The sequence below is a fragment of the Microcebus murinus genome, chromosome 7 (assembly GCF_040939455.1).
Source record: "Microcebus murinus isolate Inina chromosome 7, M.murinus_Inina_mat1.0, whole genome shotgun sequence".
Taxonomy (NCBI): Eukaryota; Metazoa; Chordata; class Mammalia; order Primates; family Cheirogaleidae; genus Microcebus; species Microcebus murinus.
Genome location: NC_134110.1, coordinates 61,626,917 through 61,691,043, shown reverse-complemented (window position 1 = coordinate 61,691,043; position 64,127 = coordinate 61,626,917). Strand labels below are relative to the sequence as shown.

General features: G+C 44.3%; 1 long non-coding RNA gene and 1 other non-coding gene across 2 annotated transcripts; one reads left to right on the top strand and one right to left on the bottom strand.

The window, feature by feature from the left end:
• Positions 1-4,562: 4,562 nt before the first annotated feature.
• LOC142871863 (uncharacterized) lies at positions 4,563-31,746 on the top strand. The gene is made up of 2 exons (XR_012920032.1): positions 4,563-4,865; positions 30,990-31,746. It is a non-coding gene; the product is annotated as an uncharacterized LOC142871863 (long non-coding RNA).
• On the bottom strand, positions 13,748-13,852 carry LOC142872030 (U6 spliceosomal RNA). Its single transcript, XR_012920277.1, has one exon. It is a non-coding gene; the product is annotated as a U6 spliceosomal RNA (small nuclear RNA).
• Positions 31,747-64,127: the final 32,381 nt, after the last annotated feature.

Below are 64,127 nucleotides of genomic sequence, written 5' to 3'. Positions count from 1 at the left end.
GGCCAACCTGATGGGAAGTGCTGGAGTGAGCACGGCCTGCCAGGGTTGACGTGCATCAGGCTGAAATGGACAGGCCTTTGCACCCCCACCTTGCTCAGTCACCAGGTACAGGCTGCCCCGGCAGGGCCAGGCCTCCATGACGGGGCTGTCTGCAGCTGGGGCACACCCTGAAGGAGGAAGCTGTCCTCATATCTGCACTCCTCCTATCTGGGTGGCGAGTCCTCCCTTGGACAGGGCTCTGGGCAGCAGCACGCCCTGTGTCTACCACGGGCAGTTTACTTACCTCCGTGTCTCTGCCTCTTCAGTGGCAAATGGACATATTAGATTCCCCATGGGGCATTTGGCGATTATATGCCTGGCCTAGAACCCACAGGATACTAGTTATTACTGTTAGCCGTCTGCTGAGGAATTCACTGTAATTCACTTTCTCCCTTGGGAGCACTCAGATTTTGAGAATCCCCCACTGTGGCCCAAGGTATAGAAGAGGGTCATGCCCAATTTTCAGCCCACCACCTGGAATTCTTTTCCTTTCGCACAATGTTCCAAGTCTCATTGTATGTCAGGACATCTTTGTGGAGTCAAGCTATGCTGGACAACAGGTAAGATTTGAAGAATTTAAAGAGGAGAATGACCTGTCAGATCAGGGTTTAAAAAGATAGTGTAAGTTGAGCTGGGCATTATGGCATGTGCCTGTAGTTCCAGCTTAGGTGGGAGGCTGAGGCAGGAGGATCGCTTGAGCCCAGGAGTTTGAGGCTGTGGTGAGCTGTGATCACACATGTGAATAGCCACTGCATGCCAGCCTGGGCATCATAGTGAGACCCTGTCTCTAAGAAAAACAAAAACAAAAGACAGAGTGAATTGAATCATGAAGGATGAACTGGGGGTGTATTATCTGACTATAGGCTAAGCTTCTGGAACCTGGAGACTCAAAATAAGACACAAATGAGAGTCCCGTGTTACCATCTTAAAATGAGTCGTCAGGAGCCACAGAAGGGACACCCCTCTGTGAGGCCCCCCACGACCCAGGTTCTTTTTTGTCCTGTTGCCCTTCTGTCCCTTAGGGCAGTGGTTCTCAAAGTGCAGCACTGCAGCAGCATTAGAACCATCCGGGAACAAACTGGAGATGCAAGTGTTGGGGCCTTGCCCCAGTCCAGCCAAATCAGAAACTCTAGGGCTGGGGCCCAGCGCTCTGGGTTTTAACAACCCCTCGGCGGATTCTGATGCACCCATAAGTTTGAGAAACACTGACCTAGGATTCTGTCCTCATCTGTGAGGTCGGGACTGTGGGACCAGAAAGGCAGCAGGAAAGGAAGAAGATGAAAAACCATTTCCTTTTTAAAGAAAATGCCCAGCAGTATCACCTCTGCTGACCTCCTGCTGTTAGAACCTAGTCATGTGGCCATGTGGCCCCGGGCTTGCCTCGCTGCAAGGAACCCCAGGAAATGTGGCCTCTAGCTGGGAAGCCTTGTATTCAGCTGAAACTTGGGGCTCTATACTAGAATAAAGATCAAGGAGAGGAACACTGGCAGAACATTAACAGCCTCTGCCACCATTGTAATGGGGCAGACACAGAGCAAGTATGCACAGACAGGAAGGGATGTGCTGTTCGATGACTGCCTTGACCTTGTGGTGAGGAGCAGGAAGGAGAATGGACAGCTCCTAGGCGTCCAGGCAAGTGGGTGGTGATCGTGAGAAAGGAGAGAAGACTATGAACTTGATTCTAGACTTAATGGCATTGGGTTGATCTGGGTATGTCCAACCCTGTAGGCAGTTGGGAATACCTGTCCAAAGACTCTGAGAAAAGTTGAAATTGGAGCTTGAGATTCGGGAAACATCACGGTAGTCAGAGCCTAGATGTGACCCGGATTGACCAAATGTGAGACGGGAAGAGGAGTGAGTGCTGGGAGTACTGGCATTTTAGAGGTGAGCCTGGGAAAGCAGTGAATGAGCAGGTGAGAAAGAGTGGCTAGGGCATGGAAGAGCCAGAGAACAGAGAGCAGACAGTCAATGGGGGAAGGAAGGCGCCTTAGGGTCAGGGTGGGGACCACTGTCAAATACTGCAGAGGTGACACATAGGATGAGCATTCAGGAGTTGTCTTTGGTGACAAATGAGAAAAACTGAGACCCAGCTAACTTAAGGGATATGCCCAAGGTTCATGGCTAGTAGGTGGCAGAGCCAGGACTAGCCCTGACTTCCGGCTCTAGTCTTCCCATTAGAAGCTGCCCAGGTGGCCACAGTTGCTCTTCTCATATCGCTGTGCTCATGCAGGTGTCCTTAGCATTCCCATGCAAGCTGGGCTCTACGAACTGCTTTCTGGTTGGTGTCTCTCTGTCTGTCTGTCTGTAGGACTTGTTTCCAAAATTACCATGCTTCTCTCTTCCTCCTATTTGCTTGAGTGGACCCGCCGAGAGTCTAATTGTGACATACCAGGTTGGTTTATGGGCTTCCCTTTCCTGCAAGCATTCTGCGGTCACGCTGCCTTTTGTCCCCGTGACACGTCTTGCCCAGCAGCCCAGCTTCAGAGCCATGTAAGTAGTTGCTGTCATAGCCCTCGACCCACCAGGTGCTGGGAAGAGCAGCGGCATGACTAAAAGGTGTGATTCACGTTCAATTCCTTGGCACTCCTGATCCTACCTTTGTGCATGTTAAAGTGCAGACAGATGGGTATTGCTAAAGATGACCCAGGGGTCAAGGGCCACCAATGTGACCTCCTTCTCAAGGCTGCCTGTTTGGTCTAGAGGTTGATCTTGGACTTGGCACTATATAAGGTTGCTTATCTTCAAAGTACTCAGTTTGGTTTTTCGCTCTATATTCCTAGATCTTTGACAATTATGCTCCAAGGAGTTTTCAAGGTAGCTGAACTCCATGGCAGCTTTTAGCTCTTTGCTACTGGTGAATGTTTTTGCCTGCTGGAAGGACTTTGCAGCTACAGGCAGACTCCCACCATATCCACCAACGGGCATATTGTCAATCCACAGTCGTGTGCTGACTGCAGAGTGGCCCGAGCATTTTGCATATCTTGTGAGATCACTATGGGAACACAGTCATTATGATACAGCAGTTCCTGTCTGGACTACTTTGGAGAGTTTCATTTTTTATGGTTTCGTTTCTTATTAATACGAAAGAGACTCTTGGTAACTGAAAATAAAGACATCCACAAATTTCAGGTTCCTTGTTTCGCATATGGACATCACTTTGTAATCTAAATTGAATAAGCCCAGATCTATTAGGCAACTGTGTACTCTCAGAAGAAGTGAGTCACACAGTATTCCATCAACTCTGACATGTTGACGAACTTATGAATTTAGTGATCTCCTATGACGTAGAACAAACAAGCTTGGTAGCTGCCAGCAGAAGCCAGGCATAAATACTACTAGTAAACACTACTACTGCTTCTAAATATATACTGAATCAGCTCACACCTCACTTTCTACTGCCACCACCCAAACCCAAACCACAGGACATTCTCTCTAACCTGGACTATTAACCAGTCTCTCTGCTTTCATTCTTACCCCTTCAATGCATTTTCACACTAAAGCCAGTGTCGTAAGGAAATCAGGCTGGGTGTGGTGGCGCACACCTGTAGTCTCAGCTACTCAGGAGGATGAGGCAGGAGGATCCTTTGAGCCTAAGAGTTGGAGGTTGCAGTGAGCTATGATGGCACCACTGCACTCTAGCCAGGGTGACAGAGCAAGATCCTGTCCTAAAATAAACAAATAACAAATAAAACAAGGATCCATGGTTGATTTCCCTTGCCCTGCATGTTTAGGCAGAATATTTAATCAACTTAAAAGGTTTTTTTTTTTGTTCTTTAATGAGGTTCTCATTTTTCTATAAACTTGTCTTGAAAGCAACGACAGGGCTTGTAAGCTAAGGAGAACTTCAATGCACAAAGATCAGAAAGGACCTATCACAACATTATCAATTTAAAAAGGTTACTCTGGTTGGATTTTTTTCTAATAAAAAACAGTGGGGTTTTTGTGCGACTAAGGGTTTCACGTGAATTTATGAACTCAATTGTATTTTAAAGTTTAATAGAATTTGCACAGTTAATAATTGGCTAGCTTCAGCTTTATCCTGGGCTGGGAAAATGCATGAATGAAAGAAATAAAGAAAGGGAAGCAGTGAGGGAGGGAGAAGTAAACTAAAACCAAATTATTTAAGTATAATTTCATCCTTTGTTGTTTTGGCACATTGTGAAATTTTTAATTTAAAACACAGTCAGTTCAAAATACATCCACGGCTTTCATCCGTAAGACATTTATAAATATTGGATTATGATGTTCCACATATGGTATTTGACTCAGAAAGGAAGGATACACATACAGCTTCTTTAAATATAAGATCTTCTCATTTAGATGTGGCTTCTCTCCTACTCCTAGGAATCCAGTACGCTCAGCGTAAATAACGACAGGGGAGGCAAAAAGTTCAAGGCTCTGCCACAGCGAGATAAGGCCAGCGCCACTGCGCCAGCCTCCGCAGGCCAGGAGATGCCGTCTGGGGGCTCAGATAGGGTTTCTGTAGTGAATGGCTCTGGGGTTAGTGCCAGGAGCTCAGCAGTTGTGAAAACGCGAGCATCCTGAGAGCACTTGTAACCAACCAAGGAGGAACACACATTTCTGCCCCAATTTTGTAAGCAACCACTAAAAAAAGGAAGAAGAAGAAAGAAACAGGCCAAAGAATGATATGCATTTGTGTACATCTGCGTAAGGTAAAGAACAAAAGCAAAAGCTAAAGGTCTGAAAGGTGCGTCACTGAAGAGGTCTAGTGCCAGACACATCGGGGAAGTAAGCCAGCCCCGACTTCCTGACTTCTCACCCCACTTGCTGTTTGAAAAGGAGCTGATAAACTCATTTAAATTAAGGTATACATGACTAACAACATTTAATCAATTATCTTCTACAGGAGTGTTTGCTTAGAACAGGACAAAAAAATCTTTGACAAACAGCTCACAGTTTTAGTGGTAGAAGTTCTGCAGAGCTCAAAATTCAACCACAGGCAAATTATTCTATCTTGAGAAAATGGTCTATAGTTGCTGGTTCCTTTTCATATGCTCCCATTCTCCTCTCCTCTCCTCTCCTCTCCTCTCCTCTCCTCTCCTCTCCTCTCCTCTCCTCTCCTCTCCTCTCCTCTCCTCTCCTCTCCTCTCCTCTCCTCTCCTCTCCTCTCCTCTCCTCTCCTCTCCTCTCCTCTCCTCTCTCTCTCTCTCTCTCTCTCTCTCTCTCTCTCTCTCTCTCTCTCTCTCTCTCTCTCATTTTTGCTTTGGAATAATTTCTGATTTGCAGAAAAGTTGCAAAGATAATTCTGAGAACTGCCAGATACCACTCACCCAGTTTCTCCTAATGTTAACATTCTGTGTTACTATAGCACATTTGTCAATACCAAGAAACTCACATTGGAACATTACTATTCACTACACTCCAGACTTTATTCTGATTTCACCAGTTTTCCCACTAAGGTCCTTTTTCTGCTTGATGCAATCTGGGATAATGCATTGCATTTAGCCCATTCTCTTCTTTTTAATTAATTAATTAATTATTTTTTTGGAAGCAGAGTCTCGCTTTGTTGACCAGACTACAGTGAGTGCTGTGGCGTCAGCCTAGCTCACAGCAACCTCAAACTCCGGGGCTCAAGCAATCCTCCTGCCTCAGCCTTCCAAGTGGCTGGGACTACAGGCATGCGCCACCACGCCCTGCTAATTTTTTCTATATATATTAGTTGGCCAATTAATTTTCTTTCTATTTATAGTAGAGACGGGGTCTCGGTCTTGCTCAGTCTGGTTTCGAACTCCTGACCTCAAGCAATTCGCCCGCCTCGGCCTCCCAGAGTGCTAGGATTACAGGCGTGAGCCACTGCACCCGGCCCCCATTCTCTTCTAAACCCAGTCTAAACAGGCTTTCAGCCCCAGAGCTCTGCAAAAACAGCTCCTGTCAAAGTCATCAATGACCATCATGCTGCCAAGCCAATGGTCTTTTCCCAGCAAGGTAGGGTGACCAACTCCTCCAGGTTTTCCAGAGACTCTCCCTGTTTGAAAACTGAAAAAAAGCCCTTTATTCTGTCACCCTTGCATGGAGTGAGGGTGGGTGTAGTGGGGTTTGCAAACATTTCATATGGAGGTCAGAGAAAACCCAAAAGAGACATTTGGCCAAAGGCTTGGCGGAGGTGAGGGATTGAGTCTGCCACTTCTTCATGTTGAATGGTTCCTTGGGGTCCTGTCTAGAAAATCCACCAAGCACAGACAAAGGAATCTCCAATGGTTATCTAAAAATACATTTTTAGATATTGTTTTTAATAATCAAACTCTCAGATTTTAAGAGATCTGCAAAGAATACTAGCCAAGGAGACTTTGGGACAGGCAGATTTGTAGTCTTGGCTCAGCTGTGTGATCTGGGACAAGTTATTTAATTTTTCAAAGCCTGAGTTTTCTCACTTGTAAAACAGAGATTATAGAAACCTCAAAGTTTATCAAAAAGATTAAAAGAGATACTGCACATAAAGTGTTTAGAACCATTCCGGCACGTAGTAAACACTCGATTATTTATTATTGTTATTTTTATTATTATTTTCTCACCAGGTTTTTGGTGGAGCGTTGGTACAATTCAGCGTAAGTGTTGTTGTTTCCAGGATACCAGGGATAATACAGACCTGTGGGGAGGGAGTCAGGGAGGAAGAAGGCCACAAAAAAGAGGCCATGAAAAATATGAGTTAATTTAGCCATATTTTAAAAAAATTTTTAAAATAATTTAAAAATTTTTTAAATTTTTAAAAATTGTACATTTGCATGTAGTTATAAGAAATAATATGGAGAGATTTCACATGCCACTCTCCCAGCATTCCTCAATGGTAGCATCACAGCTAGGAAATGGACATTGGTACAATCCATAGCAGGTACTTAACATTTTGATACTGAAACCAGGACCATGTCATCTTCATGGGATTGAATGACCAGTACCACCACCTTGCGCAGGGGTGGGGGTGGTGGCCAGGGGCCAAAGAGTATAGGTCAATCGCCATTCATCACCTTGATGCTGGAGTGTGGCAGTGGGGACCTCCCCTTGCTCTCCCTACCAGTGCACGGTAAACCACACACTGCGCTTCTCATAGGATCCCTTCTAAGTGGTCTTCTCTTTTACCTTCAGCATAATCAAAGCTACCACTTACTGAATGTTTACTATGGCCGAGGGCTCCGTGCTAGATATTTTCCAGGCATTGCCTCAATCTTTACAATGGCCCTCTGGGGTAGGTAATAGTACTGTCCCCATTTTATAGATGGTGAAATTGAGGTCTTGTAAGGTTACGTTTCCAAGGTCATATGTTGAGGAAGCAAGAAAGCTGGGATTAAAACCCAGGACTAGAGGTGGAAAGGCAACACATGTAACCTAAGCATTTGTGCCCCCATAATATGCTGAAATTAAATATATATATATATATATATATATATATATATATATATATACAAAAAACCCCAGGACTGCCTGATTCCAAGGCTGTTCCTGACCACCCCCCCATGTCCTCCTCACACTCACAGCACGGTAGAAAGGCATGGGCTGAGGCCGAGCGTGGTGGCTCACGCCTGTAATCCTAGCACTTTGGGAGGCCGAGGCGGGCGGATTGCTCAAGGTCAGGAGTTCGAAACCAGCCTGAGCGAGACCCCGTCTCTACCAAAAATAGAAATAAATTAATTGATCAACTAAAAATATATATACAAAAAATTAGCTGGGCATGGTGGCACATGCCTGTAGTCCCAGCTACTCGGGAGGCTGAGGCAGGAGGATCGCTGAGCCCCGGAGATTGAGGTTGCTGTGAGCCAGGCTGACGCCACGGCACTCACTCTAGCCTGGGCAACAAAGTGAGACTCTGTCTCAAAAAAAAAAAAAAAAAGAAAAGAAAGGCATGGGCTGAATGAGGCCTGTGCCGGGTGTTTTCTCTCCTTCCTCAGTGGGTTTACAGTTGAGTTGAGGAGGCAGAATATAAAATCATAAATGACTATACAAGGAAATGTGTGCAAAGCGTGTACCAACCCATGGTGCCCTGGGAGCCCAGGGGCAGAGCGGTCGAGAGATGCTTTAGTGGGAGGCGGCTGAGGGAGGTGGGGCCAGGCCTGGACTTACAGCTGTGAAAAGCCCTTGTGTGGCAGATGTCACCCAGTCACGGCCCTTGTGTCACATTTCGCCCACATCTCCCTCCTCCCCTTCAACCCAACGGATCTATGGCAGACTGTCTTCACAACACATAGCGACCCCAATAGCGAACACTTGCGGAGTGCACGTACTGTGCGGGTCGCCATTCTAAGCACTTTACACGTGGTAACCTGATCCTAACAATGGCCCCATAACATAGGTGCTACTATTAGCCCCATTTTGCAGATGAGGGTACTGAGGCACAGAGAGATTAAGTAACTTGCCTGAGGTCACCCAGATCGTATGTGGAGAGCCAGAATCTGAGCCCAGGTGGGCTGGGTGTCGGCTCCCTGCTTTCCAGCTCTGGGCTGGATTACGTTTCCAGTGTAACTTTTGTTTTCCTGCATCTCAGTCTCTGGAGCGGCCCCGCCCTCTACCTCACGAGTCCTTTTGAGACATGTCTATGAAATCCCACCCAGTCAAAACGCAAGTGAAATTACCCACAGCAGCCACTGTAAGGGGAACAGACTCTTTTCGAACAACAGACTCCTGGCACCGGCCTTTGGCCAGCTGGATCGCATTTAATTTTCACAGCACTCCTGTAAGGTTTGTATAAATGGGGAAATGTGAGTCTCAGAGACATTTAGTAGCTTGGTCAAGGGCTGCGATGCTCACCCAAACCCAAGCCTTCCCCTGAGTAGCCTGGTCTCAAATCTCCTCCTCCCTGGAGCCTTCCTCCCCACCCCCAACAACCACGGGTCGGTCAGTCCCTGCGCAGCACTGACCACATTCACTCCTTGCCTGTTTAGAAATCTGCGCACTTCTATCACCTATTGCCTAAAAAAAAAGAAAAAAAAAAAAAGAAAAGAAAAAAAGAAATCTGCACACATGGCTACGCCAGAGTAGACAGGATTGCGACTGTAAAATACAGGCATATAAGAGTCTTTTGAACTTCCCTTGTTATGAGACAGGGTGGATCCCAAAGTTTGGATGGGGTTTGGACCTGCACGTTGAGCATAAATACTGCATTTTATCAATTCTTAGTTAAACAACTTTCTACGTTCAACATCTCTGGAATTAGGATGCCTCTTGTGATCAAGGGTGTCATATAATTGCTGTTGGCCAGGTGACAGGCATGATGGGAATGTCACTGCCTGCACATGAGCCAACTTGTTTTATATTTTTGGTAGCAAGAATGGACAACTGCTTCCACAGACCCATTTAATTTAATAGAAAAAAAAAGTTAAAAAAAAAAAAAAAAGAATGGACAACTGCAACTCATCAACTTTTCATTCAACAAGCAACATAATCTGAATTGTTTCTGGAAACCCTCTGTTGACACTTCTGAAAAGATCAAGAAAGGGCTGGCACGTCGCGGTGAGTCATCTAATCCTGTAATCCTAGCACTCCTGGAGGCTGGGGCGGGAGGATCGCTTGAGGCCAGGAGGTCAAGACCAGCCTCAGGGCGACCCTGTCTCTACAATAAATTAAAAAATTAGCCAGGCGTAGTGGCGTGCCTATGGTCCAAGTTACTTGGGAGGCTGAGGTGGGAGGATCGCTTGAGCACAGGAGTTTGAGGTTGCAGTGAGCTATGATGACACCACTGCACGCTAGCCTGGGCAACAGAGCGAGACCCTGTCTCAAAATGCTGAGTAACTGACACACTCCTGATGGTGTAGAGGACAGCTGTGTTTGGAAAAACAGGATATATACACAAAACTCTGAATTGAAACACGTTTCAGAAGATTGGCTGTATACAGTTTAGCTGTATATAATGAGAAGTTCGGGGAATACCTTAACCAATTTATTTCTCTTATATTTTCCTTGTGTGTTATGCGCACTTGATATGTGATAAAACCTGTCTATTACATAATATTTTTTTAGCAAATGATAATCAATTAATTAAAGTACAGTAGTTGATTTAAGCACCAGCAAGGGTGACTGCAGCCTCGACTTTTGGCTCCACAGTGATGGAAGTAATCTGTTTAATAATCGAGGAGGAACTGTGCAAAACAGTGATTGCTTGTGGGTTCTCATCCGGAAACGATCCCAGGCCTCAGAAACTTCAGCACAAGGTTTTCTGTTAGTGATTCTCAGGGTCTTGGAAGCATCTAGACGGGCCCTTTCACTTTGAGGTTCTTTTCTTTTGTGCCTCTGATTTGACCAGCCCACACCTTCTTCAGGGGTTTTCCCTTGTGGCTGGCTAGTGTGACTTTAATTTGGCGACTTGCCACTTCTGGCTCCACAGGTGTCTTTCTGGTATCCCTAAAGGCCAAGGCCTGGGCGGGGCTTCCCGGCCTACCTGCTCCCAGACCAGAGTGAACTTGCCCAGTGAGCTGCGAGCCAGGCGGGGAACGGCTGGCTCTGCTGTGCTCTGACCCGTCTTCCTCAAAGAGCTATCGAAGTTTAAAAGGCTCTTTCAATCATTATAAAATAAAAATGCTAAGTGATATGAAAGCATTACGCCTTGGTTTAATTGATGGTATTTTTCCTCCTTCCTCAGTGGTACTAAAACACTGGTGCATCTTGCAATCAATAGCATCCCAGATTTGATGTTAAATGGTAGCTTCAGCTTTGGAGGGGTGTCAGTCAGGGAACCAGTTAGATATAGAAGTACATTTTGTTGTTGTTGCATATATAGTCATGTGTCACTTAACACAGGGATATAGCTCAGTGTTTTTTGTGTTTTTTTTTAAGTTTAGAAATGGGGGTCTGGCTATGCTGTCCAGGCTGGTCTCAAACTCCTGTCCTCAAACAATCCTCCTGCCTTGGACTCCCAAAGTGCTAGTATTACAGGTGTGAGCTACTGTGCCTGGCCAGATAGGGATACGTTCTGAGAAATGCATCATTAGGTGATTTTGTTGCTGTGCAAACATTATAAAGGGTGCTTACACGACCTAGATGGTACAGCCTACTACACACCTAGGCTACAAACCTGTATGGCATATTACTGCACTGGATATTGTAGGCAATTGCAACACAATGGTAAGTATATGTGTATCTAAACATAGCAAAGGTACAGTAAAAATATGGTAAAAATGATAAAGAAAAGTTACACCTGTACAGGGCATTTACCATGAACAGATCTTATAGGACTAGGAGTTGCTCTGTGTGAATCAGTGAATGAGTGGTGAGTGAATGTGAAGGCCTAGGGCATCACTACTGTGGACTTAATAAACACTGGACACTTAAGCTGCACTAATTTATTAAAAAGCATTTTTTCTTTCATTAACAATAAGCTAACCTAAGCTTACTGTAATTTTTTACTTTATAAACTTTTAAATTTTATTTAGCATTTGACTCTTATGACACTTAAAACACAAACATAAAGCTGTACAAAAGTATTTTATTTCTTTATATCCTTATTCTATAAACTTTTTTATATTTTAAATTTTTTTAATTTTTGAAACTTTTTTGTTAAAATCTAAGATACAAACACACACATTAGCCTAGGCCTATACAGGGTCAGGATCATCAATATCACTGTCTTCCACCTCCTCGTCTTGTCCTACTGGAAGGTCTTCAGGGGCAATAACAGGCATGGAGCTGAAATCTATGCTAACAGTGCCTTCTTCTGGAATACTCCCTGCAGGACCTGCCCGAGGCTTTTCTTAAGAAGGTGTCACTCTTTTCAGAAATGTGACCATGATCGTTTGCTTGGTCTGTTTCTTTTTTTCATCATAGATTTGCATTAGTAATGCATCACACTGCAACACTATGACTGCTGCAATGTCACCAGGCAATAGGAATTTTTCAGCTCCATTATAATCTTACAGGACCACGTCATACATGCCGTCCACCATTGGCCGAAATGTCATTATTTGGCACAAGGCTATATATCATTTTGAACTTAATCTGTAGGAAACTGATTGTATCAATGGGTCAAGTTAATCTCCTAGGTTTCTAAATTTTTTTCTTGCACTCTTAGGCTGGTCATTCCTAATTGTACTTACCACTGAAACCAGAGTAGAGGATTTTACCTTGGTCCTCATTCAATTTGATCTTGTTGGCTCTGGCCTGTATTCCCATCTGCCAAGATCATTCTGAATCATGATTCTCTCATTTATTATATTAGCTATCCCTCCCCTCTAGCTTTCTGCCATCTGTAAATTTGATAAGCCTGACTTCTATATCTTTATCCAAGTCACTAATAAAAATGTTAAGCAGCCCTGGGCCAATTTTGTAGACCCATGACAACCGTCAGTGAGTCCCCTCTGCTTGGCATGAATCCACAGATCATCTGTTTCTGAACACGGCATTTTACCCAGCTGTGACTCCATCCATCCGTCTGAAATTCAGTATAGTTGTTAGGCACCCCAGGTTTGATCTCAGAGTAGACTGCAGTTCAAACCCTCGCTTTACCATGCACTGGCTCTATGACTCTGGACAAGTTACCCGATGAATATCTGCTTTATTTTCTCATCTGTAAAATGAGACAATTGTTTTTACTTTATAGGGATGGGCTGAGGATTAAGTGAAATAGTACTTATAAAATGCCTAGCATGGTTCCTAAGATGTAGTAGGCTGTCAACAAATATTAATGGTTAGTCCTATACATTTTCTCAGATTCTCCATCTTGTCCACTACATGTCATGAGATGCTGTCAAAGGCCTAGCAAAAACCAACATAAACTAATTTCATTATCTACCGTTTTAGCAACCTTATCAAAAAAGGAAATGAGGGTGGATGTGGGGGTAAACATATAATCCTAGCGCTTTGGGAGGCTGAGGCAGGAGGATTACTTGAGGCCAGGAGTTTGAGACTCATCTAAGCAAGAGCAAGATGCAGTCTATACAAAGAATAGAAAAGTTAGCCAGGCATGGTCGTGCGTGCATGTAGTCCCCGCTACTTAGGAGGCTGAGGCAGGAGGATATGCTGAGGCCAGGAGTTTGAGTTATAGTGAGCTATGATGATACCACTTGCACTCTCCCCAGGTGACAGAGTAAGACCCTGTCTCAAAAAAAAAAAAAAAAAAAGGAAATGAGGTTAGTGTAGTATATATTGTTTTTTATAATTTATAGCTTGACTACTTTCAGCAAGGGGTGATGTGGCTTAAAACAGAAGACACATATAGATTTATTTGTGGTGGCTCCAGACTGACTCTTAATGATCACCAATGCATTTTTGAGTGAGTGCTTATAAACGCTCCAAAGTTTGCCTAAGAAGCCACATAAAACTGACAGTTCTGTATTTTCTTAACTGTCCCTTTTTGCTACTTAACAGCAACTCATATTTGCCTGTCTCCAAGTTTCTAGCACTTCTGCCATTCTCCATTATTTCTTAAAGATTGATGCTGATATTTGTATGATCATATCTGCAAATGATTTCATTATCTTGGAAGTATTTCATAGAACTTGCAGACTTAAACTCCTTTGAAGCCATTGGTGCTCTCCTACATCTCCTCATTTATCTTGGGCTTCAATTTCCTAATAACTATTTTTTAATTTTTTTTATATAGACGGGATCTTGCTCTTACTCAGGCTGGTCTCGAACTCCTGAGCTCAAGCGATCCTCCCGCCTCAGCCTCCCAGGGTGCTAGGATTACAGGCGTGACCCACTGCGCCCTGCCTCCTTATAACTATTATTATTCTATCCTTATGAGTAGTGGTTTTATTTTATTTTATTTTTAATTATGGAACGCTCCATGAATTTGCGTGTCATCCTTGCACGGGGGCCATGCTAATCTCTGTATCGTTCCAATTTTTAGTGTATGTGCTGCCGAAGTGAGTACAAGAGTAGTGGTTTTAAATCTTTAGTGAACATGCATCAGAATTGCTTGGATGGGGGCAGAGTGTGTTAAAACTGTGGATTTCAGTCTGTTCCTGGAGATTCAGGCTTGGTAGAGTGGGGATGGGGCCTGCGAATGTGCGTTGTAACACACACTCTGGCTATTCTGCTGCTCCTCCCTGTGAGAAACACCTTACATAGAGGAAAGTGATGCAAAAGAATAATTCGGTCCTCACAACTTTTCCTTACAGTCTGTTAGGATTACATATCTGTCCCAAGCAATGAATCATAGTCTTGGTTGGTCTTTTTTTTTTTTTTTTTTTTTTTGAGACAGAGTCTCACTTTGTTGCCCAGGCTAGAGTGAGTGCCATGGCGTCAGCCTAGCTCACAGCAACCTCAAACTCCTGGGCTCAAGCAATCCTTCTGCCTCAGCCTCCCAGGTAGCTGGGACTATAGGCATGCGCCACCATGCCCGGCTAATTTTTTCTATATATATTAGTTGGCCAATTAATTTCTTTCTATTTATAGTAGAAACGGGGTCTTGCTCTTGGTCAGGCTGGTTTCGAACTCCTGACCTCGAGCAATCCGCCCGCCTTGGCCTCCCAGAGTGCTAGGATTACAGGCGTGAGCCACCGCTTCTGGCTGATCTATTTTGATCCAAACATAGCCTGTGAAAAGCCTTTTTGTTTAGCTTTTTTTTTTTTTTTTTTGAGACAGAGTTTCACTCTGTTGCACAGGCTAGAGTGAGTGCCATGGCATCAGCCTAGCTCACAGCAGCCTCAAACTCCTGGGCTCGAGCAATCCTTCTGCCTCAGCCTCCCGAGTAGCTGGGACTACAGGCATGCACCACCATGCCAGGCTAACCTTTTTTATTTTTGGTACAGATGGAGTCTTGCTCTTGCTCTGGCTGGTCTAGAACTTCTGACCTCAAGCAATCCTCCCAGCTCAGCCTCCCACATTACTAGAATTACGGGTATGAGCCACCGCGCCTGGTCATATCTAACATTTTTTACAAACCTCAGATTATTCTGGATTTTGTCCTTCCTGAACTCCTTAGAAAGCTTGTACCGCCTAAGAATAATTATTCCTGGTTGTGGGCTAGCCCTGTCATTGTTAGCACAGCTCGGCTGCTGTGAAAGCCCAAGCCCACAGAAGCACTCCCTGTCCAGTCCCGCCTTGGCTGCTTCGGACGCCTACAGGGCAGTCACCTACCCCGGTGACACTCAGAGAGGAGTCATCAGTAATGCGACAAAGACTGGACGACAGGGAGCAGTGCTACATGGGCTACCTATCAGGGTGCCTACAGGGAATTTGCCCAGCAACGGGGACTATACTGGACCGCTGCCATTTGGAAGTGCTTGAGGTGAGAGGACAGTGGATTCAGGCCAGCGCTGAGGCTGCTGGAGTCTGACCTGCTCTTCAACTCCTTCCCTGCTGTCCCACCGTCTCCCCCCTCACTCTCTGACCCTCTGGACCTTACAGTCTCAGAGGACACACTTCCATCCTTGCATATTCCACACTGCGTTTTAACTGTTTGCTCAGATGTCTGTCATTTATTGTACCTTCTGAAAGGCAGGGCCTATGTCTCCTTTATCTAAAATAAAAACACTACAGAACAAACAAACAACAACAACAAAAGAAGCCTGCACTTTAGACACTACTTGGCATATAATGGGCACTCAATAAATATTTGTTGAACCAGACCAAGGCTGACAAATATTTGCTGTGGGCTCTGCCCTCCCTCTTTGTCTCGGGGCCGACACAGCTAATGGATCTCCGTGCTCTTTCCTACTGAGCCTGGAAGCAGCTTCAGTATCCTTCAAAACAGGACTTTCCATCAAATCAACTGGAATTGGCTTGCAAAAGGCAACCTACCTGCCAATGCCAAACAAAATGCAAGTCCCTTTCTCCTACGGTTCAGATGTTAACTCCATTTACAGAATAAAAAAGAAAAAAAATTTTACAAATATAAATTTAGTACTTCAAAAGTCAAGTTCAAGTTAGTAGGATTAAATACTAAGGGAATTAATTACACTGGAATGATATGGCTGGAGTAGCTAGCACCCAGCAATGAGCAGATGGCTGGGTTTTCCAATTTTTGAGACTCTGGTATGATACTGATGATATAATAATGAGAACGACCCAAACGTTCGGCTCCTCCTCTTGGGATCGGCAAGGACCAAGACCTTTCAAGTGGTGATTCAAATATCTCGGAAATAGGACGCATATGTCGGTTAGATCCCAAATCATGTGTACATTGGGAATCCTGGCTTCTAACCTATGCCAGGAGGCAGGGAGGATATTCGTACTAAAAGGGAGATAAACAATAGCAAGGAAGTCTGGGGAGGATTTTCTTTCCCATCCTCCCTTTCCAACTGACAACGTTCTCTTTTGTGTATTTACATAACCCGCCAAAGTGGGGCTGCTCTGCAGTGAAACCAGACCCTCTGTCTCTGACTCTTTCTCTCTCGTGTGGCTATTGGAGTTGTTTTCTCTTAAATCCATACTTTAGAACTCAGTGATACTGAGAAAAATACTCCTTCTTTAACTCTTAGATTGGAGGCTAAAGGACTATAGGGCGCATGTAGGGCATTTATAAGCTCTGAATTTTCTTGACTCAGTCTCAGAGAGAAATTCGATTTTAAGAAGCTATAATACAAAAATGCTTATTTGTTGGACCCCACTAGTGAGTGAGATTTTCCAAATTAGAAAAAAATTCACCATAAAAGTAATTTAAAATTTTAGCTCCTTATAAACATAGACTATAAATATAGGTGGGGCTCGGTGGCTCATGCCCGTAATCCTAGCGCTTTGGAAGGCCGAGGTGGGAAGTTTGCTTGAGGCCAGTAGTTTGAGAACAGCCTGAGCACATAGCAAGACCCCGTCTGTACAGAAGATAGGAAAAAAAAAAAAAAAAAAAAAATTGCCGGTATGGTGTCGGGCTTGTAGTCCCAGTTACTTGGGAGGCTAAGGTTTGAGGTTTCTGTGAGCTCTGATGATGTTATTGCACTCTAGCCTGGGCAACAGAGTGAGACCCTATCTCAAAAAGTAGTAATAATAATAATAAAACAGTATAAATATAGAAAATGTATTAAGGCACTACATCCCTCCCAGCTTTCAGAAACAGCCCAACTAGTTTAATGCTGCCTCAGGACCAGCACTAAGAACGTAAATGTTTGTTCACTATACTGTGAAGTGGTGTGATGAGCCTACCGCAAGTTTTTGTGTATCTGGGGGCTAAATGTTTCCATTGTGCTTCATCTTGAGCTTTTTGGGCAGATTTCTCTCTCCTTGTGGAGCTGTCAGATGCTGTTCCTGGCTTTTACAATGAGCCCACCTTTCAAAATACATGTCTACTTTCAAGTTATTGTTTCTGGGGGGTTATGGGCTACAAAACCAGAGAACCAAGTTTGTTGTACATGAAATAAGAGTTAGTAGGCTCTAAATGAGACTTCAGGGACTTTCCGACGAATAAAGGGCATTAAATAAGGTGATGAGACTTGTGCCATCTATCGGACTATGTAGAGTCATTTTGTACTTTACTTCTGGATTCTTGGGTGGCTGAGTTTGCTGGAAAAGTAATTTCTTGATAAAGTGTTGTAATTTTAAAATAATTTAATAGTAGTTAGAAAATTAAATTTTCTAATAATAGAAAATACTATTTTTAATAGTAGTTAGAAAATTAAATTGTTTCTTAGAAAGTTTCAGATATGTTCCTGAAACATTTTTATGTAATTCAATTTTTGTAGTCTATTTAAGGGAAACTTGCAATGATTCTTTTCCTGAAGTACATGCAGAAGACTTAAAAAACATATGCTTGCTTTCCCATATGTTAACTTGCTGAGAGCAGGTTATGATGGTATTTTAGTTTCTTTTCTTTGTGTGTGTGTGTGCAGTGGCTTGATCATAGCTCACTGCAGCCCCAAACTCCTGGCCTCAGGCAATTCTCGGCCAAGATGATCAGCCTCCCCAAGTGCTAGAATTCTAGGTGTGAGACACCTCTCCCAGCCTGTGTTTTAGTTCCTATGTGTGCAGTTCAAGAAAGCCCAGGGTGATTGAGAAGAGATTTCCATTTCCAGGAATAAGGCAGGATAAGTATTCAGACCAACCTCCCATTGTAAACAACCAAACATGCTCACCAAAAAAATTTTTTTAACTTCTTAAAAGCATCAAAGACCTGGCAAGCTAGTAAAAAAATCAACTAAAGTCCAAAATCAAACAGAAAATAAGAACTCTGAAAGTTCAGTGGAGCCCTAAACCTGTTTTTGTATAATACTAAGGGCATTTGCCAATTTGGGCAAACTTGAACGTTGGTTCTGAGGGCTTCTTGGGACAAGGGGCACAGAATTATAACCCAGGGCCTGCCCTCTTTTTACTAATGTGGGTCAACCCCACAGAGCAAGGGTGAAACAAAAGTAAAAGTGCCTTCACCATCCAGCCCAAGAGATTACAGGAAAAATTACCTTTAGGGTGATCAGAGCAGGGCAGGTGGTAAAAGCAGGGAATTGCTCTGAGAAGTTGTAATTGCAAATTGATCCTTCTGCAGCTTCCAAATTCATTTCATTTTGGTGGTCAAAAAATAAACAAAAGTAAACAAACAAAAGAAACCATAAAAACAGAAAAATCTCTCAAGTTGTGAATTGAGTTTAAAGTGCCTCTGGGTACCTGGAACAGACAAATGCAAGTTCTCTCTGCAGAAAATTAGCATCACCCCAGGCTTCAAAGAATTCACCACCTCTACAAATAAAATTTTAAGAACAAGCAGCAGTCAAAAAAACCAAGCCTACAAGGAAATAAGCCATCAAGAATCAGAACTAGAAGAAAGAGACCTGCAAAGACTTCAGATTTTGAAATTACTAGATGGAATCTATAAAAAGAACTATGCTTATTAAATTTAAAGAAAAGAAAATCCCAAAAAATAATATATGGGAAAGGGAACTATAAAGGTGACCTAGAAGATCTGAAAAAGAACCAATCAGAACTTCTCAAAACACGAATACAATAACCAAAATTTAAAACTCTAGACATGTTTAATAGCTGTTTAGACACAACTGAAAAGAGAATTAGAGAACTGAAATACAGATCAGAAGAAATTATTCAGGTTATAGTACAAGGGACAATGATATAGAAAATATGAAAGAGAGGTTAAAAGAAATGGAGAATATACAGTGAAAAGGTCTAACATTCCTTTACTCAAACTCCTAGAAGGAGAGGAGAGAGAGGACTTGGAGAAAGACAATATTCAAAGAGATAATGGCTAAAAATTTTCAGAACTCATCAAAGACATCAATTCACAGATTCAAGAATGATATACAGAAAAATAAAAAGAAATCTGCATCTACACTAATCACTGTGAAATTTTAATGAATGAAAAATGAGATCTCAAAATCAACCAAAGAAAAGAATGATCTTCAAATTAGTGGCAACTAGACAATAGCTGAATTCTCAATAGAAACAAATGAAGTAATAAAGAAAGCCAGAAGCCAGTGGAATGGAGCCATAATTGAACTTAATTCCCAAACTAGAATTCTACACTCAGCAAAAGTATCTTCCAATAATAAGGACAAAATAAAGTCATTTTTAGACAGATTAATAGTGAGAGATTTTGCTATCAGCACATTCCGACTTCGGACCTTTCCTTTAAGTATAATAAAGGTGATCTCATAAGGATGACCTTATAGGGAAAAAGGAAGAAAGATCAAAGAAAGTAGTAAGTATATGGATACAGCTAAGTAAATATTAACTGCATAAAACAATAATAATATCTTGAAGGGCAAAAACAACCACCATAAAAACAGGATAGAATTAAAATACCTCACAATAATAGCATGAAAGGGTAAATGAAATTTAAATGTTCTAAGGTCTTTGAATTGTATGAAAGAATGTTAAAGGTCTTGATTGGTTAAATTCAGACTTTGATTAAATTAAGAATGATATAAAGTTCTTGGATAATCACTAAAAAGTAGAGGATATATAACTTTTGTACCATTAGAAGAAAAAATATGAAATGATAAAATAAAATAAAAATCCAAAGAATCTAAGAAGGCAAGAAAGAAAAGGCAACATGTAATAAATGGGGCAAATGCAAATGAGATGGTAGTTTTGAACTCCAACATATAAATAATTACATTAAATGTAAATGGGTGACACTCTACAAAAAAGACACCTGCACTCGAATGTTTATAGCAGCACAATTCATAATTGCAAGGCTGTGGAAACAGCCCAAGTGCCCATCAATCAAAGAATGGATTAATAAAATGTGGTATATGTACACCATGGAGTACTATTCAGCTCTAAGAAACAATGGTGATATAGCACACCTTATATTTTCCTGGTTAGAGCTGGAACCCATACTACTAAGTGAAGTATCCCAAGAATGGAAAAACAAGCACCAGATATATTCTCCAGCAAACTGGTATTAACTGAGTAGCACCTAAGTGGACACATAGGTGCTACAGTAATAGGGTATTGGGCAGGTGGGAGGGGGGAGGGGGGCGGGTATATACATACATAGTGAGTGAGATGTGCACCATTTGGGGGATGGTCATGATGGAGACTCAGACTTTTGGGGGGAGGGGGGGGAAATGGGCATTTATTGAAACCTTAAAATCTGTACCCCCATAATATGCCAAAATAAAAAAAAATAATTAAAAAAAAATGTAAATGGGTTATGTTTATAATATATTATACATTATAATACATTTATGATAATATATATACAATATGATTCCATATACATAAAGTTCAAAAACAAACAAAACTAAAGGAAATTGTTTAGGAATTATAATGGGCTGAATAATAACCCCTAAAGATGACCATGTCCTAATCCCCGGAACTTGTAATTGTGATACCTTACGTGGCAAAAGGGACTTTGCAAATGTCATTAGGAATCCTGAGGAGATTATTCCGGATTACCTACCTGAGCCCAATGTAATCACAAGGGTCATTATAAGAGGGAGGCGAGAAGGCCCGAGTCAGAGAGAGAACAGAAGCAGAAGACAGACCGGGGCGGGGGAGGGGAGAGGATGCGATGGTGCTGGCTTTGGAGGCAGAGGAAGGGGCCACGAGTCGGGAAATATAGGCAGCCTCTAGGAATTGCAAAAAGCAAGAAAACAGATTCTCCCAACAGAGCCTCTAGAAGGACCATAGCCCTGAAGACCCATTTTAGACTTTTGACTTCCAGAAGTGTAAACTAATAAATTTCTGGTGTTTCAAGCTACTAAGATTGTGGTAATTTGTTGTAGCAGCAACAAGGAACTATTACATGCAAATATATGAATATCTGATCTCCAAACTTACAATGGTTCAACTTTATGATGGTGGGAAAATAATACACATCCAGTAGAAACTGTACTTCGAGTACACATACGACCATTCTATTTTTCACTTTCAGTATAGTGTTCAATAAATTACATGGATTAGTCAACACTTTATTATAAAATAGGCTTTGTGTTCGATGATTTTGCCCAACTTAGGCTAATATATCATTCTAAGCACATTTAAGGTAGGCTAGGCTAAGTATGATGTTAGTAGGCTGGGGTTGTATACATGCATTTTTTACTTAGGATAAGTTTATCAGGATGTAACTCCAATGTGAGTTGAGGAGCATCTGTATGAGTGTGTATGAGTGTGTATGTGTGTTATTGTAGCAAAGAGCAATAAATATTTCTTTATTTTTCTTTCAATTTTTAAAATTTTTATTCTTGTTTCCGCCTTCAATGCCACCTTTCCCAAGGAGCAATAAATAAAAGCAAGGAGGCTGGGTGTGGTGGCTCATGCCTGTAATCCCAGCACTCTGGGAGGCCAAGGCGGGAGGATAGCTTGAGCTCAGGAGTTAGAGACCAGCCTGAGCAAAAGCAAGACCCCATCTCTACTATAAATAGAAAGAAATTAGCCAAACAACTAAAAATAGAAAAAAAATTAGCCGGGCATGGTGGCACCTGTCTGTAGTCCCAGCTACTTGGGAGGCTGAGGCAGGAGGATCTCTTGAGCCCAGGAGTTTGAGGTTGCTGTGAGCTAGGCTGACGCCATGGCACTCTAGCCTGGGCAACACAGTGAGACTCTGTCTCAAAAAATAAAAATAAAATAAAAGCAAGGAAATTATTTATCACAGAATTCAGAATGGTGGTTCCTCTAGAGATCAGGAAGAAAGACAAAGAGGGCAGGGTTCTGAGGCCCTGGCAATTCTGTAACTTCACATGGGTGGGAGTTGCACAGATTATAATTATTCTTAAATGATACATTTTATTCACTCTTTCTGTGATAGTTAATATTTTATAATAACAAAAAATTTAAAAAGTTAAAAAAAGAAAGAAAGGAAAAGAAAGCCTGGATTTTAGATGGGACTCACAAACCATTTAATTATTAATAAGTTTTAATACTTGAGAGCCAGATTATCCAGTCTGTAGACCATCCCTGCCTCTTGCAGCGTCCTGTTAATGCCTCCGCACACCTGACCTCTCGGCTCACCGATACTCCCACACATCGAGGGAAGAAAGAATCTGGAAGAACAAAAGCTGTGGACGAGCTCTATTGCTGATTAACTATATGAACTTGGGCTCGTTACTTAAACTCTTGGTTTTGTTTTTTGTTTGTTTTTTTAATTTTATTTTTTTAGAGATGGGGTCTCACTCTGTCCCCCAGGCTGGAGTGCAGTGGTGCTATCACAGCTTTCCGCAACCTCGAACTCCTGGCCTCAAGCAATCCTCCCGCCTCAGCCTCCCAAAGTGCTGGGATTTCAGGCGTGAGCCACCGTGCCTGGCCAAACTCTTGGTTTCTATCTATAAAATGGTGTTAATAATTTCCCATAAGAACCTGTATAGGGTGAAGTTCTCTTATAGGAAATAAATGAGATAAAGCACTTATAACAAAGTCCATGTAAAAACGTCACTTCTTTTTAAAATATCATTTATCCATCTTCTCCCTCCCTGGCCCCCAAATGTTAGGGAGCACTTGTCTAGTGCCAGGCCCTTTGCTGGGTCCTAGGGATGCAAAACCAAGGAAACCGTGACCCCATTTTCAAAGTGTTCTTAGTCTAATAGGGGAAGCAGATGGGAAATACATGATTGCACTGCAAAGAGTACAACTGAGGTATAAACAATGTGCTGAGGCACTCTAAGGAGATGGAGTCATTAACCCTGCCTGGGGCGGAGTTACTCAGGGGCCCTATCAGAGGAGCCTGCCCCAGGGTGACACTTGAACAAGGTCTGGAAAGATGAGCAGGAATTTGCCAGCTGGAGAAAATGAGGGAGGAAGGGAGGGATATTTCTGTAAAGCACAGATGAGCACAGGCAAGCGTGGAAGGAGGTGATGGATTGGGGAAGTGGCAAGTTGCTGGGTGGCCAGAGTATTGAGGAGGGAAATGAAATGGAAGCAATAATCAGCTGTGGGCAGAAATCAAAAGGCCACATTCATTATGTGAAAGAGTCTGGAACTTCTTTCCCAGGCAGTGGAAGGCTGTTGTAAGCAGGGATTAGGATGATCAGAGCTGTATTTTAGAAATACCACTCTTTGTCTCTGGATGGATGGATGGCAATGACTGAAGACTACTAGCTGCACGTGGTCCTGGTGAGAGTGGCCTTGGAATGGACAAAGGGGGCATGGACTCAAGGGATGTTTAGGAGGTAGAATTTCATGGACTTGGTAACCTATTGATTCAGGGTGGGGGTACTTACCAGATTTCTAGCTTGTGCTGATAGTGATGGTAGATAATAATACCATTAGCCAGGTTTGAGGAAACCAATAGAGCTGGTTGTGGGGTGAGTATAATAGGACGATTATTTTGGATTTATTGTGTTTGGGGTACCTGTGGGACATCCAGGTGGAGATTTCTAGTTGGGAGTTAGAAATCTGGTTCTGAAACTCAGGAGAAAAATGAATGTGGACGTAGAGATTTGGAAGCCATGTAAGTGGAGGTTGAAGCCAGAGCAATATGTGAAGTGGCCCAAGTGATCAATGTTTATTGACTCACTTGAAAAGAATGAGCAGTATGCTCACCTAAGCACCTTTCTTTCTTTCTTTCTTTCTTTCTTTCTTTCTTTCTTTCTTTCTTTCTTTCTTTCTTTCTTTCTTTCTTTCGTCAAGGTTTTGTTCTGTCTCCCAGGTGAAGTGCAAGGGCATTCATTAATGGCTGCAGCCTCCAACTCCTGGGCTCAAGCGATCCTCCTGCTTCAGCTTCCCAAGTAGCTAAGACTACAGGCACATGCCATCATGCTCGGCTAATTTTTATTTTATTTTATTTTATTTTATTTTATTTTATTTTATTTTATTTATTTAACAGTTTTTAATTTTATTTTTTATTTTTTTATTTTTTTTGAGACAGAGTCTCGCTTTGTTGCCCAGGCTAGAGTGAGTGCCGTGGCATCAGCCTAGCTCACAGCAACCTCAAACTCTTGGGCTCAAGCAATCCTCCTGCCTCAGCCTCTCGAGTAGCTGGGACTACAGGCATGTGCCACCATGCCCGGCTAATTTTTTTTTTATTTTTTTTTTGAGACAGAGTCTCACTTTGTTGTCCAGGCTAGAGTGAGTGCCATGGTATCAGCCTAGCTCACAGCAACCTCAAACTCCTGGGCTCAAGCAATCCTCCTGCCTCAGCCTCTCGAGTAGCTGGGACTACAGGCATGCGCCACCATGCCCGGCTAAGTTTTTATATATATATATATCAGTTGGTCAATTAATTTCTTTCTATTTATAGTAGAGGCAGGGTCTTGCTCTTGCTCAGGCTGGTTTCAAACTCCTGACCTCGAGCAATCCGCCCACCTAGGCCTCCCAGAGTGCTAGGATTATAGGCGTGAGCCACCAAGCCCGGCCTAATTTTTATTTTTTGTAGAGATAGAGGTCTTGCTATGTTGCCCACGCTAGTCTTGAACTCCTGGCCTTAAGTAATCCTCCTGTCTTGGCCTCCTAAAGTGCTGGGATTACAAGGGTGAGCCACCATACCGGGCCTTGCCTTTGACCTTAGCATATATTTTAGACCCGGATGAAGAATGTTTCCATTGAAAACCCAAGATCCTTAAACCAAGATCATATTGATCTTCCCATATAGTATCTACTGATGAGTTGGGTCCATAATTCCAGTTTAAATTTAGAATGTTGGATTTTACGAAAGTCATTCAGGAATGAGAGACAAACAGAAAATTCTATTAGAGCATTCTGACAGGCAAATCTTGTACCTGAATACTAATTAAGTAAAAAGTTTGCACAAAATACTTAATATAACAGCAAGAGTCCTGAGGATGTCAAGATTCATATTCTTCTCAAAAGGAAATTTGGTAAGTAATTTATTAAAATTTTTTAGCATAAATAAAAAGTCCCTGATGTTTAAAAATGTTTTTAATCTAATATTGTCATTTTTCAATAACATACCTTGGAAGTTTCAGATCTTTTGAATGTAGAATCATAGAATTTTTATCCCTTGAAGGAAACTTAGAGATCATTTAATGCAATCCTTTAAGACACAGAGACTAAAGAGATGGTGCCCCACCAGGGCCACCAGGCCTGGGATGAGTGGCCAGGTCTCCTGGTCCCTCGGTCATTCTTTGCCCTTTCCACCATCCTTCCTCTCAGTGGAATCCAATCTTCCTAAAGTTTCAGGATAAAAATTAACTAAAATTCAGCAGTCCACATGAAAGGTTTTAAGTTATTTATGAATTTAATGAATATCTGTGACACTTGGCATTAGATAAAAACAAAAAGCCAAGTGTGGTTTAGATTCTTCCTTTGCCTCCTTCTGTCTCAGGCTTCTTGGCAGATGCATTATTGAAGCTCCACAAGGACAGACCCGGAGGATAGGACAGTGGCAGAAGTCTGATCTCAAGCAGGGCTGCCAGACTTAGCAAATAAAAACAGAGGATGCCCAGTTACATTTGGACTTCAGATAAACAATGAGTAATTTTCTAGCATAAGTATATCTCATGCAATATTTGGGACACACTTACATTTTAAAAGTATTCACTGTTTATTTGTAATTCAAAGGTTAACTGGGCATCCTGTATTTCATGTGGCAACCCTAATCTCAAGGTAGAGGACAGAGACTTGTAAGCACCTACGGATTACGGAGACAGTCAGAGTTAGCCCCACTAGAGGTAGCTGATGTTTTATAAAATTGCAAATTTCAAATCGTCCCAGGATCTGCTACTCTCTGTGCAAAAGTGAAGGATGTTTCATGCGGTGCCACTCCCACCCCCTTCTCCCCAAACTGTAGTGTAATGTGAGACTGATCTTTCACAGGATCGGCAAGCGCGGTGGCGGCGGAGGGGTGGGAGGTACAGACACAGAGTGCCTCCGTCTCTCTCTGTTCTAAAGTAGCTGCTTTCTCCTCCGTCTTCAGTAGTACAGACCAATTCTGCAGGCACAGAATCAGAATTCATTATGTAATCAGTGATTACAAAACCAAAGCTAAAATGTGGAACAATACAGTGTTCCATCACAGAAAGCCATAAAAAAGAAGCATTTTGCAAGACGGTGTTTCTCCCTTGGCAGATCCCTCATGCCAGCCTCATTTAACGAGAGGCTGAGCCAGCCTCGCTCTGCAGCGGGGAGCCTCGTCACAAAACCAGGGATGAGAGACAAGGGGGATGAAATGCCAGCCGTGTCTCAGCATATTAGCAGAGTCTGGCCACACGCTCAGCGGCAGTCAGATGCCATGAAAATGCTAACTATGAAAGTGATTTTTGAGCTCGGCCTCGGTAGCCACCCAGCAACACCAAGCCTCCTGATGAAAGTACTTCCCAGGTGACTCAGGTGTCCTCAGCTGGAAGTGGTGGTGGTGGGGGTGGCAGCAGTGGCAGTGGAGGTGGGGAGAGGGCTAAAATGATTTGGCAAATCCGAGGATGAACACAGCTTAATTACTCAGTAGAATCGGGGTATATCGCAAGCTTAATTGGAAAGTCACACCTAGAGCCATGGTCAAATTTCCTCATAGCAGCATCAACAATCATGTATGTAGTAAGTAACAGTTTTCATTCTAAACGGATGTGCTTTTACAAGACATTTGAGTCTAATATTTTTCAAAGATTCATCATCCAGTCTTAATGCTGTGTAAAAAATACATGTAGAAAACCAGGCCATAGTGAAGTTAAAAATACCGTTAATTGTAGGAAATCGTATGTGGCTGCCATGGCCTAAAATCACATTAGACAATTATGTAATAGTTTTATTTTCTAAAACTTTAGTAAAGAAAAAAGCTATTGGTATTTGAGTGTCCACTGCGGGCCAGGTGTGCCACAGGAGCCTTCTATCATCTCATTCAATTCTTTTTATTTTTATTTGCTTTTGTGTTTTTTAAATTGTGGTATGGTAGATATACACAACAAAATTTACTATTTTAACCATTTTTAGAACCAATTCAATGTTGAGCAACTATCACCACCCTCCATCTCCAGAAGGTTTTCATCTTTCCAAACTGAAGCTCTCCCCATTACACAATAACTCCCCATTACTCTGTCTCCTACCCCATCCCAGCCCCTGGCAACCACTACTCTACTTTCTGTTGCTATAAACTTGCCAATTTGAGGAGCCTCGTGTATGTGAAATCATTCCGTATCTGTTCTTCTGTGTCTGACTTATTTTACCTAGCATACTGTCTTCAAGATTCATCTATGTTGTAGCATGTATTAGCTCACCTATTATAATTCTTACAACTGGCAAAATAGGTTCTATTATTACCCTAAGGAAATGACCTGCCCCCAGCCATTGCATGCTTCTGTCTCTGAAATCAAGTTGAAAGTGAATGGTCTATTCCAGTAGGATTGCCCTGTGCACATCATCGAGTGTGGCCTTGTCCTGGGGTAAAGTGTCCCAAGTCCTTAGAACTATCCTGGAAGAGGGTGGGTGCCGCAGTGGCAAAGTGTTTCTAAATAGTTTCTACCTTCAAGGAGAGATGAAAGAGCTTAGGTGAGAAATAGAGCTGGCTGGTGACTTTCTGGGGATAAAGTCAATTTGCCCAAAGCAGCTTTTAGAGACCCTAAACCCTGAAATGATCCTGGTGCCTCATCCTCCCTGTCCCCGCCCCCAATATGGAATTCACAATGGAAACAATATCAAACCTTCAGCAAATGCAAGGAAGTTCAACAATTGTCTCATTACTTTGATGCTTCTTTTTTTTTTTTTAAGAAAAAAACCCTTTCATTTTGACATAATTTTAGACATACAGGAAAGTTGCAAAAATAGTACAGAGCATAGCTTCACCCAGCTTTCCCTAATGTTAACTTCTTGCATAACCAGAGTACAATGATTAAAATTCAGAAATTAACACAAGTACAATAGTATTAACTAAACTACTGACTTTGTTCAGATTTCGCCAATTTTCTTCCTAATGTTCTTTTTCTGTTCCCATGTGCGATCCGGGATCCTAGCCTGTGTCTCCTTGTCCTGTCTCCTTAGTCGGCCTCTGATGTGTGCCAATTCCTCAGTCTTCCCTGTCCATCATGACCTTGACACTTTTGAAGAGTGTCAGTTATCTTGCAGAATGTCCCTCAATTCATGCTTGTCCACTATTTTCTGATGATTAAGTTGAGGTTATGCATTTTTGGCAAGAATACCCATCTCAGTGCAAAATACCAGGAGATACATGCTGAGGTGTCTTAATACTTGTGATGCTAACCTTAATTACTTGTTTAAGGTGTGTCTGGGGTTTCTTCACTGTAAAGGTACTATTTTTCTCTGTGTAATTAATAAGTATGATAAAGACAATACTTTGAGACTATGCAGATATCCTGTTTCTCCCCAGGGTCTTGCCTGCAGCAATTACTACTGTGGTGTTCTAATGATGGTTTTCTATTTTCTTCATTCTTTCTACATTTATTCATCAGAATTCTTCTGTAAGGAAGAGCTGTCCTTTCTCCCACATTTATTTATTTATTCAGCTATTTATACCAGTATGGACTCATGGATATTTATTTGAAACTTTGATGCTTTAGAAAAAGCATTAATCAAATGTCAAATTATTTTTTTAAAAATTCCGTTTCCCTCCCCCATGTTCATTCTCTGCCCCTCCTCCTGAGGCCCAGAGTGGTTGGTGCCCTGACCGGGTGGTGGGTTTGCTTGTGGAGCTGCCCTGCTGTGAAGATAAGAGGTCAGTTCCCGGAGTGCCACCATTCAAAGGACAGCTGGGCAGCCTCTTCCTGCTGGGGTGGGGGCAGGCGCTGGGAAGGTGTGTTCTAGATGCTGCTGTGACTCACCTGGAATCAGGGGAGAGCCCCTGAGGCCCCTCACATTCAGTTAAAATTTTCTCACACCTGGCATTGCTCAAGCCCTATGGCTCAGGGCTGAGGAAAAGGTGATTATATGGGTCAAAGTCCCCAGCTGTGGAAAACCAGCCATTGGCTGGGAGTAAGCTCAAGGCCACCCTCTGCAATGAATAGCTGTTTACTTTTTATTTGAGTGTTGATTCGGGCATATGAGGACAAGGTGATAATTTGGGTGAAAGGTCTCCCTATGAAAGGATTCACTTTGAATGGCAGAAAACAACCCCTTCTCCTCCTAGGTACACTTTAAAATTATTCCTTTTATATAAGAGAGTCAAAGTAGGACTTTGTAATCCAGCCAAACACTAGATTCAGGGTGTGAATGAGCCTTATTGACTGTCTATGTGTCCACAAATCACCTTGTGATCCCCAACCTGACCTTATGCGTGCCTGTGTTATTGGATCAGAAGTCCCCGAAGCAGGCACAGGGGGACTACCCCACTGGGAGAGAAAGAACTCGGGCCCTGCTTCTTGCGGGTTTATAAGTCTTCATTGACGTAGCTCCTTCTGCCTGGCCTCTTATCTCCAACTTTGCAGGAAAGCTAAGGCTTTAGCCTTTCCTTGTTGGAGCCCTGGCCAATTTAGGGCGAAGCAGAACTGTATTTGGAAGTAACCCGGGTTTTCTTTGTCACTTGGCATCCACAGTGTGTGCATGTGTCTGCCTGCCTTCACTTTTTGGGACCTTCTGTGTACCAAGCCCCCACACATTGCTTCACCTTCACTACGAAACTTTTAGTGACGTGTCATTCGCCTATTGTCTACATGAAGAAACTGAGACCGGTGATTCCTGCCACGAGGATGGGCAGAGCTAGGACTGAAGTCTCTCTGGCTCCAAAGTTGAGCTTTTTTCCATCATGCCACACCACGTTGGGGCAGGAGTCTGTCCAATGTCAGACCTCCCTTGACTGCCCATCCTTGCCGTTCCCGGCTGCTGTGCATTCTGAACTTTGTTCTCGGCTTTAGGCTGTGGAGGGGACTCCACGGCACCAGCAGCAACATGGTGCATGGCCTTACCAGGGAGCTTTTCCCCCAAAAATGTGGTTTCTTGAGGTGACGGGGCTTGTGGGAGGAGAGTCGGAGCGTCAGAGTTTGATGTTTCCCCTGGGCAAACTCCAGAGTGACAAGAACAAGACAAGAATCACTCCTTCTTTGAGTGTTTTTTTAGTAATAAATTATATTAATAGTTTGTATTCCCTGAGCATTTACAAAGTGTCAGGCATTATTAGAAGCACTTCACACACATGATCTCACTCGTACTTCCATCCAACAACCCCCAGGGCACAGGTCCCCAATCCCTTACCCAGATTCCATCCCGATGCAGGTATGTTTCAGAATTCAGAATGGTTCATATTTTTGAAGGACAAATTTGTGCATGTAGTGTATTTTTCATAACACTCCCAACAAGGTCTGGAGTGACATCCATCATCAGACATGAATATTTCTGCAGCAAACGTGGATAATCATGCTGATAAAAATTATATAAAGTCTCACAAGTGTTCAGGACGGGTTTTATCATCAAATGAATTTCTTGCAAACTTAAAAAAAATCTGTTTTTAGAGCTTTTTGGATATCAGAATTGCTGATGAGGGATTATGGGTCTGTAATATTATTATTCCCACCGTATAGATGAGAAAACTGAGGTTTGGAGACATCAAGGAGCCTATTCAAGGTCATACCATGAAGTGCTAGAGCAGCGTTTGGCAGACAGCGTTTCCTATCCGACCACATCCTTAATCAGGTTAACAAAAGAGAATACCAGTCATGTTTGGGGAGGGAGGCAGAGGACATGTGTAACTCTCCATTCTCAGTAAGAAAATGCTGTGTCTTTTTGTGTTCTTTCCACCTTCATGTGCTTTCTTCTTTGGCGACATTTCTGCTCTGGTTCATGGACTCAAGGCGTCTGGTTTCCGTCCATATGGGCTCCGGGAGCTGCTGGTGTTACCGCTGCTGTCTTCCCTACTGCGCTGCCTCTTCTGGGCCCCTTCTCCTTCCTGCAGGCTGGGCCTCTCTTCCCATGCCATTGGCCCATTCTCCAAGGTCCTCACCAGTCCTTCTCTCATCCATGGATTTCAATATGGGAACCCAGTGTCAACAGCCACCTGCTGACTGGATACCAGAGAAATAGGATAATTTCACATACACATCCTCAGCTTCATTCTTGAACTTGAAAGTTTGTCATTCCAATCGCAGGATCCTGATCCAGGGGACCGTGGAGGACAGAAGTGAGGGTGTGCACGTGTGCATGCATGCATGTGTGTGTATCATAGCTGCTTTGCCAAGTTTCCTGACTCTTCCACGTCACCAAGAATGTGAATACCTGGCCAGCTACTCAGCAAGACATCAGATTCCAGAGAGCAGGGGAGAAAAGCAAAGAGAGATTTACTTCTTGGCACCTGAATCTCGGCATTTCAGCTGGTCTGGGTTTTAACTAAGTGACTGTTACTGGCATCCTGCTCTGGATAATGAGTTCTGCGATTGTGATCAATTGACATGCACTTGGCTGATTTTGCCTTTACAGTTTTATTTTTATTTATTTATTTATTATTTATTTTTGAGACAGAGTCTCACTCTGTTGCCGGGGCTAGAGTGCCGTGGCGTCAGCCTAGCTCACAGCAACCTCAAACTCCTGAGCTCAAGCCATCCTTCTGCCTCAGCCTCCTGAGTAGCTGGGACTATAGGCATGTGCCACCATGCCCGGCTAATTTTTTCTCTATATATTTTTAGTTGGCCAGTTAATTTCTTCGTATTTTTAGTAGAGACGAGGTCTCACTCTTGCTCGGGCTGGTTTTGAACTCCTGACCTTGAGCGATCCTCCTGCCTCAGCCTCCCAGAGTACTAGGATTACAGGCATGAGCCACTGCTCCTGGCCTGCCTTTACAGTTTTAAAATTAAGTATGTTGTCGTTCCTAAGGCAATTGTGAAGCATATCCAGACTTTGGTGGGGCAGAGCCATGGCCAGTATTTGGTCAGGTTACTTGGTGCAGTCTGAGGATGGGGAAGGAAAAACTGAGCAGAAAGTGGATCTGTCCCCTTTTAAAATTTTGTTTTTCCACAGTGATCTCTCTTCTTGTGAAATCCTGTGATCTTACGAAAAATACTCTTTTGTTCTTCAAGTTATGAGAAAAGAAACCACGGAAAGTAACGGGAATGCCACTGATTTTCATTAAGAACTGATGAACATTTGGGTCAAATCTCTTCATTACAGAGATCAAAGGAGAATAAGACATTTTTAACTCGAAGTTATTTTTTTCTTCAAAAGAGTAGCCCTCCATGAAAACCAGTATTTCCTAACCCAATAAAGAAATCTGCGACAATCTATTCTACTAGCTAATTGGCTTAGAGTTCTGTGTGTTTACGTTACGCATGGTGTAGTGTGTCTGGACCTCCCTGTCTTTTACATCTCAAGCCAGGGAAGTACCAGCAGGGACTTTCATGGGCATCATTTGCTCTGACAACGGAGCATCTCTTGTGACTTCCTGGTGCATGTTGGGGGCAACTGCGCATGTGCAGGCTCAGAGGCCCCCTAGTTCCTCTCTTCTCTCACCTTTGATTCTGTCCTTGACATTGCGGACCTGGTGACAAATGGTTTTATTCTCAGCTCCCCTCCTTCCTTACTCTGCACACTGTCCCTCCGTGACTATCCATTGCTGTGACTTGTCACCAGCCTGGGCAATAGTGAGACCCCATCTCTACCAAAAATACAAAAATTAGCTGGGCATGGTGGCACACACCTGTAGTCTCAGCTACTCCAGAGGGAGAGGCAGGAGGATTGCTTGAGCCCAGGAGTTTGAGGTTCTAGTGACCAATGATGATGCCACTGCACTCCAGTTTGTGCAACATAGTGAGACCCTGTCAAAAAAAAAAAAAAAAAGAGAGAGAGAGAGAATCCAGGCCTTGCCTGAAAGGAGAGACTGAAGCAGCAAAGACATTCTCCTGTTGGCCATGAGGAAACAATCTGTATGTCGTGGAGAAGGCCACATGGCAGGGAGCAGTGGGTGGCTTCTAGCAGCTGAAGGACTTAGTCCTATAACCACAAAGCACTGAATTCTACCAGCAGATGGTGTGCTTGAAAGAGCACCCCAAGGCCCCTTTGAAAGTACATCCTGGCTGACATCTTGATTTTGGCCTCATGAGACCGTGAGCAGAGAGCCCAGCGAAACCATGCCTGAACTTCCGACTTACAGAAATAGTGAGATAATAAGTGGGTGCTGTTTTAAGCCACTGAGCTTGTGGTAATTTGTGACACTGCAAGAAAACACTAATGCAATCTGATAGGCTTGTGCTGAATTCCTGCTCTCTAGTCACTACCCTTGTGATCTTAGTCTTAACCTTTCCGAGCCTCAGTTTCCTCATCTATAGAATAAGGACAGTAATACCTGCCTTATGGTACATTTGTGAGGGTTAAGTGTGCTGGTAACATTGGAGTGCCCAAAAGCGTCAGTTCCTTGAAGACAGGGGTCGGGCCTTTCCCTAGCTTCCTTGACACCCGCACCATGTCTGCACGTGGAAGCTGCTCAGTACGGTTGAGCTGAAGGAATGAACAATGCTCAGTGTCCTTAAAGAACAAGTATAAACTCAGGCCTCTTCTTCTTGAATTCTTTTTCTAATTTAATGCTACACAGATGTGGTTCGCTCTTATATGAAATTAGGGACCATGTAGATGATCTTTCAGGTGTCTTCTGGTTGCAAATTCTATAATACTGGCGAATCTTGAGACAAGGTCCTGGAATTACAATCTTAAAGTTGTAAACAGTATTAATATTCTTAGACAGTCCCCGAAAGAGATATTTATTAATGAGTTGCTCTCCTCTCCCAGGCCCCTCTCCTGAGCCAGTCACTATTCCCAATGCAATATCATCAAGTATTAACATCCAAATGTCTGCACTGACAATTGATGGTGTTAGTGCAATGTTTTTGCCAGCTGTAAATGCAAAATAGTTTTTTTATCAAATGACAGAGACAGATTTGGATTTTTTTGGATATTAATATATAGTTCAATCAACCATCTTCAAGTTTCTAGTAAGAGGAGGAATATTATATGACCTAAAAGTAGAAATAAAGAAGCATTTGCACTTAACAGGCAGTACGATTTTGTTCTATTTATGCTTTGCTCTGGAACGGCATGAGATTCAGGCCCTAATATTTGGCAGAGAGAGGAGATAGGGAATGCTGCTATAACTGTTGCTGCTGTGGTTTGTACAAGTGGAATATATATTCACACATTTTATTGTAAATATGAACATAAATATTGACTTACCATTGGAACATTTGGCAACTGTTTTGAACTAAGATCCCTGACTACTATCCATGGATTGAGTTTATTCTCAGAGCTACCTTTCAACATCAGGTGATGCCCCTGCCCGACCTTCCTCTTAACAAGAGGAAATAGGAAAATGCCTTCCCAAAGGGGCATACTGCAGGTAGAGGGCTATGTGGAAATTGATATTGTGCCAACACTGTCTCCATCCTGAGCCATGAGGCCTGCGAGGGAGTAGAGAGGGCAATGTCTGTGATCATCTAGGTAGAGAAAGGAGAGCTGAGTGCTCTTAGGTCCCTGCAGGTGCGGGAGTCTCAGGCAGGTTGCGGACGCCACTCCTCCACAGGGTGACACAGACAGAACAGCCCTGGAGGCGGCAGCTCCTTCACTGGCTACTGCTCCACCACTGAGGTCAGTCCAGACCCAGGCAAGACACCAGGCCCTGGGGTATCCTTAGTTTAGGAAAGGCGCTCCCTTCCCCTTCGTGACAGGGTGTGGCGTGGGGTAGGAAAGGCCCAGGGCCCTGGCTCTGCGGACTGAGCCACTTGCAGAGTGCTGCAGGTACAGAGTGGTACTTCCTGCGCCTGGTCTCTGTAGCCCTATGAGATAGCAACTGTTATTCTTTTTTCTTTTCTTTTTTTTTTTTTTGAGACAGAGTCTCACTCTGTTGCCTGGGCTAGAGTGTTGTGGTGTCAGCCTAGCTCACAGCAACCTCAAACTCCTGGGCTCAAGCAATCCTTCTGCCTCAGCCTCCCGAGTAGCTGGGACTACAGGCATGTGCCACTATGGCTGGCTAATTTTTTCTCTATATATTTTTAGTTGGCCAATTAATTTCTTTCTATTTTAGTAGAGACGGGGTCTCACTTTTGCTCAGGCTGGTCTCGAACTCCTGAACTCAAACTATCCTCCTGCCTCTGCCTCCCAGAGTGCTAGGATTATAGGCATGAGCCACCGTACCCGGCCTTGCAACTGTTATTCCTGCTGTGATTATTGTTCCATAGAGGAGAAAAAGGAGTCCCAGCAAGGTTAAGGGGCTTGCCCGGAAGTCGATAAAAATGACCCCTGACTCAGGCCTTCATAGCCAGACCCTTCTCTAATCCTGTGCTCTGTCCATCTGATGTTCCAGGGTAGGAAAGAGAAGACAGAGCAGGGACTGAGTCCATCCCCATGCAGGGACCACAAGACCCTCCTCATCACCACACCCACCTGGAACACACTGCAAGTCAGTCTGGGCAACAGCACACGGGCTTGCCCTCTGCCTGGTTTTCCAGCCCAGCTGGTTCTGTGGGGTCGTGGACCATAGTCTTGGGGAGGCTTCAAAGTGGCCCTTGGGCTGTGCGTGGGGCGAGCAGGCATCTCTAGTGTGGTAAAGGAGGTGAGGTGCTGGGGGGGGGCACCACCAACCCACCTCCTTATAAGAGGCCTGAAAGCCCCGGCCCAGAGCATGAACTATGGAGCCAGACAACCCTGGACCAAGCCCCACCTCTACAGTTATTAGTGATATGACCTTGAGCAAGTTATCTACTTTGTCTAAGACTCTGGCTCCTCAACAGTGAAAGTGGGGGAAAGGACTGCATCCCTCTTATGTTGTTAAGAGGATTACTACACGAGATAAGGGATGCAAAGCACCCAGCACAGTGCCAGACTCATCAAAGGAACGCCTTAATGATACAGAATGCGTGCCACGGAACGCCCATTTATTCACTGGGCAAGAATTCATTGAATGCCACATCTATGTCTAGCAGTGTGCTAAAAACTTCATACCTGGGGCTTTACCAACATTGGTCTCCTTAGAATCTAATCTAATCTTTTATCTATAAATATAGCATGAGCTGGTTTTATAGATATGGAAAATGGTTTTCGATGCTTAAGTTATTTCTTCCCTTTATCCATCCTTTATTTCCAGCATGAGGATGTAGCTGGAAGCACACGGGAATTAGAGTGAGGGCAACCGTGTTGTACCAGCTGTGAACAGCTGGGCAAGCCACCTCCTTCCTCCAAGTCCTGGCTTCTTAGCTGCACAGTGGGGAGAACCGTACCTTTCCTACTGGATTGTTGCATAAATGGACCAATGGATCAGGTAAAGCATCTGACTTAGGGCTGATGCTCAGCACATGTTAGTTGTTCTGCATTTCAAAACATTTGGATGGAATAGGAGGTATTAACCCGCAGCCGTCCTCAGCCTTCCCCCACTTGCTCCCCACGATAAAGAGGACTCAAGCCCGGCCTGCGCACTTCTCTTTCTTCCCTTCGAAGTCTTGCCAAATCAATCTGTGTTTTTGTGCAGGAGGTTTCAGAAGCGGGTGGTGGTGGTGGGGAAAAGCACAGTAAGAGGAGGAGGCTGAGCTGCAGGAGGGTTTGGGAGCAGAGCTATGGGCCACTTGGGAGCAGCAGACTTGGTGCCGGGCCTGTGCAGGGGACAAGAAACTAAGTAAGGCAGGGGTCGCAGGTCAGGGCCAGAAGCAGGGGGAGCCGCACTCTTGAGAATCTCTCCCCACTGCCCTGCTTTGCTGATCCATCATGGTCTCAACACAGCACAGGGCGGACTGCTTCCTCAGTGCATTTCGGAAACTTAAGAGTGTTTCTTCATTCATTCATTGACTATCAGTTGACCAACTACTCTGTGCCAGGCACATACAATAATAAATTTAATCATCTAGGTCTATAAGAATAATAAGGAAAGAGGTTTGAGAGTGATGAGACAGCGAGAGTGAGAGAGAGTGAGTTCTGATATGTTTTTTATGATTTTGTCAATAATTAAATCTTTTCTTAAGAAGTGTTTCCCTGTCCCTTAGTTTTTTTTTGTTTTTTTTGTTTTGAGACAGAGTCTCACTTTGTTGCCCAGGCTAGAGTGAATGCCGTGGCGTCAGCCTGGCTCACAGCAACCTCAATCTCCGGGGCTCAGCGATCCTACTGCCTCAGCCTCCCGAGTAGCTGGGACTACAGGCATGCGCCACCATGCCCGGCTAATTTTTTGTATATATATTTTTAGTTGGTCAATTAATTTATTTCTATTTTTGGTAGAGACGGGGTCTCGCTCAGGCTGGTTTCGAACTCCTGACCTTGAGCAATCCGCCTGCCTCGGCCTCCCAAAGTGCTAGGATTACAGGCGTGAGCCACCACGCCCGGCCCTGTCCCTTAGTTCTGCATTGCAGATGAAAGTAGAATAGAAACCTCACCATTTCACCCAGGCAGAGCGGAGCACTTGGCTCCTCCCGACACGAGGAAGCCCTGTTAATGTTTATCAGAGTGTCCCTGTGATAGCCGGCAAACGTCACAGCCTCATTTCACTGTTGGCTCCGGAGCCATGCCCAGCCACCTCTCCTTGGCTAGTGGGATAACACATTAACAGGACTGAAAGCCCGCCCCTGCCGGCATTCTTCTCCTACCTCCTCCCAGTGTTAGGGTGACTCCAGACCATCCTTTCAGAAGATAGCCTAGTCCCCAGGGCCAGCCTTCCTTTTCAGTCTGTGAGAGCTAGACTCAGAAACCACTGTTATATGTTCACAACATACAGATGCACACCTAGCCTAGAACTGACTCGGTGGGGGTGTGCCTAGGCGGCATTTTTATATTTAATTTTTGTGTTTTTTAAGGCAGACTTAGATATGGTAAGAATGTGCCTGCACCTGTGTGCACATGCACACATGCACCACTTTTGTATAAAGTGTATTTTGGCCCAGTCCCCTGGGTCATTTGGGATGCTCCTAGTCCACAACTGCCAGCGGCAGGTCACGTTCTAGAAGCAGTGTTCTAGGATGCTCTAGGGCTACCTTTGCTAACAGTGCAGGGCACACAGGTATGAGGAACCTGCTTTGCCTCTCTCAGAGCAGCTAGGAAGTGCTGGATTGTCCTCGAGAGAGTCTGACCCTGCCTTTGGCATAAAGAGAGATGAGAGACGCCTGAGACACCATGGGAGTGTGTGTGTGTGTGTGTGTGTGTGTGTGTGTGTGTGTGTGTGTGTGTGTGTGTATGTGTGTGTGTACGGTCCTTGGGAGGGTTGAGTCTCAGCTTTTTTTTTTTTTTGAGACAGAGTCTCACTCTGTCGCCTGGGCTACAGTAGAGTGGCATTATCATAGCTCACTGCAACCTCAAACTCCTGGGCTCAAGATATCCTACTGTCTCAGCCTCCCAAGTAGCTGAGACTACAGGCATATGCCACTGTACCTGGCTAACTTTTCTATTTTTAGTGGAGATGGGGTCTTGCTCTTGTTCAGGCTGGTCTCAAACTCCTGAGCTCGAGTGATGCTCCTTCCTTGGCCTCCCAGAGTACTGGGATTACAAACATGAGCCATTGCACCCAGCCAGAATCTCAGCTTTCCTAAATGCATTTTCTAGCATGGTATACTGACAAGCTTTTCCTGAATTCTTCTATGCCAATTTGCTGTTGGAAACAGATATATAACATTGTGAGTCTATTCCAGACCCTATTTATAGCAACCCCATACCTAATGGCCAAGGGATAATTATACTATCTTGCCTTTTTGAAGGACCTTTCAGCAAGAGATTTCCGGAAATTTTACCGAGAAAATAATCCCACCCCTTCCGCCTCTTCCCATCTGACAGGTGAGAAGCTGAGGCATAGCGAAGCCAGAGGGACATAGTCAGAGGGTGAGTCAGAAACAGAGCAGGGCTGCACCTGGTTACACCTCTCCCTGCCTTCTGGCCTAACCCCTGTCTCAAAGACTTCCCGGAAAAGCGCAGCTTCTTCATGGCTTTTCTGTTGAGTAAACATCGTTATGAGCTTTCAAATGTTTCCCCAGCTTGGAGGAGGTTGCGTCTCTGAGCAGGAAGCAAGTGTTGTACAATTAAAAGGGCCACTTAGTCAGCCCTGAGCCCCCTGTGTGATTTATTCATGCTCCCCAGAGTCTAGTCTCATCCTATTGGGATCTGTTGCAACACCTTTCAGCAGTTCTTTGGCAAAATGACTGTCTGGGAAGCCCCACAATGTCACATCCCTTTCTACTCCTATCTTCTACCCCAGCCTATAACAACTAAACTATTGGGGTACCAGGGCATCTGTTTCACCTGTTGTCATGTCATCCCATTTCCATGAAGATCAACTTTGGCTAACATTTTGTCCCTCAACTTTTCACATTGCCACCAGTTCTGTCCCTGGATTCTCTTTCCCAGGGAGCTCTTTCTTCTGTCCTAGTCTGAAGGAAGCATTGGAAGTGCCCTTCTCTCTCTATGTAGAATGAGACCTGTATTTTTCAAGATTGCATAGAATTTAGAGCTTTATAGAGATAAGGGCAAAGAAGAAATGCTTGCAAGGATAAGAAAACAGAAGGACCTCTGATTCTATCACAACTTAATCATTACATGACAGTTCAAAACAATTCCTTCTGTCGCCAACTGTAATCATTCCTTTCCATGTTCATAGTAAGAAAATATATAAATATATTTTTAAAAGGTAGGTGTGAGTGAAAGCAGGTTTGGTTTCCACTTTTTCTTTGGAAGATAGTAAGCTATGAATACTTTCTTTAAGAAATATTTGTAAATGTGCCCAGAGGTTAGTGAAAACCAAGAACATTTGATGTGGCAAATAATGCCAGCTTTGTATGTTCTCCCGGAAGTCCCCTGAGCTTGGGTCCTAAGCTGGAATCATTTTCTCCAATATCCTAAAAGATTACATGAAATAAAAGGCAGAGAAGCTTGGTATAGCCTAGAAAAGTAATGTTTACGACAAATAAAGGAATCCCTCACTTGTCTGTAGATAAGAGAACATTCAGAAAAAAATCTCCGAGGAGTGAACATAGTTGTGACAAAGCCCAAGCACTTGATCGTTGCTAACTAAGAGAAGGGCCCTGCCATGATCCTTTGTGGCCGATGGACTCTCTTAGTTTACACACATTTCTACAAGACATAGATATCTGGCTTCTCAGACCCCAGCCAATAGGAAATGGGACATTTGAAAAGGAGAGAATGGGGCCAACAGGGATCAGATAATGTAAGTGACATCTGGGAGTGATAGCTAGAAGGAGACAGAAATAATTACGTTTAAAGCATTGTTTAAGAATTACTAGCCATAACCATAAGCATGATTCATCATGAAAAGAGTTAGAACATGTTCGTCATCCTCCACTGAGTAAAGCAGGAATATACGTAATCCCTTTTAGGTATTCTGTCAAAAAGTGGTTACGAGGACAACCTGCAAGCATCTGAACCATCCCCTTAGGTGGAATGTGCTATTGCTCAGCGAGGAAGAATTCCCGGCGACAGCCTTCCCTTGCGACAGCCTTCCCCTGCCACCCGTGGAGTGGGCAAGGCGCTGGCTTCCTCCCTGACTCACTGTTTACAGGCAGTCGCTGGCTTCTCAGGCTGCGTCCCCTCCAGTAAAAAGGGGGCGTGCTCGCTAGGGAACCTTGAGACCTTTGATGGCAGGTTCTGAAACAAGGCCAGGCTGCATAACAGGACAATTACCCTTTCGGCTGATTGGAGCAGAGACGCTGCACTCGCACGTTTATGGACACAGACAGAACGGCACGTGGTGTTTGGCAGTAATCCTGCAACACCTGGGGCACAGGGGAAGCCCGCAGGAACACGGAGGGTGGTACATCCAATCCTCTGAGCCTGGTCCCAGCTGAGGCTGAGGCTGAGGCCATGGTGGGGGTGGGGGGTGGGGGTAAGCTTCCCATTGGCACCTGCTAGTTTCGTTGTCCACTGCCCCCTACCCCTGCTCCACCAGAGGGGATGGGAGAGAGTTGTCACTCCTAGCTCTAGGCACAGCCAAAGCAGCCTGCCAGGTCCCCTGGAAACACAGGGGAGGCACCTCAGAGGAATGAAGGCAAGTGTGAAAGAACAGGGTGGTGAGATGTGCACCATCTGGGGGATGGTCATGCTGGAGACTCAGACTTGTGGGGGGAGGGGGGAAATGGGCATTTATTGAAACCTTAATATCTGTACCCCCATAATTTTTTGAAAAAAAAAAAAAAAAAAAAAGAACAGGGTGGTGACCACTTCCCCCACCACCCCACCCTGCTTCTCAGCCCCTGCCTGCCTTCTCGCCTCCTGCTGCGTGGCCAGACCACCTTCAGGGCCGTGTGTTAGATCCTGGAGATGTCACGATGAAGGTGGGGAGGTGACATTTAAAAATACCAATGGAAGTTTTTCTTCCCAGTTTTCTGGCTCTAATCTGCAGTGTCCCAGGAAGCCACTAGCCACACGTGGCCACTGAGCATTTCAAATGTGGCTAGTGCTAGACGCGTAAAATATGCACCAAAATGTAATGGCTTGATACAAAGAAAAACCAAAGTATCTCATCAATAACCCTTTTATACTACTGATTGCATAATATTTGGAGTATATTGGGATAAATAAAATATGATATTAAAATTAATGACACCTGCTTCTTTTTACATTTTTTAATAAGGTTATTAGAAAATTTAAAATTATATATGTGGCTTGTATTAAATTTTTCCTGGACGGCACTCCTCCAGGTGGCTCTTCCCACTCAGGTAGCTCAGCTTGGCAGTCCTTGGCTAACTACCTCGGGGACTCAGAGGGAAAGGACTCTTATGGCCTGTATCCAAGAACGGTCCATGACGGTATAGGGACAAGGCTCTCAGCCCTTCCCTGACCCCCATCTCCCAGACCAGGTGAGGAGTCCAGGAGTGGCGAGGAACCAGGTGAGTCTAGGACCACAGGATCATACTGAGCACCAGGCGTGTGTGCCAGGCACCGTTCTAGGTTCTGGACTTCCAACAGTGAGAGGCAGACAGGACATGGGAAACAGAGAATAAACATGTGAACAAATACATGAGAAAATTTCAGGTACTGCCAAGTGCTATGAAGACTTGATGACAGGTGTGTAGGCCTGGACAGCACATATAACTGGGTCCCCTTCTCCCACCCTCCCTCGGTGGAGCCCAGGGTGGAAGCAGCTGTGTGATGAGTCCAGGCAGAGTGGCAGAGGCAGAGCCCCAGGTTTGCTCCAGGCCGACATAGCAAGCAGACACCAGAGGGGCCGGGGGAGCCTAGAGAGCTGGACCCATAGAGGCCACGTGGCCAGGGCTGGTGATGAAAAGTGGGTGCTGAGGACTGGGACTTGCTGGAAAGAGAGGCCCCCCACATCTAAGCAGGAGCTGTGACTCAGCTGCAGCAGATTTTTGCCATAAAGGAATATGAGCCCAGTGTTGGCAGATCTGATATTTCAGGAGAAATAAAAAAAATCTGGATTTTATGTGAAATATTCCAATTTTTAAACCTTAGCTGAAAAAAAGAAATTCCTCTGTGCACACCAAATGGAAGTCATCTGCAAGCCAGATGTAGCCCCCAACTACAACATGAGACTTGATCTTGTTGGGGCTTAGAAAAATATACCCCAAGGTATGGCGCTTTGGCATCTGTGAGCTTGGAACTCAAGGAGACCGGGACGTCTCAGAAGCAGAGTCTCCCTCTGGCCTTCTCCTGCCCTCCTGTCTCCAGCCCCTTGTTGTTCCCTGGAGCAAGCCATAGAAAGCAGAATTCCTGTTCCCCAAGGCAGGTTGTAGAAACTAGAACCCTCTCCCCAAAAGCAAGCTGTAAAACCTAGAAACATTCCTCTGACCTTCCCCTGTCTTTCTGTGGGGGCGCTTGTCATAAAGAAACTCTCTCACCCACCTTGCCTGATCTGATAGTGGGTCCCCAGAGAGGTCCCGCCCCGGGACTGAGAGGAAGGAATGCCGTGCAGGGAGGAGGTAGAAGAATCCAAGTGTGCGGGCCTTGCCCATCCTCCCCCAGCCCCGGTCCGTTACCATGAGGTCACACCCTCGGTCCCATCACATTTCTCCATGGCTATGCTTTCTTCATGGAACCTAAGCATAAAAATGGACAGTTTTCTCTGGGTCTTTGGGTCTTCATTCTGAAAACTCCTGTGTCACGTACAACTCTGATGAGGTAAATTTGTTATGCTTTTGTCCTGTTAACCTGTCTTTGTCACAGGGGCCAGGCCGTGACCCTTGTGATGGGTTAGGGGAAAGGGACCATGCCTTTCTGCCCCTGCGGTCTACACTGAAGGGGCCGGCGCAGGGCCTGGGTGGGGGTGGGGGACCAGAGCCGTCTGCGCCTTTGGTGTCCACTCCGCCCTCTGTCCACGTGGCGCGTCCTTCAGCTCCTTGCCTCTCGCCTGTGGGCGCCCGCTGGCCGACCCCTATTTGTCCTGCAGGTCTTAGTAGAGCATATACATTTGCCAACTTCTCTGACCGTGGCCTGGAGTAAGCACTGCATTTCATATCAAGCCCAGACACAAACAGAACAGAGCTACTTGCCGTGGAATGGAGGGGCAGGGCTCTCAGGATGGGCAGTGAGCAAAAAAAAAAAAGGAGTTCAGGTAAGAATGAAGATGGAACAATGCTGACTAGACATTAATTCAGTAAATATTTATCAAGTAGGTACAGTCCACTCAGTGCCAAGAATACAGGGCTGAGCAACTATACAATTATGCTTTAAATATTGACAACTCGTCATTGGGGTCCTACTACTTATATTTTAACTCTTTTCCCATCTCAGGGATCGCTGGACAATGGCAGTCTTGTGGGGAGGTCAAAAATTATTTACAGGCATACCGGAAACAATGGTCTTTGATTTTCAGTGTATTAATAGAGTCCACAGGATGTTGATGGTGGTGGGGGAGGGGTTGCATCAATTCTTTTTGGTAACCATCACCCGCTTTCAGGTTTTAGCCTACTGGGTGTAATCCTCCTCTGTCCCACGACATTCTACTTAGTGTGGTTGACATGTCTCTTGCAATAGAGTTGTGCTATCCACTGACGGTTTCTCAGGGACACTGACCCCACCTTGCCTGCTTTGTGGATCTGACAGCAAAGTTGTTATTTACCCATCACGTAGCTATGCTAACTCTCGAACCCATGTGGCCTTTCTAATTTACCAGACATTGTACCATAACTGCTAATGGAACCTTCTCATCGTGTCTATTCCTTGTCGTTTTATTCCTGATCATTAAAATTTTTAAAAAATTCCATTTGTTTCATTGATTTGTAAACTTATTTGATTTATTTCTATTTTTCAACTTGTATCTCTGAAGGTAATCTCTCCTAGGCAGTTTTTGCTAGTGTGCAGGCCCAAGGAGCCTACCTCTTTAAGCTTTAACCAACGGTTAGGTTTTCTTGCTATAATTAAAGTTAAAAATGCATTATTTAATCTGCCTTGTAGAGAAGCAGGAGCCCCACTCGAATTCTTAAAATGTTTTATAATAATCTAGTTAGCGTGATATTAGATTTTTCTCTCATGTTTATAATTTAGATTTTATTCCCCTTAACTTTATTTATTATGCCTGATTATATCTGCTATACAGTGCTACTTAATTTCTCAGCTTTTCTTTGTGTTTTGAACAAACTTACACTTAACTATTGTACAATTATTATTCACCCTCCACATTTATATTGAACTGCCCCTCCGCTCCCGGCCTCTCCCTACTCCAGAGGCAGCGCGTGCATCTGCGAGCTGAGCTTTGGTCTCTCGCTCATGTGACTCATAGGCCTGTGGGGTTTCCTTCACGGGGAGTGCGGCTGCCCTCCACCAACACGTCACGTCCCCAGACATAGGAAGGGGTTAAAATGCTTGGCCTCTGCACCCCCCCCCCATGGTCAGGCAAGCCCTCAAGAAATTTATAACTTAGTACTTTCATGACAGGAGTGTGAAAGACAGCCATGGGATCTGTGGTCTATCTTTTCCACTGCTAGCTTCTCTTTCTGGGAAAGTAGGAAATGTGTCAGGGGAGTGTATACCCAGCTGTTTTAAGGAAAAGGTTTGCAAGTGGCACTCAGCACTTCTGCTCACAGGCTCCTGGGAGGAATTTAGTCACCTGGGCACTGAGCTGCAAGGGAGACTGGGAAATGTAGTCTTTGCTTGAGCGACCATGTACTCAGCCAAACCCTGCTGTGGAAAAAAGGGGAGACTGGATACAGGGAGAACTGGCAGCACAGGTGACAAGAACCACTCCCGTGTGAACCACAAACCTGAAGTCCAGGGGTCAGGTGTGAGGGAGGTAGCTGGGAGCCAGAGTGCTCTGCGTACTTGCCGCTGTCTCCACCACTTGGCCTGGTGTTGTCTGAGAGGCATCGTGTGGTCTCTGAGGCTGCTGGAGGGAGGATTTTTTTCAGGAGTCCACAAGGGCCAACACACGTGTTTCTCACCAAGACTTTTTGAGGATTTAAATCCTTCAGCGTAGCTTAGGCTTTCTGACACACTAGATAGATTTCAGCTGATCTCCCTCTGCTGACAGTGACCTTATTTTCAGAACAACAAAGAAGGGCATGCATGCTGACACATGGTTTGACAATGGAACAGGCTATTTAGAAGTTTCTGGAAATTTTAGCAAGCATGGTCACCCTGCCTGCGCTCATATATTAATATTATTATTGGCCGGGCGCGGTGGCTCACGCCTGTAATCCTAGCACTCTGGGAGGCAGAGGCGGGCAGATTGCTCAAGGTCAGGCGTTCGAAACCAGCCTGAGCAGGTTTCGAGACTCCATCTCTACTATAAATAGAAAGAAATTAATTGGCCAACTAATATATATAGAAACAATTAGCCAGGCATGGTGGTGCATGCCTGTAGTCCCAGCTACTCGGGAGGCTGAGGCAGGAGGATTGCTTGAGCCCAGGAGTTTGAGGTTGCTGTGAGCTAGGCTGACGCCACGGCACTCACTCTAGCCTGGGCAACAAAGTGAGACTCTGTCTCAAAAAAAATATATATTATTGTTGTGTCCTACATGTCTCACTGAAGGGGACCTTTGGGTCGAATCTTCTTTCCCAACAGAGCTGTTGTTCACATAGCTCCACACCCCTTCTTGGCAAACCACTCTGTGCAAAAGACACAATGGCATGAAAACATGAAAAGAAAAACAATTGTTACATAAGATAGATTGATTTCCAATTAAGAGAAAAGGAAAGATTTTGCAAACATACTTCCATGACAGTCATTAAGCTACACTGTCTGGAATAGGACAAAGTTAAAAAACACTCAGCAAGACAGAGTAGAGAAGAGACCCAGACAATTAACAGAAGATAAATTCTTATCACTGGACTAACCATGAGACAATTTTCAAGGTGGTATAAATATTAATCAAATCTTCATTGTTCCCCAGCCTTCCTCAGCAAAGAAATCTAAATGCCTTAGCCTGACATTTAGGACTTTCAAAGCTAAGGTTTTAATCTCATTTATGAATATAGATGCAAAAATACTAAATAAAATATTTTTAAATGGTGCATGATGACAAAGTAGGGGTAATTTTAGGGATGCAAAAGTAGTTCAACATTAGGAAATCCATTAATGTAATTCGACACATTAATAGATTAAAGGACGAAAACCATTTGAGTATCTCTGTAGATGCTGAAGTAGCTTTTGATTAAATTCAGCACCATTGTTATTAAAAATTCTTAGTAGATGAAAGAGATGGAAACAGATACTTGAAATACACAGCGTACATTGCTTGTAATGGGGTAAAAGTAGTATTCCCACCAAACAGGAGGAAGATGGTGCTGCCTCCTACCACTGCTGCTATTCACTGGAGTCTAAGAACGATCTTAGTAAACCAATAAAATAAATTCAAGAAAGGTAGTATAAAGATTGAATCCTATAATCCTGTATCCACAACGCCCGGCCCACTACTTGTAAACAGTATCATTGTCCAGATAGAAAATGCAAGGAAATAAAATGAGAGGCCAGAGGCCAGGCACAGTGGCTCATGCATGTAATCCCAGCACTTTGAGAGGCTGAAGCAGGAGAATCACTTGAGGCTGGGAATTTGAGACCGGACTGGGCAATATATTGAGACCCTGCCTCTACAAAAAATTTTAAAAATTAGCTGAATGTGGTGGCATGCACCTGTGGTCTCACCTACTTGGGAGGCTAAGGTGGGAGAGTCGCCTGAACCAAGGAGTTTGAAGCAGCAGTGAGCTATGAGGTATGATGATGCGACTGCGCTCAAGCCTGGGCAGCAGAACAAGACCCTGTCTCTAAAGAAAAAAGAAAAAAAGAGAAATTATTAGACTAATAAGAAATATACAGAATCAATATATCAGAATACCACACCAAAAAATACTAAAATATTTTGGCATAAATGTTATCAGAAATATGGGAGATTTACATGAGCAAAATCATAAAAGTTTATTGAAGGGCATAAAAGAAGATCAAAAGAAGTAAAAAGATGTTCTAGCTCAGGGGTCCTCAAACTTTTTAAACAGGGGGCCAGTTCACTGTCGATCAGACCATTGGAGTGTGCATACTGTGGGCCCGGGACAAGTTGGCTGCTAAGCGGGACAGGCAGCGGCGGCAAAAACACTCGGAGGGCCGCATAAATGTACTAGGCAGCCCGCATGTGGCCCACGGGCCATAGTTTGACTCCTGCCTAGTTGCTGAATGGGAAAATTTGTTATTGTTTAAATGCCAATTTTCTTGAAAATCAGTTTATAAATTCAATTCAATCCTAAATAAAATTGCAATTGAATTTTTTTGTAGCTCTTGATAAACTTGTTTTAAAGTTCGTATGTATGGACTACTTAAAAGGGCAGATAAGAAACTGGTAACAGCAATGGCCTCTTTTTTTTTTAGACAGAGTCTTGTTCTGTTGCCCTGGCTAGAGTGCAGTGGCATCATCACAGCTCAAACTTTGCAACCTCAAACTCCTAGGCTCAAGTGATCCTCCTGAGTGGCTGGGACTACAAATGTGTGCCAGCATCCCTGGCTAATTTTTTCTATTTTTTGTAGAGACAGGGTCTCCAATTCCTGACTTCAAGCCAACATCCCTCCTTGGCCTCCCAGAGTGCTGGGATTACAGGCATGAGCCACCTCAACCGGTCAGCAATTGCCTCTTGGGGGAATTGAATTATAGAATATAGGAGAGAGAGACTTAGTTACTGTTTACTTTATTGTCTTTTGTATTTGATATTGTGTGTGTATTCCTTAGATAACAAACTAAACTAAAATATGGGGCTCATGTAGGGAAAATCTATTCTAAAAAAACAAGATGTTTTTGCAAAAAAACCACAGCAGAATGATATCAATTAGGAAAATATAATCAAGCTATAATTCAAGCCTTTGTTATTGACACAGAAATAGTTCAATACATCAATGGAACAGAATAGAGAGTTAAAAAACAATCATGTAGGCCAGGCGTGGTGGCTTGCACTTGTAATCCTATCACTTTGGGAGGCTGAGGCAAGAAAATCACTTGAGGCCAGGAGTTTGAGACCAGCCTGAGCAACACAGGGAGACCTCATCTCTACAAAAAAATTTAAAATTTAGCCAGATGTGGCAGCACCCACCTGTAGTCCCAACTGCATTGGGGGCTGAAGCTAGAGGATCAATGAGCCCAGGAGTTGGAGGCTGCAGTGAGCTATGATTATGCCACTGCACTCCAGCCTGGGCGACAGAAAGAGACCCCATCTCAGATACATACATACATACATACCAGTCATGTATATAGGGCAATTTATGCTAAAGGCAGCATTTAAAATCAATGGGTAAAATAACGGACTATTAACTAGGTACTGAGTCTCTCAGGTCCCTCTCTGTAAAGTGGGGATAGTGACTTCACAGGGCTCTTGGAAGGATTATGGAAATTATTCAGCCTTAAACACGAAGGTAATTCTGACACATGCTACAGCATGGTTGAACCTTGAGGACATTGTGCTAAGTGAAGTAAGCCAGTCACAAAACGACGACAAATAATGTATGATTCCACTTATATGAGGTACCTGGAATAGTCAAATTCTTTGAGACAGAAAGCAGAATAGTGGTTGCCAGGGGCCGTCGGATGCAGAAATGGGGAGTTCGTGTTTAACGGGTAGAGTTTCAGTTTGGGAAGATGAAATGTTTGGAGTTTCTCGGTTTGGAGATAGATGGTGGTGATGGTCGCATGACAATGTGAATGTACTTATTGCCACTGAACTTTACACTTAAAAAATACTAACGATGGTGAATTTTATGTTATGTAACTACAATTTTTTTTTTAAAAAAGCAACATAAAATCATGTGATTTTTTTTTTTTTTCTGAGACAGAGTCTCACTCTGTTGTCGGGGTTAGAGTGAAACCATGTGATCATGTGTTATATTATCTATACTTCCAGGCTTTTGGAGGATTGCAACACATCCAGGATGTTGGCTGTGGCCTTAGTGTCTTTGTTGTTCAGTCGTTCAGGGTGGCTGTAAAGGGGACGTGGATGGCAAACGCTCAGCTTTATCAGGACGCAGGTTTCACTCTGGGACCTAGCGCAGCACTACAAATGGGAAAGCTTGACCGTCTTTGCCTAAAGACCTTCCCAGGAAGTCCTTTAAATTGCCTTTTTGAAGGTGGGGATGGGGTGGACAAGGGGCTTGAGTGGTTGTGGCTTTGAGCAGTGCTTGGGTTGCCTCCAGGAAGAAGCCAGGTGGCCAGGGGTGGGCAGGCACAGGACGGGCGTGGGCGTTGCTGATGACAACAATTGCGGGTGGGGCAGCGGCTTCAGGAGGCCCCTTCTCAAGGTCGAGAGGGCTGCATTAGCATGTGGGATGGGGAGGGGGGGGAAGAGCAGGTGCGTCCCATGACTGCCCTTTTTGTGTCACTTCTTTGCGTCAGCACCTTTCCCGATTATTCAGTTTTTCCTCTGGACACTGAGTTTCTTTGTCAAGGCCCCTGGGAATGGATGAAGAGCAGAAATAGCATCTTCACTCGTGTGGTGCTAAGTCCGTCTCATACCCTCCCGCTTCCTTCTCTAGAGTAAGCATCAGCTTTCCCATCACCCACCTCCCGGTTCCTGAGCCTTCTCACCCCCAGCCAACCCACAGATAAGGGCCCCGTCAGACCCCGGCGTCCTTCTTGCCTCTCTGGCGACACGTGTCCCAGGCCGCAAGGAATGCTGTGGACTCGAGGATTTCCGTGGTGCTTCGATGCTCTGCGAATCTGAGAGCTCTGCTCAATTTACAGTGGGGTGGGGATAGCAAAATGAGTTAAAAAATAATTGCTCTGGCATCTTTTCTTCTACGAAATGATATTCTCAGCTCTCAGCGGGGAGTTGAACTGAACCCAAAGTAGGAAACTGATATTTTAATTTGAATTGAAACTGAACTCAAATAACAATATTGTTCTCTCTTTGAAGCTTGAACTAGATCTGACCTGGACAAAATCCAGAAGATTTCATACCGTATTCCCTCTCTCCAAAAACAACTCACAGCACCAGCCTAGATCTTTCTGAATTCTGAACCTGCTTCATGTTTTGATATATTTTTCCAATAGAGTAATATGTTAAATAACTTTTTCAAAAAAACCTCTTATTACCGCGATAGAAGCAGGATATCTTAAATTCAGATTATATCTTTCCCATTGAAAGAACAAAATGAATGGGTAAACTTCAAGGGTTGCTTTTTATCAGAAAAAAAATTTTAAAACTGATATAAAATTGATATGAGGTTTGATATTGTATTTTCATTTTTTGTGTTCCCTTTTTTAAGTGAACTCAAGCAGCTATACAAAAGAATTTTTAAAAACTTGACTCACATTATATTTCCATATTTTGTTGCTAGGTCTCTAAGGAATTTCAGTATGACAAGGTAGGGTGGTGGGAAACATAGGCTGCGTGAGTATTCTGGTTTGAATGTGTCCCCCAAAATGTGTGTGCTGGAAACTTAATCCCCATTGCAACAGTGTTGAGAGGTGGGACATTTGAGAGATGAATGGATTTTGAGGTCTCATTCTTCTTGAGTGGATTAATGCCATTATTGCAGGAGTGGCTTACTTATCACAGGAGTGGGTTCCTGATTAAAAGATGAGTACAGCTCCCTCCCTCTCTCCCTCTCTTTCTCTGTCTCTTTCACTCTCTCGCCCTTCCACTTTCTGCCATGGGATGACACGGCATGAAGGCCCTCACCAGATGCTGGCACCAAGCTCTTGGACTCCCCAGCCTCCAGAACTATGAACCAAATCAACTTCTATTGCTTGTAAATTACCCAGGCTGTGGTATTCTCTTGTAGCAACACAAAACGGACTAAGGCATGAGTCAACAGCAGTAGCTCCTCAAGACCTGGCACAATATCTGGAACACAGCTGGACCTCAGTATCTATTTGTTGAGTGACTAAATTGAGGAGTCCCCTCTGCCACCTTCTATTTGAGGACATATGTATCTCTGTTGCATTTTACACCTTTGGTCCTGATTTTAATGTTTTCTCAACTCAACCCTTTTGGTTTCTAGGCTCACCTGTGGTTCTCCCCCTTTCTCACTCTCTCTCAGCACTGTAACTACTTTTCCCATTCCCTGTGAATAGTCAGAAAGACAGTATTTACTGTCTTTCTGACTCGTTGATCATCACAAGAGTTTGTGTGTGTGGCTGTGTGACTTTTCTGAATATTTGATCCTTAATATAATCTTACCTTTCTTGAATAACTTCATTAGAACCTTTGATTTTATTTTCTTCTTGTATAGCATTGTGTACTTTTAAACATGCACACAAGGATTAAGAGGGACTACGCAGGATCTAAGAGATTTATTTCTTTTTACTTTGGAGACCTAAATACAGGCTAGTTCTTATGCTTTGGCTCAAATGTTGACATGGTAAAAATCTGTTTCATACATTTCTTTCATATTCTTCTATTATGTATGGTTAGCACCACTGCCTTTCCCCGGGTAGAGCTATTGGGAGCATTTCCCCCTAATTATATAGAGAAAACCCTAAATAGTGATCAGGAAGAGATATAACTGACCCCACAGCTCCCCATACTTTTAGCTGTCAAGTTGCTCTCTTTGACATTGCCTCCCACTTCTCTCCTCCTGCAACACTTTCTCTATTTCTGTTCCTAATATTTCCAATCTCAATCCTAAGGACCAATGTTGCCATAAAAGTCATTTCAGTGAGAGCCTCCTGCACCCGTTTAGGGAAAGCCGGGCTGGTGCCCGCTACACGTGGACATCCCTTGCACGGCACCCACGTCTCCATCTGTTTCCCATCCACTGCACACAGGCTGGGTGGGGCTGTCAGTCAAGGCTCCTGCCCCTGACAAAAGGTGAGTACAGATTCGAACTAAGCCGTGGGAATCTTGCCCTGTGGAAATGAAATCTTAAGCCCTGTGACCTGAGGACCCCACATGGCAAAACAGTTTCATCCCAAAGGGCAGGGCTGCCCATTAGTCCCTGCTCCCTGAATTTCTGGGGCCGCTCCAGCTCCTGTCCTTGCTGCGGCCTTGTCCTTGATTCTGTGGGCTACTCTGTAGCCTTTCAACTTACTTCTTTTTGCCTTCAGTCATCCAGAATCCGTTTCTGTTGTTTGCAACCAAAGAGACCTAAGTTGTACAAGTGTTCGCAATTAACTGGGAACGTCCTCTGTTTCTTCATTGCTTTAACCAAGAGCTGCTGCATAGGTCAGTGCCACGTGGATCAGTGTGGACCCCTGAGCCTTGGCCACCAGGTTCTTTGTCTCTGAAATCTACTTCCCAGACCTTGTTTAAAAGGGCTTCTAAGTCCCTTTCCAGATACCTGAGCACTCACCTTTGCTGCTCTTGGTGCCATTTTGCTTTAAAAAAGAAAAAGTAGAACAATCCTGTTTATATTGAAATTGTCTATGACTTTGGGATGACAGGATACATTTCACGGCCATTTGGAGAACAGCTGGAACCCTACCACTGTTTGCTTACTTAAACAGAAACCAGCTAAACCAGAATGAAGTGAGCTACCGGAATCCCGCCTCACTTTCTACCTGGCCTCCCTCTGACGACAGGCGACCTTTGGGTGAAAACTGGGAGAGACGAGACCCCCAGTTGGATGACATTTTTAGCATAAAGCAAGTCTTTGTGAGGCAGCACGAGGAGCTTTCGCCAGGAATGTCAGATGTCTTGTCTGGAGCCAGCACTCCGCCTTCCTCTCCCCGCTCTGCCAGTCTCATCCTGCTGGACAGAGCCATGCGTTCAGGTGACCGTCATTAGCACCTGCCTTTGGCAGGCTGAGATTCCTCTCTGCAGGGCAGTGGCTCTAGAGAAGGCTCTCGGGGGCTCCCAGGGGCCTCCCAGGTCAGCTCAGTACAGCCCTTCTCCTTGGCTCTTAGCTGCACTAACTGATAGGCTGGGTGACCTTAAGCAGCACAGTGGCGTTCTTTGTTTTCAACAGTCAAACAGCATCCGCCCTGGCAGTCCCGAAGCATCTCAGAGCAAACTGCTCAGAATAGTTTGATGTGACCTTCTGGAAGGCAGGTTTTGGGTCTTGTTCCTTTCTCTGCCACGGTTGATGAAATAAATGAATGGCTGATGGAAGTATAGCAGAGTACACACAGCTACTCAGTTCTAACCCCTGACCAGCACTAGGACACAAGAGTCACCTAAGAAAAGCAGGGAGAAAACAGGACTCCAGGGGCCTTCCCGCGGAGGAAGAGTTTCACAGTGAGTGGCTAACAGCACGAAGGCTGGGCTCTGGGGAAAAGGTCCAGCTCTACCACTTAGCTATTAATTTAGGCAAATTACTTATGTTCTCTGATCCTTGTCTGTAAAGCGGAGAAAGCATTAGGACCTATCTCACAGAGATAAACTCCCAAACGCCCCCAGCATGGGGACAAGCACGTGACTTTCAGCTATTACCATTAGTAGTAAAATCATCAGTAACTAGCCACCAGAGTGGAGCCACCTACATGTGTTTGGCCAGCACTGGGAACTTTCTGGAAGCAAAGGCTGCAGAAGGGCATCCTCCCCAAGGAGTCAGGACTGGAGACCGCAGCGCCCACCACCCCACCCCACATCACAGTGGAGGCCAGTGCAGGACAGAGCAAAACCAAGGAGAGTTTGCCCTTCCTCGCCAACGCCATGCCATTGCTCATGCCCTGTGGTTTAGAGCTCGCCCGAGAAAGAAGAAAGAGGAGCAGGTGAATCCTGCAGTTACATAACTTTGCAGGTGGAAAATACTCATACCTACTGTAACTGCTAAAGTGTGTCCTGGCAGACAGGAGAAATGCAGGGCCATTGGGCAGGTGCAGAGAAGTACCTGACCCGCCACCCAACTCCACCCTCCACCTCTCACCACCATCTTTGGCCATCACCCTTCCCCCCTTGAGGGAAGAATGACAGTCTGGTTGGAAGCACCGTGGGCACACTGGAAAGGCTGTCGTTCAGACACAGAGGACCAAAGCTCTGGACTCCACCCTGCCCATGGCCTCTGTCGCTGGGACTTGAGCAGGAGAGGGGCACGGTGGTGCCTGGCTGACGACCGATTGCCTCAGAGCACAGGGAGCTTGATGAGCGGAGAGCTAGTGGGATGGGAATGGAAAGGAAAAGGTGGGTTCTATATAGAGACATGGCTCACAGGAGGTGGGGGGAGGGAGTTAGAGAAGAGTGGGATTTGGGCCTGGGAGGAGAAAAAACATGATGCCAGAAATTGAGATGTCAGGACGGCCCATGGGTTGAGGGCAAGGAGACCAATGAGTAGGCATTTAATCAAGTTGAGTTAAGGCACTTATGGGATAGCCAAGTGTAAATATCAGGTAAACTAATGGGAATGTATGTGACTGTAGGTCTAAAGTAGCGATTCTCAAACTTTTGGTCTCAGGAGTCTTTTATACTCTCAAAAATTATTGAGCACCCAAAGCACTTTTGATTAAGTAGGTTTTATTCATCAGTGTCAATTGTATTTCAAATTAGAACTGAGACGTAAAATATTAAATTTGTTTAAAAGGAACGGTAACAATCTTATTAAGCATTAACATAAATAACTACTATATTTTCTGAAAAACAGAGATTAGTGATCATTTTCAATTTTTGCAAATCTCTTTGATATCGGGCTTAACAGAAGACAGCTGGGTTCTCAGATCTTTTGCACTCAATTTGCTCTGACACGTTGTGTTTAGCTGAAGTATATGAAGAAAATCTAGATTCATGACTCCCTCTAGGGAGGGACCCTGGAGCCATACTTTTGAAAACTGCTGGCCTAGAGCAAGGTCATGGATTTGGATAAACGTTTTTGAAGTAATCTGCCTGGAGATGAGAGTTGACCGTGTGGAGAGTAAAAGAGCTCTTGTTGGTAGAACAGGGGGAAAAATGGAGACAGCCAAGATCTGAGCACTGGGTATATTTGTACAGCTGATCTTCATTACGCATGGATTCTATGTTTGCAAATTTGCTTACTTGTTAAAATGTATTTGTAGTCAATACTTGTGGCACTTTTATGGTCATTCGTAGACGTGCACAGGTAAATGAAAAATTTGAGTTGCAATGCGTGCCATTAGACATACCTGCAGCTGAAGTTGGTGGTGATAGTTTGGGATCTCCTATCTGTTGAGGTTAGGATGAATTTAAATTATGCATGTCATGTGTCACATAATGACATTTTGGTCAACAACAGAAGGTATATGTGATGGTGGTCCCATAAGATTATATTAATAATACTGTATTTTTACGGTACCTTTTCTATGTTTAGATATACAAATGCTTACTATTGTGTTACAATTTTTTACATTATCCAGTACAGTGACATGCTGCACAGGTTTGCAGCTTGGGATCAATAGTCTATACCATATAGCCTAGGTGTGTAGTAGGCTATGCCATCCAGGTTTGTGTAAGTACATTCTGTGACATTTGCACTAAAACAAAATCACCTAATGACCCATTAGTCAGAATGTATCCCCTTTGTTAAGTGACACATGACTTTACATAATGACATATCTTGGGTATGGAACCCAAGTCTAAACATGAAATTCATTTATGTTTCATATACACCTTATACACAACCTGAAGGTAACTTTATACAACATTTTAAATAATTCTGTGCATAAAACATAGCTTTTTTTTTGAGACAGAGTCTTGCTCTGTTGCCCTGGGTAGATTGTAGTAGCGTAATCATAATTTACTGCAACCTCAAACTCCTGGACTCAAGCGATCCTCCTACCTCATCCTCCCGAGTAGCTGGGACTACAGGTGAGGTGTGCACCACCTCGCCTGGCTAATTTTTTCTATTTTTTGTAGAGATGGAGTCTTGCTCTTGCTCAGGCTGGTCTCAAACTCCTGACCTTAAGTGATCCTACTGCCTCAGCTTCCCAGAGTGCTAGGATTATAGGCGTGAGCCCGGCCAAAACAAAGTTTTGACTGCATTTTAACTGCGACCTATCACATGAGGTCAGGCGTGGAATTTTTCACTTGTGGCATCATGTTTCAGATTTTGGACCTTTTCGGATTAGAGATGCTCAACCTGTATATTAAATAACATGTCTTTAAACAGAAACACAATAAAACGAGGTTACATATTGATCAACTGATGAAAATGTGACCAGAGGCTCATAGAAACCTAAACTTATATTGCACCTATGAGCTCAGTTCCCCTATGAGTTCAAGTATTCACAAATTCAGCAACGTCATGGAGCAAAACCACCTTGAATAATGAGGATCAACTATTTTTGGAGGTGGGAACAGAAAGGAAAATCAGTGAAAAATAGAGAGTCCAAGTAAAGTGGTTCCCAGCGAGACAATTTTCCAGAATGAGGAACTAGTCAACTGGTCAGATATAGCAGGCAAAGCCAAGAGGAAATGTTCGGCCTCTCCTACCTCCACCACCACACTGGAGGAGGGCCCATCACCTCCCTGCCTGGACAGGCTTCTCCTAGACTTTTGACTACCTCTATAAATGCATGTGTATGTACATACACCTGTATGTGCGTAGACAAAGCAAGCCCAGAGGCATGTCCACCTTGTGCATGCATTCCTGCACAGGCATCTAACAAGAGAGTAAGTCTGCTCTACTCCGGTGATAGGGGCTGTGGGGGAGGAAAGTATTGAAATAAAGTGGCAGATGGCAGAGACCAGCTTATTGAAAAAGGAGTGTCTTGAGGTTTTTACACTTTCTAAATACAGGAACTCTTTACTTTCTCAGAGGTAGACAGAAGGGTTAAATTTTTCAGCAAAGGTGCTATGGATTCCAACACAAACCTTTTTAGCCAGGAATTGCTAGAAAGGCAAACACCTTTTGATCAACTCCATGTTGCATATGGCTGCAAGGAAAGAAAGGCAGAGTTCTCTCTATTTTTAAGGTGATCGACTGCAAGGTGAGCTCTGCTTTTCTTGCAGCGTTTAGACTGCATGGTCACGGCACACTTCCACCACCTGGTGGCCGCACACTTGAATTGCAAGGCCTGCTTTTTAAGAAGCCAGGGTAATTCCTTTGGCTGGATGGAGAAAATCAAAAAAATGAAATCATAAAAAATAATTGCTGGCCGGGCGCTGTGGCTCACGCCTGTAATCCTAGCTCTTGGGAGGCCGAGGCGGGCGGATTGCTCAAGGTCAGGAGTTCAAAACCAGCCTGAGCAAGAGCGAGACCCCGTCTCTACTATAAATAGAAAGAAATTAATTGGCCAACTGATATATATATAAAAAATTAGCCGGGCATGGTGGCACATGCCTGTAGTCCCAGCTACCCGGGAGGCTGAGGCAGAAGGATCACTCGAGCCCAGGAGTTTGAGGTTGCTGTGAGCTAGGCTGACGCCACGGCACTCACTCTAGCCCGGGCAACAAAGTGAGACTCTGTCTCAAAAAAAAAAAAAAAAAAAAAAAAAATTAATTGCTAATGTTTTAATCTATAAATATTTCTTGATGATTCTAATCAACCCAGAGTGATTGCTCTCTTCTCTGGATTAGTGTGCATTTTGGGTGCTGTTTTTTTCACCAATACTGGGTAGACACCAAACTGTTCTTGACTCGATGATGGGTGTCGAATAAGAGTCGACTGACTGCCCAACAGCAAGGAGGATCTGGTAGCATCTTTTTGTCCTGGATCCCCAAAAGACTTTAGGGCCTCAGAAGAAAGAAGCTAAAGCTCTGCTAGCTTTCTCTGAAGATGGAATTTGGTTTTGCTTGCCTGGTATAACCTGAGAAGCCAAGGAAGACTTTGAAGTAAACATATTCCTTCCTCTGAAGTGCCAAGAACCCTAAAATTCCTGCATTAGTAATTAATTCAATTTCCTTTCTGAGTGTTCCCTTTGAAAAGGTAGACACCCATGGTGAGGGGTGAGCTGTTAAACCATTAACACTTTAGTGTGAATAACTGTTTTAGCCACTTTCCTTAGTGGGGCTTATGGCTCCTGGGGGGGTCTTGGGAAGGGGCTGTTAAGGAAATGGCCCAAAGAGGGGAAGAGAGGGCTCAGATGTGGTCTTTCTGGCATCCCGTGGCCAAGAGGGTCAGGGAGGACCCCTGGTAAGAGCCTGGCCCTGGCTGCTCGTGGTAACCTGCTTGGTGGTAACCTGTTTCGCCTCAGCCTGCAGCAGCTCTGACAAAACCTTGGTGGCCAGTCACCCAGAGGAAGCTGCGTGGAGTGTCTGGGAGGACAGTGGGGAAATGCCAAGGAAAACCCACAATCGCAGGGTCCCAAAGAAGAAGCTTCTAGCAGGGGACACTGTTGTTTCCTTAAAGCAGAGTTTATAAGGCTTGCGGGTCCAGTGCTCCCACAGATATAAATTGCTTAATCCTCAACATTTAAAATTGGGAGATTTCACATAAAAAGTCTGGATTTCTGGCTTTCCCTGAAAAAAGAGTAAGAATGAGGATACTGATGAGACCAGCATTTTCGTATGACAGAAACTTGCTAAACTGAAAGGGAGCTGCTCCCCCAGGATAGGGGTGCACCCCACAGTTAGCCGCAGTCCCCGGAAGACCCACTGCCTCCTTTATGCTCCTGGCCTGGCTTCTGACACCGTCCGAGCTGGGACTCTGCTTCCAAACACTAACAATAATTAAAATGATGATAAAAAGTAAGGAAAATATCAGTACTGACCAGTCATTCAATGCTTCTGCAAGCCAGACGTTTTGCTAGTGATATCCAGAAAGTACCTCTAATCTCACAAAACAGCAGTGTTTACATTCTCATATTAGAAGGAAACCAAGGAACAGGGTTTTTTGTTTTGTTGGGTTTTTTTTGAGACAGTGTCTCACTTTGTTGCCCAGGCTAGAGTGAGTGCCGTGGCGTCAGCCTAGCTCACAGCAACCTCCAACTCCTGGGCTCAAGCAATCCTGCTGCCTCAGCCTCCTGAGTAGCTGGGACTACAGGCATGTGCCACTATGCCTGGCTAAGTTTTTCTATATATATCAGTTGGCCAATTAATTTCTTTCTATTTATAGTAGCGACGGGGTCTCGCTCTTGCTCAGGCTGGTTTCGAACTCCTGACCTCGAGCAATCCGCCCGCCTCAGCCTCCCAAGAGCTAGGATTACAGGCGTGAGCCACTGCGCCGGGCCAGAGGGACAGTTTTATATTTAAACGTTCTTTTTTATATTTGTATCAGAATATTGTTGCTGTAGATTTTCTTGGGCACGTATTATACATTTATATTTATTCTCATTTCATTAGAGACTCGGCTAGAAATGAATAGCGCTGCATTTACTTTCAACACAAGCAGCGATCCGACCGCTTGGCCTCACCTCCGCCGCAGGCAGAAACTCTGAGCGACAGATTCCTGGGCCCTTCCAGCCTCCCCTGTCCTGCCCACGAGGAAATGGGATTTCTGTTTAGCTCTGCGAGACTTCTTTTCTAAACCACACATGGGCAGGGTTCCCTATTGTTTCGCTCGTTCATTAATACCTATGTTGCATTTCCAAAGACCGAGTCCATTTGTGCCAACTGTGGAGAAAAAGAGGTGTTTCCATTCTTGCCCACTTATTAACAGTAAAAACCCAGTTAAGCTGCTGCTTCTCTGACTGTGAGGAGTGATCCCTAGGGAGGCAGTAGTGGCAGCTTCGGAGGGCAACTAACGGGGCTTTCTTTTGAAGTTGAAAGTAATGCCACTGCCCTCAGCTCTTTGGAGTCCCTGCCTGCCCCTGCCCAGTACAGAGATTGCCAGGCCCTTACACACTCTCCCTCCTGGTAACCCAGTGAGCAAGGCCTGCATTCCCATCCCCATGCTTTTTTCTTCAAGGGGAAAAGAAATGTGGGAGGCAGTGGGCCTGTTTTCTCATCCCATTAAATTAGTTTGCCCAGAAATTAGTTTGATCATGCATTGTGCGTTTAATAAAAAATTAAACCATCCCAATGACACACCTTTTAATGTCTCACACATGTTGTAACTTTCTTTCCAACCTTCCCCTATATTTATTTCAGCTTCAGCATTGTTCCTTTCATTAGTTTTAATTCTCATTGAAGTTATCTATTAATATAATCAGAAGAGTCAAGTACAAGGCTTGTTATAAAAATGAGCAGCTCCCTCTCACTTTATTTCCTGATCCCTCATACAACCACTTTCAGATAATTTTATACTATATTCTATGATTTTTCACTTTTAGATCTCATTTCTCTACTTCTTGCTGTGGAAAATGAGGATGTAACCTTCTCTCTCTCTCTGCCGAGCACTCACATGCACACACACGTAGACATACACACACACATACACACACGATTACACTTTCCAACTCCCTATCTTCCAATAAAAAATTACGTAAATTTTGGTTACATAAGTAAGTATTCAGTGTTGTATTGGTCAAGATCTAATCAGGAAACAGAAACCTCAGAGTAATTTGTACAGGAAAAGTTTAATATAATAATACAGTTATTAACTATATTAATAACATAGTTATATAATAATATAGTTATTAACTATAGTGTAGGATTATCCATTAATGGAGGAAGAGAACTCTAAATGCCCTAGAGGTGGACAAGTGTGGGAAACCAGAATATGCCTGCTCAAGGCTGGGCCTGTTGGCTCACACCTGTAATCCCAGCAGTTTGGGAGGGGGGAGGATCGGGAAGCGGAAGGATCACTTGAGGCCAGGAATTTGAGACCAGCCTGGGCAACCTAGTGAGACCCTATCTCGACAAAAAAGTAAGAAAAATTAGCCAGTCGTGGTGGCACACTTCTGTAGTCCCAGCTACTCAGGAGGCTGAGGCAGGAGGATCGCTTGAGCCCCAGAGTCTGAGGCTGCAGTGAGCTATGATGACGCCACTGCACCGTAGCCAAAGTGGCAGCAGATCCTGTGTCAAAAAAAGCACATCCCCCAAATAAGAAGGGCTGTTGAACTGAAGACAATGAAAGAGAAGCAGAAGCAGGAGCAGGAGGGCTCTCTGCCTTCCACTGGGGCTCAGAAAATGATGCCCCGAAGTATGGTGCTTCGGTATGCTGAGTCCTTTGAACTAAAGGAGATTGGAGGGCTCAAAAGCAGTCTCTCTCTCACCTTCTCCTGCCTTCCTGTCTCCCAGTCTCTTTCTCCTCTGGAGCGAGTCATAGAAACCAGAATTCTTCCCCAAGGTAGGTTATAGAAACTGGAACCCTTTTCTCAAAAGCAAGCTGTAAAACCCAGGAATATTACTCTAACCTCCCCCTGTCTTTCTGTGTTGGCACTTGTCATAAAGATATTCTCTGACCTACCTTGTCTGATAGTGGGTCCTAAGACCCTCATTCCGGAGCGGTCCTGCCCCATGCCCAGGAGGAAGGAGAGCCGCACAGAGAGGCCAAGAAGAATCCAAGTGGATAGGCCTTGCTGGGTTCTTACTCTTAGCTCATGCCCTTTCTGTCCAATCACATTTCTACGTGGCCGTCCATTTAGTCATTGAACCTAGGCATAAAAATAGACAGTTTTTCCTGGGTATTAGGGGCCTTTATTTCTGAAGCTTCCTGCATCATGTAAAACCTCGATTAAATCAATTCATTATGCTTTTCTCTTGTTAACCTGTCTTTGTTATTATGATGGATGAGGAAAGGTCAAACCTTTTCTCGCCCCTGTATCTCCCTCTATTTGCCTAAAAGCAGGACATAGCTTTATGAAGATGAAAGGTATCCTGCCCCCTCCACCAGGGAGAACAAAGGCTAACAGGGAAGACAGCTTTAGACCCTCAGGGGCCCGGAAATGATGCCAGGATAATTTATATTAACAAGCTTTGCTGACTAGCATTTATCTGCCATTTATTTGTCTTTCCTCAAGTTGCCATCTTGTGGAGGCTCACAGTCCTCCCCTTTGTCACTTCTCTAAAAATTGACCATTCCTCCTGTGAGCTGGAGTCCAAAGCCAGCCCTTTGAGGACTGCTCATCCCCGGGGTGGCTCCCACATATATGTGACACGTGTATGTTAACACACTTCTGCTTTTCTCTTGTTAATTTGCCTTTTGTAACAGAAGTCTGTTCCTGCTACAAACCCATGGGGGTGACAGTTTTTCCCCTACAGGAGGATACTCAAGGGAGGAACATCCCTCCCAGTAGAAGGCTGGGGTGGCACTGAAGTTTGCTGGGTTGCTCCAGGCCAGAGCTGGACCACAGTTACTGGACAAGAAGGAAATGTCACTCCAGAGTGCAGATGTGTAGAAAACCATAGCCAGGACTGACAAGCAGAAAATGCTCTCTGGAGGGCCTGGTCTGAGAAACCAACCGAGGCACCAGCGTGACTCCCTGGGGCAGTGCTGCTGAAGCTATCCTTGAACTATCCATGAGCGCTGCTGAAACTTAACAGGGGTTGGGGGGATTGTCGCTGGGTGCTGTCCCCTCCCCCGACTGCTGGCAACCAAAGAGTAGGAGCAAAAAGCAGCAAAACACTAGGATCAGGAGGAAGAGAAGCCCCTTCCTCCTGCAGTGCTGCTCCAGCGCCCTCTACTGACCATGCTGTTCACATCGTGCGGGTTGTAAAGCAGAAATATTTATTAAAGGACCCAAGTTTTCACAGGTCAGGCAATGCAGGGTGAATCTGGAGCTGAGAGGCAGCAAATTGATAACTGACATAAGTGTTTGCTTTTTATGAATCTATAAATGTTATTGACAGCCGAGTCACGTATTAATAGTGTACTAGGATGACTTCCTCTTCTCTACTTCTGTTCTCTTGAATTAATAATTAACTTTGTTGTTTTTGTTTCTTTAATTATCTTCAATTCCCAAACCCTCCCCTAGGGTTGTAAATCTCCCCTCCCAGGAGGGAGCAATCCTTTGAGTCCTGAGGGAGAGGAGGCAGCAGAGACCACTGTCATCATTTGAGGAAGTTTATTCGTCTGCAGCAGGATCCCCCACAATGGCCTTGGGGCCAATTCTCAGAGGGCCACTGACTGGGGGTCTTTTCTCGCCACCTCCTTTCTTCCCCCTCAGGGTGATCTCACAATGCTGGGCCCACTTCACCCACCCACTGCTCCCCTAGCTTCTCAGCCTCACGCTTACTGATCCAAACGCAGCCATAAACATGGCTGATGAGGATGGACAGTGTGCAACGCACTATGTTAAAGACAAGGCGAAGAACGGTCGTGACATAATCCACACCCATGCTTCAGCTGCTAACCCTTTGAAAAGACCCCCCAAGCTTTTCACGAATTTCCACTAAAGGCATTCACGGTGGCTCACGGCTGTAATCCCAGCACCTTGGGAAGCTGAGGCGGGAGGATCTGAGGCCAGGAGTTTGAGACCAGCATAGGGAGATACCACCTCTCCATCATCTCTACAAAAAATAGAAAAATTAGCCAGGCATGGTGGTGTGCACCGATAGTCCCAGGTACTCTGGAGGCTGAGGCAGGAGGATCGCTTGAGCCCAAGAGTTTGAGGTTGCTGTGAGCTATGATTGTGCCACTGCACTCCAGCCTAGGTGACAGAGAGACTTTGTCCCCCCTCCCCATAAAGGCATTCTCTTTGTATTACACTTTAAACTTCCTTAAGGACTGTCATTCCAGGTAAACAAACCGTATCTTAGCAAGTTTATTGCTTTTCTCTTTTAATTACTAATATTATAGCTGAAAAGTGTTTCTCGTAACAAACATATATAATTTCAACTACCTCTCACAGAAAACTCATGTAATTTTAGCCAAACAAAAACCTATAGCTAGGCTGGCTCTCACCACTGCCTAGAATCTTATTTTTATAGTGACATGAGTTCTGAGTTTTGAACAACTGAGT